Consider the following 70,233-nt stretch of genomic DNA (forward strand, 5'->3'; position numbering starts at 1 on the left):
GTAAGGAACATTCTTCTCACTGATCACCAATGTAAGGGACATTCTTCTCACTGATCACCAATGTAAGGGACATTCTTCCCACTGATCACCAATGTAAGGGACATTCTTCCCACTGATCACCAATGTAAGGAACATTCTTCTCACTGATCACCAATGTAAGGGGACATTCTTCCCACTGATCACCAATGTAAGAGACATTCTTCTCACTGATCACCAATGTAAGGAACATTCTTCTCACTGATCACCAATGTAAGGAACATTCTTCTCACTGATCACCAATGTAAGGGACATTCTTCTCACTGATCACCAATGTAAGGGACATTCTTCCCACTGATCACCAATGTAAGGGACATTCTTCCCACTGATCACCAATGTAAGGGACATTCTTCCCACTGATCACCAATGTAAGGAACATTCTTCTCACTGATCACCAATGTAAGGAACATTCTTCCCACTGATCACCAATGTAAGGGACATTCTTCCCACTGATCACCAATGTAAGGAACATTCTTCCCACTGATCACCAATGTAAGGAACATTCTTCTCACTGATCACCAATGTAAGGAACATTCTTCCCACTGATCACCAATGTAAGGAACATTCTTCTCACTGATCACCAATGTAAGGAACATTCTTCCCACTGATCACCAATGTAAGGGACATTCTTCCCACTGATCACCAATGTAAGGAACATTCTTCCCACTGATCACCAATGTAAGGAACATTCTTCTCACTGATCACCAATGTAAGGAACATTCTTCCCACTGATCACCAATGTAAGGAACATTCTTCTCACTGATCACCAATGTAAGGAACATTCTTCTCACTGATCACCAATGTAAGGGACATTCTTCCCACTGATCACCAATGTAAGGAACATTCTTCTCACTGATCACCAATGTAAGGAACATTCTTCTCACTGATCACCAATGTAAGGGACATTCTTCCCACTGATCACCAATGTAAGGAACATTCTTCTCACTGATCACCAATGTAAGGGACATTCTTCCCACTGATCACCAATGTAAGGAACATTCTTCTCACTGATCACCAATGTAAGGAACATTCTTCTCACTGATCACCAATGTAAGGGACATTCTTCCCACTGATCACCAATGTAAGGAACATTCTTCTCACTGATCACCAATGTAAGGGACATTCTTCTCACTGATCACCAATGTAAGGAACATTCTTCCCACTGATCACCAATGTAAGGAACATTCTTCTCACTGATCACCAATGTAAGGAACATTCTTCTCACTGATCACCAATGTAAGAAACATTCTTCCCACTGATCACCAATGTAAGGGACATTCTTCTCACTGATCACCAATGTAAGGGACATTCTTCTCACTGATCACCAATGTAAGGAACATTCTTCTCACTGATCACCAATGTAAGGAACATTCTTCCCACTGATCACCAATGTAAGGAACATTCTTCCCACTGATCACCAATGTAAGGGACATTCTTCTCACTGATCACCAATGTAAGGAACATTCTTCCCACTGATCACCAATGTAAGGGACATTCTTCTCACTGATCACCAATGTAAGGGACATTCTTCTCACTGATCACCAATGTAAGGGACATTCTTCTCACTGATCACCAATGTAAGGGACATTCTTCCCACTGATCACCAATGTAAGGAACATTCTTCTCACTGATCACCAATGTAAGGAACATTCTTCTCACTGATCACCAATGTAAGGGACATTCTTCCCACTGATCACCAATGTAAGGAACATTCTTCCCACTGATCACCAATGTAAGGAACATTCTTCCCACTGATCACCAATGTAAGGGACATTCTTCTCACTGATCACCAATGTAAGAGACATTCTTCTCACTGATCACCAATGTAAGGGACATTCTTCTCACTGATCACCAATGTAAGGGACATTCTTCTCACTGATCACCAATGTAAGGGACATTCTTCTCACTGATCACCAATGTAAGGGACATTCTTCCCACTGATCACCAATGTAAGGGACATTCTTCTCACTGATCACCAATGTAAGAGACATTCTTCTCACTGATCACCAATGTAAGGGACATTCTTCTCACTGATCACCAATGTAAGGGACATTCTTCTCACTGATCACCAATGTAAGGAACATTCTTCTCACTGATCACCAATGTAAGGAACATTCTTCTCACTGATCACCAATGTAAGGAACATTCTTCCCACTGATCACCAATGTAAGGAACATTCTTCTCACTGATCACCAATGTAAGGAACATTCTTCTCACTGATCACCAATGTAAGGAACATTCTTCTCACTGATCACCAATGTAAGGAACATTCTTCTCACTGATCACCAATGTAAGGAACATTCTTCTCACTGATCACCAATGTAAGGGACATTCTTCCCACTGATCACCAATGTAAGGAACATTCTTCTCACTGATCACCAATGTAAGGAGCATTCTTCCCACTGATCACCAATGTAAGGGACATTCTTCTCACTGATCACCAATGTAAGGAACATTCTTCTCACTGATCACCAATGTAAGGGACATTCTTCTCACTGATCACCAATGTAAGGAACATTCTTCCCACTGATCACCAATGTAAGGAGCATTCTTCTCACTGATTACCAATGTAAGGAACATTCTTCTCACTGATCACCAATGTAAGGGACATTCTTCCCACTGATCACCAATGTAAGGAACATTCTTCCCACTGATCACCAATGTAAGGGACATTCTTCCCACTGATCACCAATGTAAGGGACATTCTTCTCACTGATCACCAATGTAAGGGACATTCTTCCCACTGATCACCAATGTAAGGAACATTCTTCTCACTGATCACCAATGTAAGGAGCATTCTTCCCACTGATCACCAATGTAAGGGACATTCTTCTCACTGATCACCAATGTAAGGAACATTCTTCTCACTGATCACCAATGTAAGGGACATTCTTCTCACTGATCACCAATGTAAGGAACATTCTTCCCACTGATCACCAATGTAAGGAGCATTCTTCTCACTGATCACCAATGTAAGGAACATTCTTCTCACTGATCACCAATGTAAGGGTCAAAGTTTGGCCGCCCAGTTTGTCGTCTACTACAACTCTACAAATTTGGACTCACCCATGCCAGTAAAGATTCCATCAACGTCCCTTGGAGCGCCATCTTCGCCAACCGGTATGTACGGCCCTATAAAACAAAAACACAAGGTAAGTCGGCAAGAAACTGACAGCGGCCTCATTTTCCCAGCCTGTGTGTGTGGGGGAGGGGAGGGGTCCATACAGCAAGTCAGGTTTCTGGCGGGATACACACAACTGCCACCCATTGCTGAAACACCACGTTCTATGACTTGTTTCATACATTAGAATCGGGCTGCCGAGTTCATCTAATCTACGTGTCAAACACAAGGCCCGTGGACCTTATAAGGGCCCCCCCCCCCCCTCCTGGCCATTTTGTGTGGTCTTCGCACCTCTCTTGCAGCAGCCCCCCGCTGCCATTGCAGGTAAGGGAACCCGGCAGTGTAGCTTTGCAGCTTCACGGTGGGAACCCTACTGCGCATGCTCCGCTCCTCTCTCCTACATGCCCAGGGACGACGGGGGGAAGGAGGAGGGAGCCGAGCTGCTGGCGTCATTCACCCGGAAGTGGGGACAAATGAGCGCAAGTTCCACTTTAACCCCCTTTTGCGCTCGCGGGTAAAACAAATCTAAATGCCTAAACCCAATTTTGCAACGTTGACACGTGTTAGTAGGACGGTACCATATCACCACAACTACTTTGTGCACCCAGGTGGATTAGAAATCATTTTTTTTTTTTTACGACAAATTGGGCTTTTATCTTGTAGGTAAATGGTAATTGATAGCGCTCGTTTTATTATCCAATGGTAAACTTGCCAAAAACAAACAAACACTTTAACCCTTCCATACCGCGCCTATTGTGGTACTTCTCTCTCTCTCCTTGTAAAAAAATCAGAATTCTTTTTCTAGAAAATTACACAGAACCCCCCAGAGATCGAGATATATAGAGCCAGAGAGCGAGATCGAGATATATAGAGCCAGAGAGCGAGATCGAGATATATAGAGCCAGAGAGCGAGATCGAGATATATAGAGCCAGAGAGCGAGATCGAGATATATAGAGCCAGAGAGCGAGATCGAGATATATAGAGCCAGAGAGCGAGATCGAGATATATAGAGCCAGAGAGCGAGATCGAGATATATAGAGCCAGAGAGCGAGATCGAGATCTAGATATATAGAGCCAGAGAGCGAGATCGAGATATATAGAGCCAGAGAGCGAGATCTAGATCTATAGAGCCAGAGAGCGAGATCTAGATCTATAGAGCCAGAGAGCGAGATCTAGATCTATAGAGCCAGAGGGCGAGATCTAGATCTATAGAGCCAGAGAGCGAGATCTAGATCTATAGAGCCAGAGGGCGAGATCTAGATCTATAGAGCCAGAGAGCGAGATCTAGATCTATAGAGCCAGAGAGCGAGATCTAGATCTATAGAGCCAGAGGGCGAGATCTAGATCTATAGAGCCAGAGAGCGAGATCTAGATCTATAGAGCGAGATCTAGATCTATAGAGCCAGAGAGCGAGATCTATAGAGCCAGAGAGCGAGATCGAGATCTATAGAGCGAGATCGAGATCTATAGAGCCAGAGAGCGAGATCGAGATCTATAGAGCCAGAGAGCGAGATCGAGATCTATAGAGCCAGAGAGCGAGATCGAGATCTATAGAGCCAGAGAGCGAGATCGAGATCTATAGAGCCAGATCGAGATCTATAGAGCCAGAGAGCGAGATCGAGATCTACAGAGCTAGAGAGCGAGATATATAGCGAGATCGAGATATATAGCGAGAGAGCGAGATCGAGATATATAGCGAGATCGAGATATATAGCGAGAGAGCGAGATCGAGATATATAGCGAGATCGAGATATATAGCGAGATCGAGATATATAGCGAGATCGAGATATATAGCGAGAGAGCGAGATCGAGATATATAGCGAGAGAGCGAGATCGAGATATATAGCGCGAGAGCGAGATCGAGATATATAGCGCGAGAGCGAGATCGAGATATATAGCGCGAGAGTGAGATCGAGATATATAGCGAGATATATAGATATATAGCGAGATCTATCTTAGCAGACACCCTAGGGCAGGAATATGCAGTTAGCGGACCTCCAGCTGTTGCAGAACTACAAGTCCCATGAGGCATTGTAAAACCCTGACAGCGACAAGCATGACACCCAGAGGCAGAGGCATGATGGGACTTGGAGGTCCGCTAATTGCATATCCCTGCCCAAGGAAATAAAATAGCGGTCATTGCAACTTTATCTTGCATGAAATTTGAGCAAATTTTTTTTTCAAACGCCATTTTATTGGGGGGGCCCGACGATGTCACAAATGTAAAAAAAAACGTAAAGTTAGCCCAATTTTTTTTGTCAATGTGAAAGATGATGTTACGGCGAGTAAATAGATACCCAACATGTCACACTTTAAATTGCGCACACTCATGAAAAGGCGCCAAACTTCAGTATTTAAATATCTTCATAGGCAACACTTTATTTTTACAGGTTGCCAGTTTAGAGTTACAGAGGAGGTCTAGCGCTAGAATTATTGCTCTCGCTCTAACGCACGCGGCGATACCTCACATATGTGGTTTGAACAGCGTTTACATATGTGGGCGGGACTTGCATGTGTGTTTTGCTTCCGAGCGCGAGCTACCCGGGACAGGGGCGTTTTTATTTTAATTTTTTTTACTACACTTTTTATTTGATCACTTTCATTCCTAATACAAGGAATGTAAACATCCCTTGTAATAGGAATGGTGTGTGACAGGTCCTCTTTATGGAGAGAGGCGGAGTCAATAAGTCCTCACATCTCTCCTCCAGGCTGGAAAGCACGAGATCGGGGGGAAAAAAATAAATAAAAATTCACCGATCACATGCTGACAGCCACGATTGCGGCTTTGTTTACCCGGGTGTGATGTCATAACGTCGCGCCTGGGCCTCCGACGGTCATAGAGATGACCAGTGACCATCTGGTCACTGGAAAACTATGGTCGTCATCCGGCTGATTCATTCTCCAGGCCTCCGATGGCAGGGGAGTGCCCGAAAGAGCACAGGATGGCGGGGGGATAGGGTCGCCCTCCCCCCAAATACATTCTCCTTCTCCAGGCGATCGCAGCGATATCACATACGTGTCTGTTCGTTTTTTTTAATTGTAGTACAGCCCAGATTTTGTTTCTGGGTAGGCATTTAAGGGTAGAGGGATCGGATATCTGGGGTCTAGAGGGATCGGATATCTGGGGTCTAGAGGGATCGGATATCTGGGGTCTAGAGGGATCGGATATCTGGGGTCTAGAGGGATCGGATATCTGGGGTCTAGAGGGATCGGATATCTGGGGTCTAGAGGGATCGGATATCTGGGGTCTAGAGGGATCGGATATCTGGGGTCTAGAGGGATCGGATATCTGGGGTCTAGAGGGATCGGATATCTGGGGTCTAGAGGGATCGGATATCTGGGGTCTAGAGGGATCGGAGTGCTAGGGGGGGGGGGGATGTCGAGGGGTCAGAGTGCTGGGGGGGATATCTGGGGTCAGAGTGTTGGGGTGATGTCTGGGGTGTAGAGGGGTCAGAGTGCTGGGGGGTATCTGGGGCGTAGAGGGGTCAGAGTGCCGGGGGGATATCTGGGGCGTAGAGGGGTCAGAGTGCCGGGGGGATATCTGGGGTGCAGAGGGGTCAGAGTGCTGGGGGGATATCTGGGGTGTAGAGGGGTCAGAGTGCCGGGGGGATATCTGGGGTGTAGAGGGGTCAGAGTGCCGGGGGGATATCTGGGGTGTAGAGGGGTCAGAGTGCTGGGGAGATATCTGGGGTGTAGAGGGGTCAGAGTGCTGGGGGGATAATTAGGGTGTAGAGGGGTCAGAGTGCTGGGGGGATATCTGGGGCGTAGAGGGGTCAGAGTGCCGGGGGGATATCTGGGGTGTAGAGGGGTCAGAGTGCTGGGGGGATATCTGGGGTGTAGAGGGGTCAGAGTGCTGGGGGGATATCTGGGGTGTAGAGGGGTCAGAGTGCTGGGGGGATATCTGGGGTGTAGAGGGGTCAGAGTGCTGGGGGGATATCTGGGGTGTAGAGGGGTCAGAGTGCTGGGGGGATATCTGGGGTGTAGAAGGGTCAGAGTGCTGGGGGGATATCTGGGGTGTAGAGGGGTCAGAGTGCTGGGGGATATCTGGGGTGTAGAGGGGTCAGAGTGCTGGGGGATATCTGGGGTGTAGAGGGGTCAGAGTGCTGGGGGGATATGTGGGGTGTAGAGGGGTCAGAGTGCTGGGGGGGGGGGGATATCTGGGGTGTAGGGGGGTCAGAGTGCTGGGGGGATATCTGGGGTGTAGAGGGGTCAGAGTGCTGGGGGGATATCTGGGGTGTAGAGGGGTCAGAGTGCTGGGGGGGGGGGATGTCGAGGGGTCAGAGTGCTGGGGGGATATCTGGGGTGTAGAGGGGTCAGAGTGCTGGGGGGATATCTGGGGTGTAGAGGGGTCAGAGTGCTGGGGGGATATCTGGGGTGTAGAGAGGTCAGAGTGCCGGGGGGATATCGGGGGTGTAGAGGGGTCAGAGTGCTGGGGGGATATCTGGGGTGTAGAGGGGTCAGAGTGCTGGGGGGATATCTGGGGTGTAGAGGGGTCAGAGTGCTGGGAGGATATCTGGGGTGTAGAGAGGTCAGAGTGCTGGGGGGATATCTGGGATGTAGAGGGGTCAGAGTGCTGGGGGGATATCTGGGGTGTAGAGGGGTCAGTGCTGGGGGTATCTGGGGTGTAGAGGGGTCAGAGTGCTGGGAGATATCTGTGGTGTAGAGGGGTCAGAGTGCTGGGGGGATATGTGGGGTGTAGAGGGGTCAGAGTGCTGGGGGGATATGTGGGGTGTAGAGGGGTCAGAGTGCTGGGGGGATATCTGGGGCGTAGAGGGGTCAGAGTGCTGGGGGGATATGTGGGGCGTAGAGGGGTCAGAGTGCTGGGGGGATATCTGGGGCGTAGAGGGGTCAGAGTGCTGGGGGGATATGTGGGGCGTAGAGGGGTCAGAGTGCTGGGGGGATATCTGGGGTGTAGAGGGGTCAGAGTGCTGGGGGGATATCTGGGGTGTAGAGGGGTCAGAGTGCTGGGGGGGGGGATGTCGAGGGGTCAGAGTGCTGGGGGGATATCTGGGGTGTAGAGAGGTCAGAGTGCCGGGGGGATATCGGGGGTGTAGAGGGGTCAGAGTGCTGGGGGGATATCTGGGGTGTAGAGGGGTCAGAGTGCTGGGAGATATCTGTGGTGTAGAGGGGTCAGAGTGCTGGGGGGATATGTGGGGTGTAGAGGGGTCAGAGTGCTGGGGGGATATGTGGGGTGTAGAGGGGTCAGAGTGCTGGGGGGATATGTGGGGCGTAGAGGGGTCAGAGTGCTGGGGGGATATCTGGGGCGTAGAGGGGTCAGAGTGCTGGGGGGATATGTGGGGCGTAGAGGGGTCAGAGTGCTGGGGGGATATCTGGGGCGTAGAGGGGTCAGAGTGCTGGGGGGATATGTGGGGCGTAGAGGGGTCAGAGTGCTGGGGGGATATCTGGGGTGTAGAGGGGTCAGAGTGCTGGGGGGATATCTGGGGTGTAGAGGGGTCAGAGTGCTGGGGGGGGGGGGGATGTCGAGGGGTCAGAGTGCTGGGGGATATCTGGGGTGTAGAGGGGTCAGAGTGCTGGGGGGGGGGATGTCGAGGGGTCAGAGTGCTGGGGGGATATCTGGGGTGTAGAGAGGTCAGAGTGCCGGGGGGATATCGGGGGTGTAGAGGGGTCAGAGTGCTGGGGGGATATCTGGGGTGTAGAGGGGTCAGAGTGCTGGGAGATATCTGTGGTGTAGAGGGGTCAGAGTGCTGGGGGGATATGTGGGGTGTAGAGGGGTCAGAGTGCTGGGGGGATATGTGGGGTGTAGAGGGGTCAGAGTGCTGGGGGGATATGTGGGGTGTAGAGGGGTCAGAGTGCTGGGGGGATATCTGGGGTGTAGAAGGGTCAGAGTGCTGGGGGGATATCTGGGGTGTAGAGGGGTCAGAGTGCTGGGGGATATCTGGGGTGTAGAGGGGTCAGAGTGCTGGGGGATATCTGGGGTGTAGAGGGGTCAGAGTGCTGGGGGGATATCTGGGGTGTAGAGGGGTCAGAGTGCTGGGGGGATATGTGGGGTGTAGAGGGGTCAGAGTGCTGGGGGGGGGGGATATCTGGGGTGTAGGGGGGTCAGAGTGCTGGGGGGATATCTGGGGTGTAGAGGGGTCAGAGTGCTGGGGGGATATCTGGGGTGTAGAGGGGTCAGAGTGCTGGGGGGGGGGGGGATGTCGAGGGGTCAGAGTGCTGGGGGGATATCTGGGGTGTAGAGGGGTCAGAGTGCTGGGGGGATATCTGGGGTGTAGAGGGGTCAGAGTGCTGGGGGGATATCTGGGGTGTAGAGAGGTCAGAGTGCCGGGGGGATATCGGGGGTGTAGAGGGGTCAGAGTGCTGGGGGGATATCTGGGGTGTAGAGGGGTCAGAGTGCTGGGGGGATATCTGGGGTGTAGAGGGGTCAGAGTGCTGGGAGATATCTGTGGTGTAGAGGGGTCAGAGTGCTGGGGGGATATGTGGGGTGTAGAGGGGTCAGAGTGCTGGGGGGATATGTGGGGTGTAGAGGGGTCAGAGTGCTGGGGGGATATGTGGGGTGTAGAGGGGTCAGAGTGCTGGGGGGATATCTGGGGCGTAGAGGGGTCAGAGTGCTGGGGGGATATGTGGGGTGTAGAGGGGTCAGAGTGCTGGGGGGATATCTGGGGCGTAGAGGGGTCAGAGTGCTGGGGGGATATGTGGGGCGTAGAGGGGTCAGAGTGCTGGGGGGATATCTGGGGTGTAGAGGGGTCAGAGTGCTGGGGGGATATCTGGGGTGTAGAGGGGTCAGAGTGCTGGGGGGGGGGATGTCGAGGGGTCAGAGTGCTGGGGGGATATCTGGGGTGTAGAGAGGTCAGAGTGCCGGGGGGGTATCGGGGGTGTAGAGGGGTCAGAGTGCTGGGGGGATATCTGGGGTGTAGAGGGGTCAGAGTGCTGGGAGATATCTGTGGTGTAGAGGGGTCAGAGTGCTGGGGGGGATATGTGGGGTGTAGAGGGGTCAGAGTGCTGGGGGGATATGTGGGGTGTAGAGGGGTCAGAGTGCTGGGGGGATATGTGGGGTGTAGAGGGGTCAGAGTGCTGGGGGGATATCTGGGGCGTAGAGGGGTCAGAGTGCTGGGGGGATATGTGGGGCGTAGAGGGGTCAGAGTGCTGGGGGGATATCTGGGGCGTAGAGGGGTCAGAGTGCTGGGGGGATATGTGGGGCGTAGAGGGGTCAGAGTGCTGGGGGGATATCTGGGGTGTAGAGGGGTCAGAGTGCTGGGGGGATATCTGGGGTGTAGAGGGGTCAGAGTGCTGGGGGGGGGGGATGTCGAGGGGTCAGAGTGCTGGGGGGATATCTGGGGTGTAGAGAGGTCAGAGTGCCGGGGGGATATCGGGGGTGTAGAGGGGTCAGAGTGCTGTGGGGATATCTGGGGTGTAGAGGGGTCAGAGTGCTGGGGGGATATCTGGGGTGTAGAGGGGTCAGAGTGCTGGGAGATATCTGTGGTGTAGAGGGGTCAGAGTGCTGGGGGGATATGTGGGGTGTAGAGGGGTCAGAGTGCTGGGGGGATATGTGGGGTGTAGAGGGGTCAGAGTGCTGGGGGGATATGTGGGGTGTAGAGGGGTCAGAGTGCTGGGGGGATATCTGGGGTGTAGAGGGGTCAGAGTGCTGGGAGATATCTGTGGTGTAGAGGGGTCAGAGTGCTGGGGGGATATGTGGGGTGTAGAGGGGTCAGAGTGCTGGGGGGATATGTGGGGTGTAGAGGGGTCAGAGTGCTGGGGGGATATGTGGGGTGTAGAGGGGTCAGAGTGCTGGGGGGATATCTGGGGTGTAGAGGGGTCAGAGTGCTGGGGGGGGGGATATCGAGGGGTCAGAATGCTGGGGGGGGGGGGGATATCGAGGGGTCAGAATGCTGGGGGGGGGGCGCAGATATATTGTAGATACATACATGTATGTAGAGCTACCCCTCTACATACATGCTTTGTTATGTATGTAGTATTTCCCCCCACGGTTTCTTTGCTGTACAGAATGATTGTTCATGTAGTTCATGCGGAGCTCCTCTTGTCTGCCTCCCACCTCTGTTTACCTGCACTGTCTCCATTGTAGGGGCCCCAGAGCATTACTTTGCCCAGGGGCCCATAATGCTATTAAGAAGGCCCTGCACACACACACACACCAGACAGGACAGTCCCAATGCACCCGGTGTGAACGGGGCCCCCTAATGGATGTACTGGGAGCTGCATCTATATCCACATATACTGTAATAAGTGACAATGCGATCGATCACCACTGATTACCCGAGAGGAGCACACAGTGCGCCCCGTGTTACGGGTTCATCCTCCGTCCGGGTACAAAGTGTCCGACATTTCTATTCCTACACGCCTCACTCCCAGGAACGCCGACGACGGGAACGGGGGACAAAGTCCATCCAAGTGATAAGCTGTAGTAACCCCTTCACTGCTACACAGGCCAAGTCTACTCATCGCGAGATCAGGGACACCGCCAGACCCCAAACAGCAAGGTGTGTGACCCCCCCCCCCCCTCTGTGTACCCGGCATTTAACGGCTCAGGAACCCTTTGCAGGTGTTAAGGGAAGAATGATCTGATTGGAGGGGGACACTGAGCCGAGAATATTCCACCTTTTCCCAATTTTCTCATTTTCTGAGGATTTGGGGTTTTCTGGAATCCATAATCACCACAATGACAAATCACGGCTTGAACCATCTTGCTTTGCATGTAACGAGTCTCTCTCATATATTACTTTCACCTTTTAACCACTTAAGACTCAGACCTTTATGCAGGTAAAGGACCTGGCCAGTTTATGCGATTCGGCACTGCGTCGCTGTAACTAACAATTGCGCGGTCGTGCGGCTCATAAAACAAAATTGGCGTCCTTTTTTCCCCCCTGCAAATATATATTATACGTTTGGGGATTCTAATTAGATGGAAGGAGATGGCAGTGAAAACAAACAGGAGAAGCTCCATTAGCATTGCTGGTTGTCTTGTCATACCAACGGCCACCACAAGATGGCTCCAGATCACAGAAGGAAGCATAGGCCTGCAGAAGGCCGCAAAGCCGCGGCCTCAATTAGCGGCCGCCAGGGGGGGGCGCACGGAGACACGAAACCCCAGCTGTGCCGCGCCAGGTCACCAATTCTCGTCGCAATTGCGACCTGGCGCCCCGGGGTTTGCCGAACCCTGGTCTAAGGGGCGGGTGTATTACGGTTATATTGTATATTGCCAATATATTGGGGTGCAACGAATCCTAATTGGGGGTCGCAACACACAAGATCCGCGGGCCTCCCGGTCCTGCATCGGTCCTCAATCATTACTGTGCAGGAGTGTGGGGTGTAGCAAGATGGTGGCGACAGAACGTCACCTCCGGGGCAATCTATGATGGGGAGCCGAATGTGACGAGACACCCGCAACAAGCTTCCCTGGCCTGATTTGCCTGGAGTTCGATCCCCTCCTGGTCCTGGATCAGCCTCCGGAGTGCCCGAGAGCGCTCCAGCAGCCTACACCTGCCTTGGGACGGGCCGCGGTGTCGGCCTACCTCCTGGAGCGGCGGCCATCTTGCTCCACCCGGCGGTGGCCTAGGTGAGCTCCCCTGCCTTCCCTGACTGCCTTGTGCATTTCAAGTTGATTTTATATATTTTAAAATAATATAAAAAAGTGTTAATAAACAAAAAAAAACAAAAAAACACCATATGTTTATTTGTCTTGACTTTTTGCGGATCCGAAAAATTATCCGGTCCGTAAGTTTTTTGATCAGTTGCACCCCTGGGGGGGTGGGGGGAATTGTGCAAATTTCTTTCCTGCGGCCCGTGGTTCAGGAAAGAAATTCACACTGGGCCAGATTCACAAAGAGATACGTCGGTCGGATCTATGCGACTGATTCATAGAATCAGTGTCGCATAGATCTCCCTTAGATCCGACTGGTGTAAGTGACTTACACCGTCGGATCTTAGGCTGCAATCTCCCGCCGGCCGCTAGGTGTCGCCTCGGTCTTTTACGCGTCGGATATGCAAATGAGGAGAACCGCCGATTCAGAAACTAACGCCCGACGCTTTTTTTTTTTTACGTCGTTTGCGTTCGGCTTTTTCCGGCGGATAGTTACCCCTGCTATATGAGGGGTAGCTAATGTTAAGTATGGCCGTCGTTCCCGCGCCGATTTTCAAATTTTTACGTTGTTTGCGTAAGTCAGTCTGGAATACGGATGGCCGCAATTGACGTTGCCGCCGTTAAACAATGACGTCCTAGCGACGTCATTTGGAGCATGCGCACTGGGAAATTTCGCCGGCGGCGCATGCGCAGTTAAATTGGCGCGGGAACGCGCCTGATTTAAATTGTACACTCGTCCTAGCCGCGGAATTTGAATTCCGCCAGGGGAGTTACGATCCGCCGGTGCAAGTTTCGAGGTAAGTGCTTTGTGAATACTGCACTAGCCTCGCAAAATTGCACCGGCGGATCGTAAATCACATAGATTACGCGGATCTAAAGATCCGCTAATCTATCTGAATCTAGCCCACTGTCATGAGGCGTACTCAATGTTAAGTATGGCCGTCGTTCCCGCGCCGATTTTCAAATTTTTACGTTGTTTGCGTAAGTCAGTCTGGAATACGGATGGCCGCAATTGACGTTGCCGCCGTTAAACAATGACGTCCTAGCGACGTCATTTGGAGCATGCGCACTGGGAAATTTCGCCGGCGGCGCATGCGCAGTTAAATTGGCGCGGGAACGCGCCTGATTTAAATTGTACACTCGTCCTAGCCGCGGAATTTGAATTCCGCCAGGGGAGTTACGATCCGCCGGTGCAAGTTTCGAGGTAAGTGCTTTGTGAATACTGCACTAGCCTCGCAAAATTGCACCGGCGGATCGTAAATCACATAGATTACGCAGATCTAAAGATCCGCTAATCTATGTGAATCTAGCCCACCTTTAGTTTTGGCTATATATATATATATATATATACAAACATTTTACTTGGAACCCCCAAACACTGCTAACAAAAATTATTGATTTTAACTTAAAGCGGAGGCCCACCCAAATATATATATATTTTTTTAAAGCCAGCAGCTACAAATACTGCAGCTGCTGACTTTAACCACTAGGGACCCGCGCTGCAGACAAAAGACGTCCACAGCGCGGCTCTCAAGTGCCGGGTGGACATCCCTGGACGTCCTGTTTACATTCCCCGTGCGCGCCGCTGGGGGGCGCACAGCAGGGAAACACTGTGCCCGGCGCATCGCTGGGAAGCCGATGCGCGTGCCTGGCGGCTGCGATGTCCGCCGGGAACACGCGATCGGCGGTGACAGCAGGGACGTGGAGCTCTGTGTGTAATGATGGGGTGTAAACACAGAGCTTCACGTCCTGTCAGGGAGAGTGGAGACCGATCTGTGTCCCTTGTACATAGAGACACAGCATCGGTCACCTCCCCCAGTCAGTCCCCTTCCCCCACACAGTTAGAACACTATGCAGGGTACACATTTAACCCCTTCCTCACCCCCTAGTGTTAACCCCTTCCCTGCCAGTCACATTTATACAGTAATTAGTGCATTTTTATAGCACTGATCGCTGTATAAACGTGAATGGTCCCAAAATTGTGTCAAAAGTGTCCGATGTGTCCGCCGCAATATCGCAGGCCTGACAAAAAATAAAATAAAAAATATATCGCAGATCGCCGCTATTACTAGTAAAAAAATAAATCTATCCCCTATTTTGTAGGCGCTATAATTTTTGCGCAAACCAATCAATATACGCCAATTGCGATTTTTTTTTTAACAAAAATATGTAGAAGAATAAGTTTTGGCCTAAACCGAGGGGAAAAAAAAAATAAAAATAAATTGGGATATTCTAATTAACAAAAAGTAAAAAATTGTGGGGGGTTTTTTTCAATTTTTTTTTTCTTTTATTGCGCTATAAACAAAAAAACGCAGAGATGATCAAATACCACCACAAGAAATCTCTATTTGTGGGGGAAAAAAAACGTATAAAAATATAATTTGGGTACAGCATTGTATGACCGCGCAATTGTCATTCAAAATGCGTCAGCGCTGAAAATTGGTCTGGGCACGAAGGGGGTTTAAGTGCCTAGTAGTGAAGTGGTTAACTAGTTGCCAACCAGCCGCCGCAGTCCTACGGCGGCAGGTTGGCTCTCCTGCATGAGAGCCCGTAGCTCTACGTCGCCCCACGAAGCGGCCACTAGGGGCCGCTCGCTCCTGACTCGTGCGCGTGTGCCCGGCGGTCGCGATGGCTTGTTACAGAGCGAGAACTGGGAGCTGTGTGTGTAAACACACAGCTCCCGGTCCTGTCAGGGTAGAAATGCTGATCTTCTGTTCATACAATGTATGAACAACGATCTGTCATTTCCCCAAGTCAGTCACCACCCCCCCCCCCCCCTACAGTTAGAACACACCCAGGGAACATACTTAACCCCTTCCCCGCCCCCTAGTGTTAACCCCTTCCCTGCCAGTGGCATTTTTATAGTAATCCAATGCATTTTTATAGCACTGATCGCTATAAAAATGCCAATGGTCCCAAAAATGTGTCAAGTGTCCGAAGTGTCCGCCATAATGTCGCAGTACCAAAAAAAAAAAATAAGCTGATCGCCGCCATTACTAGTAAAAAAACAAATATTTATAAAAATGCAATAAAACTATCTCCTATTTTGTAAACACTATAACTTTTGCGCAAACCAATCGATAAACGCTTATTGTGTTTTTTTTTTTACCAAAAATATGAAGAATACGTAATGGACTAAACTGAGGGAAAAAAATTCTCTTTATATATTTTTGGGGGATATTTATTATAGAAACAAGTAAAAAATATTGAATTTTTTTCAAAATTGTCGCTCTATTTTTGTTTATAGCGCAAAAAATAAAAACCGCAGAGGTGATCAAATACCACCAAAAGAAATCTCTATTTGTGGGAAAAAAAAGGACGCCAATTTTGTTTGGGAGCCACGTCGCACGACCGCGCAATTGTCAGTTAAAGCGACGCAGTGCCGAATGGCAAAAAGTGCTCTGGTCTTTGACCAGCAATATGGTCCGGGGGTGAAGTGGTAAAAAAACAAACAAAAAAAAAAAAGTCGCTCGTCTCTCGGCTGCCCCCCTGCCGCCATCCTCAGTGAGGGAACCAGGAAGTTAAGTGTTGCAGCTTCACTGCCCGATTCCCTACTGCGCATGCGCGAGCCGTGCCCTCACTGGTCCCCTGGGACCAGTGTGTTTCCTAGAAGACAGAAAGGGGGGGGCGTGAAGGGGCGTAACTCCCGCAGGCGTCTATTCCCGGAAGTGGTGCAAATACCTGTATTATAAAAAGGTATCTGCACCCCCCCCTCCCTCTGAAAGGTGCCAAATGTGCCCCCGGAGGGTTCTGAAAAGCGGAGGTTCACTTTTTGTGTGGGCCTCCGCTTTAAGAAAAGTGTCAGGAAAAGATTTGGACTTTAAGTGGTTAAACTTCCCGCATTTACACACAGAAGTTTGATCCAAGAAGGAAGTGGGTTACAATGTTTCATGTTGTTACAAACTTGGCAGACTGCTGGGATTTTGTTCTTTACACACAGAAGTTTATCCCTTTGATCTAAGAAGGAAGTGTTGGTTACAATGTTTCATGTTGTTACAAACTTGGCAGACTGCTGGGATTTTGTTCTTTACACGCAGAAGTGTATCCCTTTGATCTAAGAAGGAAGTGTTGGTTACAATGTTTCCTGTTAAGAACTTGGCAGTCTGCCCAGATATTTTCTTTTGACAGCTGAGTGAGCGGATAAATTCTCTCCACTTCTACAGTTCTATGAAAGAAATCGGCCATTCATGTGGTTGTAAACCCAAACAAAATAAAAATAAAAAAACCTGCAAGACAAAGGCATAATGAGCTAGTATGACTAGCATACTAGCTTGTTATGAATAACTTACCTTAAATCAAAGCCCCCGAAGCCGCCCTCGTCTCCCCCCTCTGGCCGCAGACATCTCTCCCGGAGGTTACTTCCGAGTATCGCCGCTACGGCGTAAGACGTCACACCGAGCGGGAGCCGTCAAAGCCGGTGTTACCCGTTCACAAAACCGGCATGCTCATTGCGCCGTTGTATACGACGCGCATACGCCATAGACATCGGTGCATTCTTTTTGGCAAATATCTCAACTGTGTAGGTTTAGGAGATATTACAAACGCCTACAGGTAAGTCCTAAAAGGGGGAGTTCCAGGCTTTTTAATAAACAGACACCGACCTGTTCCACGGTCCAGCGACGCGGCCGCCCCGGAGCTCCGCCCCTCTCCGGCCGACGTCTTCATTCCTTAGTGTGGGCACCCGGACCGTGACAGCTTTCGGGTTTCATGGCCAGGCACTCACTTGCGCATGCGCGACGAGTGTGGCGCTGCGCTCTGAGTGGTCAGACGATCTCCTGGGGCCTGGAGGGGGGAATCTTCCAGCGGGGACACTAGGCCAGGGACGCTCCAGGAGGAATTGTTATTGCCGTCTCTGAGGAGGATGGGAACCTCTCTACCAGTTTACTATTATGACCGGGAACAAAATTATAATAATAATCCGTAAAATTGTGGGCGGTCACTACAACGGGAAAAGAGGGGGAATCTTCCAACGGGGGACAGGAGTTGTGGTGACAGCCAGGGATTCCCTCACACTTCCTGTTTTGACTAAAGGAGGACAGGAAGTGAATGAAAGATCTCCCCAATGGGGACACAGAAAAAAAAAAAAAAAAAATAATAATCTGGCAAGTTGTATATACTTTTATAACTGTCCTGTATTTAATAATAATAATAATAATAGTGACAGCCAATCACACGGGTTACAATGCGATTGTACAATCACATCGTAGTGGCGGATGGAATTGTACGGTGTGTATAGCGGGATTGTACCCGGGATTGGGGCGGCGCGTCTATGCCGGGATTGTATACTGGGATCGGGACGGCGCGTGTATACTGGGATCGGGACGGCGCGTGTATACTGGGATCGGGACGGCGCGTGTATACTGGGATCGGGACGGCGCGTGTATACTGGGATCGGGACGGCGCGTGTATACTGGGATCGGGACGGCGCGTGTATACTGGGATCGGGACGGCGCGTGTATACTGGGATCGGGACGGCGCGTGTATACTGGGATCGGGACGGCGCGTGTATACTGGGATCGGGACGGCGCGTGTATACTGGGATCGGGACGGCGCGTGTATACTGGGATCGGGACGGCGCGTGTATACTGGGATCGGGACGGCGCGTGTACTGGGATTGTATACCGGGACGGCGTGTATACTGGGAGTGTATACCGGGATCGGGACGGGGAGTGTATACCGGGATCGGGACGGCGTGTGTATACCGGGATCGGGACGGCGTGTGTATACCGGGATCGGGACGGCGTGTGTATACCGGGATCGGGACGGCGTGTGTATACCGGGATCGGGACGGCGTGTGTATACCGGGATCGGGACGGCGTGTGTATACCGGGATCGGGACGGCGTGTGTATACCGGGATCGGGACGGCGTGTGTATACCGGGATCGGGACGGCGTGTGTATACCGGGATCGGGACGGCGTGTGTATACCGGGATCGGGACGGCGTGTGTATACCGGGATCGGGACGGCGTGTGTATACCGGGATCGGGACGGCGTGTGTATACCGGGATCGGGACGGCGTGTGTATACCGGGATCGGGACGGCGTGTGTATACCGGGATCGGGACGGCGTGTGTATACTGGGATCGGGACGGCGTGTGTATACTGGGATCGGGACGGCGTGTGTATACTGGGATCGGGACGGCACGTGTATACTGGGATTGGGACGGCGTGTGTATACTGGGATCGGGACGGCGTGTGTATACTGGGATCGGGACGGCGTGTGTATACTGGGATCGGGACGGCGTGTGTATACTGGGATTGGACGGCACGTGTATACTGGGATTGGGACGGCGCGTTTATACTGGGATCGGAAGGTGTATACTGGGATTGGATGATGAGATTGGACGGCGTGTATACTGGGATCGGAAGGTGTATACTGGGATTGGACGGTGTATACTGGGATTGTATGATGGGATTGGAGATTGGTGTGTGGGGGAGGGGAGATGTGATGGCGGGAAATCAGAGAGGGGGGAGGGGGTACAGAACACAAATAAGATCGTCCAATTAAAAAAGAAGAGACCCCCCCCAAAGCCTCCACCACCTCCCCTCCCCCTATCCCGGGCCGAGGGTCTCTCCCCTCCCCCCCTCACACCCGGGACTCACCCTGGAGAAGTCGGCGGCCCGGCACACACACGGTCCGGTAACACAGCGGAGACAGGCGGAGGAGTTCCCGGAGTTCTCAGTCACCTCAAAGCCAGGAAGAGCCCCAATCACCGTCCATGGCGGACCAACAATCCCAGCATGCCCCGCGCTCCGGGCCAATGATGTGGCTGTGATCGGGAGGGGGCGGGGTCTGGCAGGCACGGGTGGTTGTAGCGCGGCCTGTGATAGGTTAGACGGGTTTGGTTGCACGGTGGGCCGTGGGCGGGGACAGAGAGGCGATGCGGTTGGTTCATAGGCTACGATCGAGGTGGGCGGGGACAAGGAGGGCGATTCGGTTGTACAATAGGCGGGAATGAGGGTGGGCGGGGACAGGGAGGTGACTTAGATGTACAATAGGCTGAGATGAGAGTAGGCGGGAAGTTTGGTTGCACAGCACGCTGTAATACTAGAAGGAAGAGAGGAGGTGGGGCGGGATTGTTGAGCAAGGTAGGCGGAGCCAGGAAGGCGGTTTGGCTGTACAATAGGCTGAGAGGAGGGTGGGCGCGGCCATGGAGGTGATTTGGCTGTACAATAGGTTGAGATGAGGGTGGGCTGGGCCAGGGAGTAGATTTGCTGGGATGAGGGTGGGCGCGGTCAGGGGGCTGATTTGGCTGTACAATAGGCTGGGATGAGGGTGGGCGCGGTCAGGGAGGCTGATTTGGCTGTACAATAGGCTGGGATGAGGGTGGGCGCGGCCAGAGGGCTGATTTGGCTGTACAATAGGCTGGGATGAGGGTGGGCGCGGCCAGAGGGCTGATTTGGCTGTACAATAGGCTGGGATGAGGGTGGGCGCGGTCAGGGAGGGGATTTGGCTGTACAATAGGCTGGGATGAGGGTGGGCGCGGTCAAGGGGCTGATTTGGCTGTACAATAGGCTGGGATGAGGGTGGGCGCGGTCAGGGAGGGGATTTGGCTGTACAATAGGCTGGGATGAGGGTGGGCGCGGTCAAGGGGCTGATTTGGCTGTACAATAGGCTGGGATGAGGGTGGGCGCGGTCAGGGAGGCTGATTTGGCTGTACAATAGGCTGGGATGAGGGTGGGCGGGGACTTGGATGTACAATAGGCTGATATGTGGGTACAGTGGCCCAGATTCAGCTAAGGGCGCGCACTGGTATGGTGGCGCAGCGTACCGTTTTTACGCTACGCATCCGTAAATTACTGGAGCTATGCTTCATTCACGAAGCATTTGCTCCGTAATTTGCGGCAGCGTTTCGTAAAAGGTGCCGGCGTAAGCGCGCGTAATTTAAATGATTCCGTAGGGGGCGTGGATCATTTAAATTAGGCGCGTTCCCGCGCCGAACGTACTGCGCATGCTCCGTCGGGAAAATTTCCCGACGTGCATTTCGGTAAATGACGTCGCAAGGACAACATTTGCTTCGACGTGAACGTAAATGGCGCCCAGCGCCATTCACGATCCACTTACGCAAACGACGCAAATTTCGAAAAATCGCGACGCGGGAACGACGTCCATACTTACCATTGGCTGCGCCTCCTAATAGCAGGAGCAGCCTTACGCCGGAAGCGACGTACGCAAACGACGTAAAACTCGAACGCCGGGCACGCGTACATTTGTGAATCGGCGTGAGTATGCAATTTGCGCAATTTACGCTGACCACTACGGGTGCGCCACCTAGCGGCCAGCGTCAGATTGCACCCTAAGATACGACGGCGTAAGAGACTTATGCCAGTCGTATCTTAGGCTACAGTCGGCGTATCGAGCTTTCTGAATACAGAAAGTAGATACGCTGGCGTAGCGTTTGAATTACGCGGCGTATCTATGGATACGCCTGCGTAATTCTTTACTGAATCTACCCCAGTGGCTGTAATGTGGATGGGAGTGGAAGAAGGGGGCCGGGCTTGTGGTGAAAGAGGGCGGGGCCAGGGACATTGGCTGAAGGAGGAGGAGGCAGTTTGGCTGTGATAATTGGAAGGGGGCGGAGACAGAGGCGGGTTTTGGTGGTATTTGATCACCTCTGCGTTTTTTGTTTTTTTTTGCGCTATAAACAAAAATAGAGCGACAATTTTGAAAAAAAAAAAAACACAATATTTTTTACTTTTTGATATAATAAATATATATAAAAAAAAAGTCCCCTCAGTTTAGGCCGATACGTATTCTTGGTAAAAAAAAAAAATCGCAATGCGCGTTTATCGATTGGTTTGCGCAAAAGTTATATTGGCTACAAAATAGGAGATCGTTTTATGGCATTTTTATTATTATTACTCTATTTTTACTAGTAATGGCAGCCATTTGCGATTTTTATGGTGACCGTGACATTGCGACGGACACTTTTGACAAATTTTTGGGACCATTCACATTTATACAGCGATTCGCTCTATAAAAATGCACTGATTACTGTGGAAATGTGACTGGCAGGGAAGGGGTTAAAGCGGTGGTTCCCCCTTAAAAACAACTTTTTTTTATTCCACTGCCCCCCCACATTCCATCACGATTAATGCTCTTATTATTTTTTTCCTGCTGTACATACCTTAGTACAGCATCTTCACCCGTGCATCCGGGTTGCGAGTCCCTCGGGAGTGGGCGTTCCTCACATGCTGTTGATTGACGTTTTCCCCAAAAACGAGCTCTCCCCCCGTCGCGTAAGCCGCGTCACGGTTGGCGAAAGGAGCCGAACGGCCATGCGCATGCGCAGTATAGCGCCGACTCGCCGTTTGGCTCCTTTCGCCAACCGTGACGCGGCTTACGCGACGGGGGGAGAGCTCGTTTTTGGGGAAAACGTCAATCAACAGCATGTGAGGAACGCCCACTCCCGAGGGACTCGCAACCCGGATGCACGGGTGAAGATGCTGTACTAAGGTATGTACAGCAGGAAAAAAATATTAAGAGCCTTAATCGTGATGGAATGTGGGGGGGGCAGTGGAATAAAAAAAAGTTGTTTTTAAGGGGGAACCACCGCTTTAACCACTAGGGGGCGATCAAGTGTGCCCTAGGGATGTGTTCTAACTGTAGGGGGAGGGGACTCACAAGGGGGGGAGATCGATCGGTCTCCTCCCCTCTGACAGGACATGGATCTGTGTTTTTACTGTGTCCTGCCGTGATTACATCAGGTGTCCCCAGCGGAGTCCCTCCTTATATCAGGTGTCCCCAGCGGAGTCCCTCCTTACATCAGGTGTCCCCAGAGGAGTCCCTCCTTTCATCAGGTGTCCCCAGAGGAGTCCCTCCTTTCATCTAGTGTCCCCAGCGGAGTCCCTCCTTTCATCAGGTGTCCCCAGAGGAGTCCCTCCATACATCAGGTGTCCCCAGCGGAGTCCCTCCATACATCAGATGTCCCCAGCGGAGTCCCTCCTTTCATCTAGTGTCCCCAGTGGAGTCCCTCCTTATATCAGGTGTCCCCAGCGGAGTCCCTCCTTATATCAGGTGTCCCCAGCGGAGTCCCTCCTTACATCAGGTGTCCCCAGCGGAGTCCCTCCTTATATCAGGTGTCCCCAGCGGAGTCCCTCCTTACATCAGGTGTCCCCAGCGGAGTCCCTCCTTATATCAGGTGTCCCCAGCGGAGTCCCTCCTTTCATCAGGTGTCCCCAGCGGAGTCCCTCCTTTCATCAGGTGTCCCCAGCGGAGTCCCTCCTTTCATCAGGTGTCCCCAGCGGAGTCCCTCCTTTCATCAGGTGTCCCCAGCGGAGTCCCTCCTTTCATCAGGTGTCCCCAGCGGAGTCCCTCCTTTCATCAGGTGTCCCCAGCGGAGTCCCTCCTTTCATCAGGTGTCCCCAGCGGAGTCCCTCCTTACATCAGGTGTCCCCAGCGGAGTCCCTCCTTTCATCTAGTGTCCCCAGCGGAGTCCCTTCTTATATAAGGTGTCCCCAGGCAGCTGTGCTCCCAACATCCCTGTGCTGAGTTCCCGGGTCTGTACACCCGTTGTGCCCATTATGAGGGGTTCCCACCATCCCTGTGCTGAGTTCCCGGGTCTGTACACCCGCTGTGCCCCATTATTAGGGGTGCCCACCATCCCTGTGCTGAGTTCCCGGGTCTGTACACCCGCTGTGCCCCATTATGAGGGGTTCCCACCATCCCTGTGCTGAGTTCCCGGGTCTGTACACCCGCTGTGCCCCATTATGAGGGGTTCCCACCATCCCTGTGCTGAGTTCCCGGGTCTGTACACCCTCTGTGCCCATTATGAGGGGTTCCCACCATCCCTGTGCCGAGTTCCCGGCTCTGTACACCCGCTGTGCCCATTATGAGGGGTTCCCACCATCCCTGTGCCGAGTTTCCGGGTCTGTACACTCGCTGTGCCCCATTATGAGGGGTTCCCACCATCCCTGTGCTGAGTTCCCGGGTCTGTACACCCGCTGTGCCCCATTATGAGGGGTTCCCACCATCCCTGTGCTGAGTTCCCGGGTCTGTACACCCGCTGTGCCCCATTATGAGGGGTTCCCACCATCCCTGTGCTGAGTTCCCGGGTCTGTACACCCGCTGTGCCCATTATGAGGGGTTCCCACCATCCCTGTGCTTCTTTCCCGGGTCTGTACACCCGCTGTGCCCATTATGAGGGATACAAGTCCAAAGGAGATCGAAGATTTGCAGTCCAGGGACCTCGCCTGTGGAATGCACTACCAACCTCCATCTGATTGGAGGTGAACCACTTGGCCTTCAAAAGAAAGATCAAAACCCATCTCTTCTGAGGTCAATAAGTTTACTCAGGAAATGGAAACTTAGGGCCAGATCCTCAAAAGGGATACGCCGTCGTATCCCTGTTTCTAACTATGGAACTGATCCACAGAAGCAGTTTCCAAAAGATAGGCAGAAGATCCGACATGTGTAAGGGACTTACACTGCCGGATCTTAGGATGCCTTAGTACCGCATCCGCCGTTGGGGGCATTTCGAGTCGAAATGCCGCTTCGCGTATGCAAATGAGCACTTACGGAGATCCACGAAGCGGTTTAGCTTCGTGAAATCTCCGTAAATACTTACGTTGCAATCGTAAAATTAGGGCTGCTTTTACAAAGTGTAAACTGTTTACACCTTGTAAAAGTAGTCCCTTCTTACTCGCGACGCTGTTATTTTTTTTTTTTTTCCGTCGTATCTTTTTTTTCCCCCCGACGCAACTTTTTTTACCCGGCGCGATTCTCAAAACTCGGCGTAACGTAAAAACGCGCTATGCACGTCGGGAAAATGACGTCGTGAGCATGCGCAGTACGTCCGGCGCGGGAGCGCGCCTAATTTAAATGGGACTCGCCCCATGACAATAGGAACGTCTTGCGCCGGACGGATTTAAGTTACACAGCCGAAAATTTCTAGATAAGTGCTTTGTGGATCGGGCACTTAGGTAGAAAATTTGCGGCAGTGTAACTTAAATCAGAATATTTAAGTTACGGCGGCTCTTTGTGGATCTGGCCCTAAGCGCCCAGAGGCGATTCAGTTCGCATGTGTTGCGCTATATAAAGTTTTTCACTCACTCACTCAGGATTTCCTGAAATCTTGAGCTTAAAGGGGTTTTCCACCCATTTTTTTAGTTTATTAAAAGTCAGCAGCTACAAAAAGTGTAGCTGCTGGCTTTTAATAAACTGACACTTACCTGCTCCAGCGTTCCAGCGACGCGCCGGCCGGGGCTCCGGTCCTCTGCCCCCCTCCCTGGCCGGCGTCTTCATTGTCACTGTGGGCACCCGACCGTGACAGCTTTCGGCTTCACGGCCGGGCACCCACTGCGCATGCGCGAGCGGCACTGCGCGCGGCCCTGCGCTGTTTGATTGGACAGTCGATCGCCTAGGACCTGTCACGTGTCGTAGGCGATCGCCTACAGGGAGGGGCTGCCAAAAGGTGATATGACGTAGCGCCTTAGCAGCCCCTCGGCGGAAGGAGGAAGTGGGACAGGAAGTCCCCTTCTCCTGAAGCCCCCACTCCCCCCCCAAAAAAATTACATGCCAAATGTGGCATGTAAGGGGGTGAGGAGTGGGTTAAGAGGAAGTAACATTTTTAGGTGGAACTCCTCTTTAAGGAACATTTATGAGCGAATATGCTAGCCTTTTCCCATTGGGCTTCACTTAGTTTGATATTTAGTCCTTTTTCCCAATTACTCTTGTATTTATTATTGTGCTTCTGCCCAAGCGGCTGGCAAAGCCAGGAGTAGACCAAAGAGCTCGTTCTCAGGATTGGGGACCCCCGAAAGCCAGATTTTTTTCTAATCAATGTGGTGCCTATATTTAAAAAGAGAACAAAGTCTTTACCAAGTAACTATAGACATGTTAGTTTAACTTCTATAGTTGGGAATATACTGGAACATTTAATAAAAGACACATAGATGAGTTCTTGCTGGAAAAAAACGATTTGACCACTGGGCACTTAAACCCCCTTAATAACCAGACCAATTTCAGCTTTCAGTGCTCTCACATTTTGAATGACAATTACTCAGTCATACAACACTATACCCAAATGAAATTTTTGTCCTTTTTTTCCCACAAATAGAGCTTTCTTTTGGTGGTATTTAATCACCGTTGGGTTTTTTATTTTTTGCGCTATTAAAAGAAAAAAGACTGAAAATTCTGTAAAAAAAAATGAATTTTTCTTTGTTTCTGTTAAAAATGTAGCAAATTTGTAATTTTTCTTCATACATTTTGGCCAAAATGTATACTGCTACATATCTTTGGTAAAAATAAGTACAAATCTGTGAATATTATTTGGTCTTTGTGAAAGTTATAGCGTCCACAAGCTATGGTGCCAATATCTGAAAATTGATCAGACCTGAAGTACTGACGGCCTCTCTCATTTCTTGAGACCCTAACATGCCAGAAAAGTACAAATACCCCCCAAATGACCCCTTTTTGGAAAGAAGACATTCCAAGGTATTTAGAAAGAGGCATGGTGAGTTTTTTTAAATTGTATTTTTTCCCACAATTCTTTGCAAAATCAAGACTTCTTTAATTTTAATTTTTTTTCACAAAATTTTCATATTAGCAGGTTATTTCTCACACACAGCATATGCATACCACACATTACACCCCAAAACACATTCTGCTATTCCTCCCGAGTATGGCAATACCACATGTGTGAGACTTTCACACAGCGTGGCCACATACAGAGGCCCAACATGCAGGGAGAACCTTCACATGTGTGAGACTTTTAAACAGCGTGGCCACATACAGAGGCCCAACATGCAGGGAGCACGTTCTGGAGCACCCAGGCCAATTCTGACATTTCTCTCCTACATGTAAAAATAATAATTTATTTGCTAGCAAATTACACAGAACCCCAAAACATTATATATGCTTTTTTAGCAAAGACCCTAGAGAATACAATGGCGGTCGTTGCAACTTTTTATCGTGCACAGTATTTGCACAGCAATTTTTCGAATGCGTTTTTTTTGGAAATAAAACTGTTTTGTGCTTTAAAAAAAAAAAGAAAAACATTAAAGTTAGCCCAATGTTTTTGCATTATAAGAAAGATGAAGTTACGCTGAGTAAATAGATACCCAACATGTCACCCTTCAAAATTGCACACGCTTGTGGAATGGCGCCAAACTTCGCTACTTAAAAATCCCCATAGGTGACGCTTTAAATATTTTTACTGGTTACATATTTTTAGTTGGAGAAGAGGTCTAGGGCCAAAATTATTGTTCTCACTCGTTCGCAGCGATACCTCACATGTGTGGTTTGAACACCGTTTTCATATGTGGACGGGACTTACGTGTGCGTTCGCTTCTGTATACGAGCACTCGGGAACAGGGGCGCTTTAAAAAAAATATATGTATTGTTCATTTTACGTTGACACGTTTTTCCCCAAAAATAAATGTTTTGATCACTTTTATTCCTATTACAAGAAATGTAAACATCCAGTGTAATAGGAATGTAGCACGACAGGTCCTCTTTACAGTGAGATATGGAGGGGGGGGGGGTCAATAAGACCCCACATCTCACCTCTAGGCTGGGAAGCCTGAAAAAAAAAAAAAAGATCCTGTCTTTGATCGTAGTGGTGAGTCGGAAGAAGCACCGGAGGGCGACGGGAGGGGGGGGACGTCCAATTTTGCCTCCCATAAGAACGATCAAGAGACAGAACAGCCGCCATGATCATTCTTATGGTGTAGAGCAGGGATATGCAATTAGCGGACCTCCAGCTGTTGCAAAACTACAAGTCCCATCATGCCTCTGTCTCTGGGAGTCATGCTTGTGGCTCTCAGAGTCTTGCTATGCCTCATGGGATTTGTAGTTCTGCAACAGCTGGAGGTCCGCTAATTGCATAGCTCTGGTGTAGAGAATCGCCGGCTGAAAAAGATGATATCTCAATAATGCCTGTAGCTGCAGGCATCATTCAGATATCCCTGCACAAAGTCAAGGACGTCATATGACGGCCGGCGGGCGGGAAGTGGTTAAAACGCATTTTTTTTCCCCTGAGTATTTTCCGGGTATTGCAAAGTATTGTGCGGGGGATATTGCAGAGTATTGTGCGGGGGTATTGCAGAGTATTGTGCAGGGGGTATTGCAGAGTATTGTGCAGGGGGTATTGCAGAGTATTGTGCGGGGGTATTGCAGAGTATTGTGCGGGTGTATTGCAGAGTATTGGTGCGGGGGTATTGCAGAGTATTGGCCGGGGTATTGCAGAGTATTGGTGCGGGGGTATTGCAGAGTATTGGTGCGGGGGTATTGCAGAGTATTGTGCAGGGGGTATTGCAGAGTATTGTGCGGGGGTATTGCAGAGTATTGTGCGGGGGTATTGCAGAGTATTGTGCAGGGGGTATTGCAGAGTATTGTGCAGGGGGTATTGCAGAGTATTGTGCGGGGGGTATTGCAGAGTATTGTGCGGGGGTATTGCAGAGTATTGTGCGGGGGTATTGCAGAGTATTGTGCGGGGGTATTGCAGAGTATTGTGCGGGGGTATTGCAGAGTATTGTGCAGGGGGTATTGCAGAGTATTGTGCGGGGGGTATTGCAGAGTATTGTGCGGGGGGTATTGCAGAGTATTGTGCGGGGGTATTGCAGAGTATTGTGCGGGGGTATTGCAGAGTATTGTGCGGGGGTATTGCAGAGTATTGTGCGGGGGGTATTGCAGAGTATTGTGCGGGGGTATTGCAGAGTATTGTGCGGGGGTATTGCAGAGTATTGTGTGGGGGGTATTGCAGAGTATTGTGTGGGGGGTATTGCAGAGTATTGGTGCAGGGGGTATTGCAGAGTATTGTGCAGGGGGTATTGCAGAGTATTGTGCAGGGGGTATTGCAGAGTATTGTGTGGGGGGTATTGCAGAGTATTGTGTGGGGGGTATTGCAGAGTATTGTGCGGGGGTATTGCAGAGTATTGTGCAGGGGTATTGCAGAGTATTGTGCAGGGGGTATTGCAGAGTATTGTGTGGGGGGTATTGCAGAGTATTGTGTGGGGGGTATTGCAGAGTATTGTGCGGGGGTATTGCAGAGTATTGTGCAGGGGGTATTGCAGATATCCTGCGCTCCAACTAGAGTGTCTGTGAGGGGTTGCAGTGTTGTGGCACCAGCACCAGTGCCTAAGGCCCAATTTTTCTGCCCCTGTTTAACAGAGGCATGTAATTACAATTCTTGATCTAATATTTCACAGCAGGGCGTTCCAGCGCCCACCAAGAGTAACTGTGAGGGCTTACAGTGCTGTGGCAACACCAACACCTAGGGCCCAAATTTCTGCAGAGTATATACGGCAGGCCCCTACTTTCAAACATCCAACTTACAAACGACTCCTACTTGCAAACAGAAGGAGACAACAGGAAGTGAGAGGAAATCTACCCCTAGGAAGGGAAATTCTCTTCTGTAAGAGGCGTCTCCTGTCCACTGATGCTTTATCACAAATCACAATCCTTGTTTAAAAAAAAAAGTTTTTTTTTCAAAAAATCATTTGTCATTGGGACAGAAAGTGAGGTGGAATCTTCTGAACAGATGCACACAAAACCAATGTTACAGGGGTGATAACCCTTCTCTATGTTTTCAGAAAAGCTTAAAAAAAAGAAGATTTTATGGTTGAAGCTACACTTTAAACAAGTACCAGTTGAAAATTACAAACAGATTCTACTTAACAACAAACCTACAGTCCCTGTCTTGTTTGCACCGCCTGTATACTGCTGTTCAAAGTATATAGGGCCAAAGGGGCTGGTAATGACCTGGGGGGAGGGGGGGGGGAAACCCATGCTATTTTTCTCAATGATTTTCATCCATATTGCAGGGACCAAACATTACATTAAAGCGGCAAGCAGTCTTAACCACTTAACCACCAGCCTCCGTCATATAACGGCGGCAAGGTGGTTGCTTAACTGGGGGTCGCCGTTATTTAACGGCGCCCAGCAGAAGCAGTAATGCGCGCCGCCTCGGGTGCGCACACTGAAAATTCTGTGCGCGCCGGGTCTATGAGACCCGGAGCTACACAGATCTCGGTAACTGACCGACAACAGCGGTCTTTTACCATGTGATCGCGCCATCCAATGACGGCGCGATCACAGGTAAACAAATCGGCGTCATTTGATGACGCCGGTTCCTCCCTCCTCTTGCTGTACCGATCGGTGCAGTGTGAGAGGAGAGCGCTGATGGCAGCAGCAGTGTGGGATGGATCTGTGACTATTGCAGTCACAGATCCATCCATCCCTGCTCAGCCATCCCTGCATTAACCTGCCTTCCCTGCGCAATGCTCTGCCTTCCCTGCGCAATTACTCTGCAATACCCCCCGCGCAATACTCTGCAAAACCCCCGCGCAATACTCTGCAAAACCCCCGCGCAATACTCTGCAAAACCCCCGCGCAATACTCTGCAATACCCCCGCGCAATACTCTGCAATACCCCCGCGCAATACTCTGCAATACCCCCGCGCAATACCCCCGCGCAATACTCTGCAGTACCCCTTGCGCGATACTCTGCAATACCCCCGCGCGATACTCTGCAATACCCCCGCACCAATACTTTGCAATACCCCAACACCAATACTCTGCAATACCCCAACACCAATACTCTGCAATACCCCAACACCAATACTCTGCAATACCCCCGCACCATACTCTGCAATACCCCAACACCAATACTTTGCAATACCCCGGCTAATACTCTGCAATACCCAGAAAATACTCTGGGGAAAAAAAATGTGTTTTAACCACTTCCCGCCCACGTCATATGAGGTCCTTGACTTTGTGCAGGGATATCTAAATGATGCCTGCAGCTACAGGCATCATTCAGATATCATTTTTTTCAGCCAGCGATTCTCTACACCATAAGAATGATCATGGCGGCTGTTCCGCCTCTTGATCGTTCTTACGGGAGGCAAAAGTGGACGTCCCCACTCCCTTCGCCCTCCGGTGCTTCTTCTGACTCACCGCTGCGATCGAAGCCAGGATCGTTTTTTTTTTTTGGTTTTTTTCAGGCTTCCCAGCCTAGAGGTGAGATGTGGGGTCTTATTGACCCCATATCTCACTGTAAAGAGGACCTGTCATGCTATATTCCTATTACAAGGGATGTTTACATTCCTTGTAATTGGAATAAAAGTGATCAAAACATTTATTTTTGGGGGAAAACGTGTCAAACTAAAATAAATAAAGTAAAATGAACAATAAAAATAAAAAATAAATATTTAAAGCGCCCCTGTTCCCGTGTGCTCGTATACAGAAGCGAATGTGCACGTAAGTCCCGCCCACATATGAAAACGGTGTTCAAACCACACATGTGGGGTATCGCTGCGAACGTTAGAGCGAGAGCAATCATTTTGGCCCCAGACCTCCTCTGTAACTAAAAACATGTAACCAGTAAAAACATTTAAAACGTCGCCTATGGGGATTTTTAAGTAGCGAAGTTTGGCGCCATTCCACAAGCGTGTGCAATATTGAAGGGTGACATGTTGGGTATCTATTTACTCGGCGTAACTTCATCTTTCATATTATGCAAAAACATTGGGCTAACTTTAATGTTTTTTTTTTTAAAAAAAGCACAAAACTGTTTTATTTCCCAAAAAAATGCGTTCGAAAAATTGCTGTGCAAATACCATGCGCGATAAAAAGTTGCAACGACCGCCATTGTATTCTCTAGGGTCTTTGCTAAAAAAGCATATATAATGTTTTGGGGTTCTATGTAATTTTCTAGCAAATAAATGATGATTTTTCCATGTAGGAGAGAAATGTCAGAACTGGTCTGGGTGCTCCAGAACGCCTGATGGTGCTCCCTGCATGTTGGGCCTCTGTATGTGGCCACGCCGTGTAAAAGTCTCACACATGTGGTATCGCCATACTCGGGAGGAATAGCAGAATGTGTTTTGGGGTGTATTTTGTGGTATGCATATGCTGTGTGCGAGAAATAACCTGCTAATATGAAACTTTTGTGGAAAAAAAATAAAAATAAAAAAAACCTTGATTTTGCAAAGAATTGTGGGAAAAAATTACAACTTCAAAAAACTCACCATGCCTCTTTCTAAATACCTTGGAATATCTTCTTTCCAAAAAAGGGGTCATTTAGGGGGTATTTGTACTTTTCTGGCATGTTAGGGTCTCAAGAAATGAGAAAGGCCGTCAGTACTTCAGATGTGATCAAATTGATAAATTTTCAGTAATTGGTACCATAGCTTGTAGACCCTATAACTTTCACCCAGACTAAATAATAACCCATTTTTTTTTTTTTAACCAAAGATATGTAGCAGTATACATTTTAGGCCAAATTTATGAAGAAAAATTCATTTTTTGCAAAATTTTATAATAGAAATGAAAAAAAATTCATTTTTTTTACAAAATTTTCGTTCTTTTTTCATTATTAGCGGAAAAAATAAAAACCGCAGAGGTGATCAAATACCACCAAAAGAAAGCTCTATTTGTGGGAAAAAAAGGACAAAAATTTCATTTGGTTACAGTGTTGTATGACTGAGTTATTGTCATTCAAAATGTGAGAGCACCGAAAGCTGAAAATTGGTCTGGTTATTAAGGGTGTTTAAGTGCCCAGTTGTCAAGTGGTTAAATTACTTTTTTCTTATAGAAATCTAATTTTGTGCAGGGACAGTTCTAAACACTTGCCACCTCACAGGCATACAATAAACACCCCGCAGGTACGATATTTAAAAGGATTTTTTTTTTTTTTTCACTTTAAGCATCAATAAAATCACTGCTCCAGAAAAAACGACCGTTTTTAAAACTTTTTTCCCATTGATACAAGTCCCCTGGGGCAAGACCCGGGTTCTCAAACCCGTTTTCCGACAATAACTTGCATATTAGGCTTTAAAATGAGCACTTTTGAATTCTAACGCTCGAGTCCCATTGACGTCAATGGGGTTCTAAATGTTTGCGCGAACGTTCGGTCCGTTCGAAGGTTCTGGTGCGAACCAAACGGGGGGGTGTTTGGCTCATCCCTACAGGTGAGACGTTGCCATGCTGTGCCTGGAAGACAAGAGCCACACTGGTCCTGCACTCCTTTCAGCTTTGCGTTCATAGGCAGATCAGTGGCTAACACCGCTCAATTTGACAGTTGGTAAAGTGGTGTGCGACAACGGTGCCAATCTGCTGAGCGCGCTGAAACAGGGCAAAATTACACACGTGCCATGCATGGCACACGTCCTGAACTTGGTCGTGCAGCGATTCATTGCCAAATACCCTGGGGTCCAGGACGTCTTGCGGCAGGCCAGGAAAATCTCGGGCCATTAGAGAAGATCTTACATGGCCATGGCTCGCCTTGCTGACATTCAGCGGCGACACAACCTGCCCGTCAGAAGTCTTATTTGTGACTGTCCGACGCGATGGAACTCAACATTGTATATGCTTGATAACTGCACGTTTCTGCTGGAGCAGGTTCTGGGGAGCTTGTTTTTTTTTCACCGCGCCATCAGTGACATCGTACCTTACGCCTTCTTTCTGGACCGTGCATTGCGTTGTGTCATTGATCAAGCCGTCGAGGATGAGGAAGTCGCAATGCTGGATGAATTCCCAGGGGGGCTACTTCATCTGAGACAAGCCAACAACAGGAGTCTGAAGAGAAGTCAGAAGAGGATGATGCCGGGGCGGATGAGGAGGAGCAAGCTTTAAACCTTTCTGGGATCCCTGGTGTTGTCTGTGGATGGGGGGAGGAGAACGAGGACGACATTATCCTGGATGATGAGCAGGAGCCAGGCCAGTACAGCGCTTCCAGTTTAGTGCAAATGGGAGTCTTCATGCTCCAGTGTTTTAAGAGGGACCCCCGTATAAAAAGCATAAAGGGCAAGGACCAGTACTGGGTTGCAATGTACTTAGACCCCCGGTACAAACAAAACATGGTGGAAATGTTACCACCATCACAGAGGGCTATAAGAATGCAGCACTTCCAGGCCTTGCTTCGAGAAATGCTGCATTCTGCTTTTGCATCCGCTGGCAGAGGAATTTCCACTCACGGAGAAACAGTTTCGGGTACCAATCCAACAGCGCCTGCAAGAAGAGGGCGGTTTGAAGAGGTCTTGATCACAAATGATATGAGATCATTCTTTCAGCCGACCCATCGACAGCTGTTCTCCGGATCCAGCATCAGGGAACGCCTAGACCGAAAGGTGTCCGACTACATCGGGATAACGGCTGATGTGGACGCACTGAGAAGTGATGAGCCCCTGGACTACTGGGTGGGCAGGCTAGACCTCTTGCCAGAGATTGCACAATTTGCAATGGAACGGTTGGCTTGCCCCTCATCCAGTGTCCTGTCCAAAAGGACGTTCAGCGCAGCAGGGGGGGGGGGTCGTGACCGATAAGCGCACTCGCCTAGCTCACAACAGTGTTGACTACCTCACATTTATAAAAATGAATGAGGAATGGATCTCGGAGGAATCCAACACATGTGACCAGAAGACCATGTTTGATTCAAATTCCTCATGACAGGCCACAATATCTGCCACCACCCATAACAATTCATGATTCAAAATCCACAGGTGTCAAAAAAATTAATGAAGTAGATGAAATGAATCTCCACCGCGTGATAAACCACCAAACTTAAAGTGATCCCTCCACCGTTAGAGATGGCTACTCTCACCTTCATGCGTGGACCACTGAATTAACAAATGGTCAAACAGGCAGGTATCACAATAAACAGGAACCAGGCTGATGTATCAGATCCTCATTAGGCAACCATACCGCATAAGACAGGTGCATGAAAAAAGATAATCACAGACTAAGTGCTCTCTGTTGCAATAGGTAGATTTAATCACAAGTATACAAAAGTCAGGCTACTCACATTCGCCCAGACTAAAAACGGCTTGTCAGAAGTACAATCATGGGTATGGACGGCAGATGAGCGACGTGGTGTGCAGGCTCCTGAACCCCCGGACGCGTTGCGTCAACTTCCTCAGATGGGAGATACCCACTGGTGGTCACTGGAACTACAGCTATAAGCCCAGAGAAGCACAGAGCCACCAGCAGATGAACCAGGTCCTGACACTTGGATTACACTTGTGATGTTTGATATGCAGTTTTACTGACCGCCCCCCGTTATTTGAACACAATGGGCAAGGTGGGTTTTAGACATGATGTGACCATGATGCTTTGTGACAAAAAAAAAAAAAAAAATGATCTCCTCTCTTACATTGAAGTGAATGACGTGCCACAACCACCCGTAATGCACACACAGGTGCTCCACAGGTTTGTGGGCTTTACAGGGGCAAAAGAGGCGGTGAGGAGATGACATAACACCTTCCAGCTGCCTGATAAACACCCTCTGAAAAACAATCAACTGAAAATAGTGCTTCAGAGGGTGCAGTAAAAACAGGAAGTTGAGACGCATATTGCACCCCTCCCCCCCCCCCCCCACCGAAAGAAGGGCACTCAGGTGTTCAGGGCTGTACACACGATAAGGGGGGATGATTTGGTAATGATTGAACTCCATGTCAGATTTGGACCACGGCCCCCCATCAAACACGGCCAATTTACCTTTTAGTTTAGGTGCAGCGTTGCATGACTGAGTAATTGTCAAAGTGTAACAGTGCTGAAAAGTGATTAAATTGGCACTGGATATTTGTCTCAGTGCCATTTTAAAAACGGCTCCCAGTCTCTGAAGCTCCTGTGGGTTCCGGCGGGTCTGTGTAGCCGGCGTCCATCAATAATCCCAAAAGCTGAAATGATCACCTCCTGGCCTTTCAATGCTTTATATAGATGGCTCCATAGAAGCACACCGCAAAGGGAGTGTAGTGATGTCACAGGGGTTAGGCCACTCCCATTCAGTATAGGGTCCAGGATAGATCTATTCTAGCTCTGTCCTTAATCTTCCGGCAGCAATAGATCACTTCTAATAGTGATTTATTGATAGCCAATTACTGTTAGAGGTGATCTGCTGCAACCATTTCCAGACCCACCAAAAGGGGGGAAAAAAAAATATAGGAGAGAATTTTTTGATTAGCTAAATGTTTTACTAGCAATGTATGCAATCATTACATGCATCACAATGTGGTGTCAAAAGGAGACTAAAGGGTCTCCTAAAGTGTAATTAAACCCACAACAGTAAAATCTGTACCGTATTTGCCGGCGTATAAGACGACCCCCTAATTTTCCAGCTAAAATGTTGGTTTTGGGATATACTCACCGTATAAGACGACCCCTCACTGTGCCATTATTACATGCCTCGCTGTGCCATTATTACATGCCTCGCTGTGCCATTTCATTCCCTACCTTCTCCTGTTTGCAGTGTACAGACGGCGGCCATCCATTATTCAAAAGCCGCGCCTCCTTCACAGGCTGTTTCGTGATAGGCGGAACACTAATTTCCCAGCAGAGCCTCTGTTCAGTGTTCCGCCTATCACGGATGTCCTCTCGTCCGAGGCAGAGGATGAGAAGGCATCCGTGATAGGTCGGAACACTGAACAGAGGCTCTGCTGGGAAAATTAGTGTTCCGCCTATTACAGAACAGTCTGAGGAGGAGGCGCGGCTTTTGAATAAGGGCCCTTTCACACGTGCGGACCGTATGTCCGCATTTTCATCCGTCCGTTGCGGATGAAAACGGGACATACATGGGTGCCTATGTGATTACGGGTGTCAGCGGATGACCATCCGCAATCGTCCGCGGATGACCATCCGCTGACACCCGTAATCGTCCGCCTCCGCAAAGATCCGCATTTGCGGACGGAAGAAAATCCTATTTTTCTTCCGTCTGCCGGATCGGATGAACACGGACATACGGTCCGTGTTCATCCGATCCCCCATAGGGGAGAGCGGAGGAAAGACAGAGTGGTCCCTGCACAGTGTGCGGGGACCGCCCTGTCAGCTGCCAGCTCAGCGGGGATTTTACGGAGTATCCCCGCTGAGCTTTTGCGGACACACGGAGCGGATCATTACTGATCCGCCCATGTGAAAGGGCCCTAATGGATGGCCGCCGTCTGACACACAGGTACCCGGCGTATAAGACAACTCCCGACTTTTGGGGCATTATTTTAGATGCAAAAGGTCGTCTTATACGCCGGAAAATACGGTATATCCAGAATAGCATGCTTGTTGTACTCACTGTGGAACCTAAGGGGTTAATCATCTGAATTGCCTAAAAAGGCTGTTTTATCCTTGTTGTGCTTTTTTAGGGTCATATTTACCCGCACAGTAATTTACTTTGAATTCTTTTATAACAAAGATATTTTTAAATACAAGACAAATCTATATGACAAAGTCTATAATATGAAACTTATTCACGGAGACGTATGATCATACAAAATAGCTAATTTATTGGTAGACAAAATATGAATATTTACATGAAATTAAAATACCAGTTGCGTTGCATTAACGACTTGAAAATCAACAAAATACCCCCAAAATGGGCATGAAATACCTTTGATCTGTGTGTCATGGTAAGTTCTCAAAATAACTTTATATAAATGACAATGAAACAAAAACGTCTATTTCACATGCCCAGCTGTTACTATACTGCAGGTAAGTAAGTGGTTAACAATGTGAAATATATTGGACGTTTGTTTTGTCAATAGAATTAGAACTACGTAAAAATAAAAATATAATAAAAATTGTACTCTTTAAAAGGTAAAATTACCAGTTATTGATTATGAGAACAAACCATCACTACATGATATTCAATACTTCAATATTTCAACATTTCTAGGGAACAATAGATTTCAGATAAAATCAAAAATGACATAGTTACCAATTCCAAAAATGGCTATTTCCTACTGGCAAGTGACCCGAGCTAAAATGGTTGCAGTCTTCATGCATTGTGCTTCAGTCATTGCTTCATTCCTGCTCTCATGGGGTGCTCCTATTGATGGGGTCTTCCTTCATTGATCCCCTGGGCTGATCAATTGATTCCTCTCTCCCTCTCTCCTATGGGCTTTCCCTTTTTTATATCGATTAGAACGATAGGACTATAAAGATTATACTCAGTTCTGCCCATCTGACAACTGTCCTTAAAGGAGTTCTCTGACCTAAAACTTTTAACCCCCGCTGTGCCCGGGCTGTAAAACTATACAAAATAAACTTTCACTTACCTGCCTACGATCCCCCGTTGTTCCGATATCGCCGTCCCGTTCTCCGGTCCCGGTCTCTTCCACTTCCTGCGGGTCGGTGACTCACAGTGCGCTCAGCCTATCAGCGGCCGCGACGGGACATTGCTAGGCTGAGCGCACTGTGAGTCACCGACCCGCAGGAAGTGGAAGAGACCGGAGAACGGGACGGCGATATCGGAACAACGGGGGATCGTAGGCAGGTAAGTGAAAGTTTATTTTGTATAGTTTTACAGCCCGGGCACAGCGGGGGTTAAAAGTTTTAGGTCAGAGAACTCCTTTAACTCATAGGCCCCTGGTCTATATGGGAGTTCCTGTCAAGACGTGTCTGGTTTCTATTGGCTGACAACTTAAATGTTTAACTTGTTCTCTGGGCTTTGAGAACCTCAAGTAATAATCACTTTCAACCACTAGGTGTCTCACCTCTATTGTGAGATAATCTATACGTTGATATTTATATTTTTGGGTAAACTATCGACACACATATATATATATATATATATATATATATACACACACATACACACACACATACACACCTACAACTCTGGTAACTCTATATTTCATATGATACAATTAGTATATTGTCGATTTTGATATAATATGCTTATTTATATGTCTTTTCAATCAATGCATAGGTTTACATCTCTCAATCAAATGCAAAATAATTATTAATGGGGATACATGAATCATTTTGATATGTGTTTGATGGAAATGTGTTACAGGTTAATTCACATTTTTATAATCACAATGTGATATCTTTCATAATGTCGATTAGCTTCTTCAATGCACTTCTATTTATAAAACAAATTTCTCATATAATTCTTTCTTCTAACAAAGTTCTAACTTATGGATGTGATGGTTATATATTTCCCTTGGTCCTAAGATGTATTGATAATCTAAACATTACTTATTATTTATTTCATATCAACATATATTCTTTTAATACCATGTGTATTTTAAAATATCTCTGACTTGTATCATATTATATGTCCGTCTCATAAATGGATGCTTGTCTTTGTCCTTGGCGTTTAATTAACTGGGTTCTTTTGCCATTGTCTAAGACACAGCTGAGACAATACTGCCTGTTTTCCTTAGGGCAACCTTATTCTCCGATACAATGGGAGTTATTTTTACTTCCCTGTGATAATAGCTGTGGGCACTGTGGGGGGGAGGGGGGTGAACTACAGTAAAACCTTGGTTTGAGAGCGTTTTGCAAGACAAGCAAAATGTTTTAATACATTTTACCTTGATATACAAGTGATGTCTTGATATAAGAGCAGCATCATGTCACAACTGAGTATAAAAGGAGAAGAGAGGCACCTCTAAGTGTAGCAATATGATCACATTTAATGAAGGGACAACATTTAGCAACTTATTGCTACACTAAACCGCGTACACACGATCGGATTTTCTGATGGAAAAAGTCAGATGGATTTGTTTCATCGGAAATTCCGATCGTGTTGCGGGCCCCCATTGGACTTTTTTCCCCATCTGAGTAAAAAAACTGAACATGTTTTAAATTCTTCCGATGGAAAAAAAAATCTGATCGTCTGTGTGGAATTCCGTCGGAGAAAAATCCATGCATGCTCCGAACCAAGTCTCGACGCATGCTCGGAAGCATTGAACTTGATTTTTTCTCGGCTCGTCGTCGTGTTTTACGTCACCGCGTTTTGGACGGTCAGAGTTTAGTCCGACAGCGTGTAGGCAAGACTGATGGAAGTCAGCTTCATCGGAATTTCCGATGGAAAATTCCATTGGATTTTATCCCATCGGAAAATCCGATCGGGTTTACAAGGCATTAGAGGTGCTTCTCTTCTATACCATGTAAAAATGCTTTGATATACAAGTGCTTTGGATTACAAGCATATTTCTGGAACGAATTATGCTCACTAGGGTTGTCCCGATACTGATACTAGTATCGGATCGGTACCGATACCGAGCATTTGCCCGGGTACTTGTAGTATGTCAAATGCTCCGATTCTTCACCCGATACCTGGACAGTCAGGATAATCAGTGCAGTGGGGGAGTTACAAGCACCGATCACCACTGACTGTCCTCGTATCCTCCTTCAGCCCCCCTCCATTCTGCTGCTGTACCCCTTCGTGCTGCCGTCTCCCTCCGTGTCCCCCTCCATAATGCCATCTCCCTCCCTGTCCCCCTCCATACTGCCATCTCCCTCCGTGTCCCCCTCCATACTGCCATCTCCCTCCGTGTCCCCCTCCATACTGCCATCTCCCTCCGTGTCCCCCTCCATACTGCCATCTACCTCCGTGTCCCCCTCCATACTGCCATCTACCTCCGTGTCCCCCTCCGTGCTGCCATCTCCCTCCGTGTCCCCCTCTGTGCTGCCATCTCCCTCCGTGTCCCCCTCTGTGCTGCCGTGTCCCCCTCCGTGCTGCTCCTCCACCCCCTCCTTGCTGCTCCTCCACCCCCTCGATCTGTCAGGATGGAGAGCGGAGGCAGGAGCCGGTAAATCCTTTTCCGAATGTACAGAGTCAGTGACCACCGACTCTGTCCATTCACATAACTGAAACATTGTAAACTGTATTTACGTTTTAGTTTATGAATGGAGAGGAGCCGCTGTCTTCTCTCCATTCATTTTCAGTGCAGCTGAGGCTGCTGAGAAAGGGACTGGGGAATCTGTGTCCCTTTCTCTGTCTCAAAGGGGAGATGTCAGAGGGCTGATAAAAAAAAAATTGCAATAAATAAAAAAAAAAAATTCAATAAAAAACAAACAAAAAACAAAAACACACCGACACTATCCATTAAAAAACCCCCCTTAAAAAAAAAAGAAAACATGGTTAAAAAAAAAAAAAAAAAAATTGTAAAAAAAACTGACACATGTGCCACTGTCACATTAGATTTAAAAAAAGTATCGGAGACTACTTGATAAAAAGTATCGGTACTTGTACTCAGTCCTTAAAAAGTGGTATCGGGACAACGCTAATGCTCACAAACCAAGGTTTTACTGTATTTTCATACTACTGGGTCTAGTAAAACGTTAGTCATTTTGAGTTTTACCAATCTAACACATTAAAATAATATCACATTTGAGCGATTTTTATGTAATCAGCAGACTTTGTTGAAAAATGTGGCAAAAAATTATGTAAATGCAGCACTAGAAAAAAAAAAAAAAAAAAAAAAGGCAGGAAAATGCTTCACTTTTTTACCATTTATTACCGATAAATCCAACCAAATTAAAGCCATACCTGTCCTGAAAAACTGATATATAATACATTTGGGTAGACTTCAAAAACGCTAAAAGGTATAATGTGCAGAACTGAAACATTGCTGAAAAAAAAAAAAAAAAAGAAGAGCACACAAGGGGCCAGATCCTCAAAGATCTGCCTATCTTTAGGCAGGCGTAGCGTATCTCAGATACACTACGCCGCCGTAACTTAGAGCGTAGTTTCCGTATCCAGAAATAATTTGCGCCGCAAGTTACGGCGGCGTAGTGTACATGTGTCGGCGTAAGGGCGCGCAATTCAAATGACTAAGATGTGGGCGTGTTTTATGTCAATTCATCTTGACCCCACGTAAATGACGTTTTTTTTTTTTTAATGGCGCATGCGCCGTCCGTGGGGGTATCCCAGTGCGCATGCTCGAAATCACGTTGCAAATAGTCAATGCTTTCGACGTGAACGTAATTTACGCAAAGCCCTATTCGCAAACGACGGAAAATTCTACGCTGTCCCGACGTCCATACTTAACATTGCCTACGCCTCATAGACCCAGGGGTAACGTTACGCCGAAAAAAGCCTTACGTAAACGACGTAAAAAAATATGCGCCGGGCGGACGTACGTTCTGAGAATCAGCGTATCTAGCTAATTTGCATACTCTACGTGTAAATCAACGGAAGCGCCACCTAGCGGCCAGCGTAAATATGCACCTATGATCTGATGGCGTACTAAGACGTGCGTCAGTCGGATCTAGCCCACATTCAGGCGTATCTTGTTTTGTGGATATAAAACAAAGATACGCCGGCGCATCTTAGAAGTTACGCGGCGTATCAATAGATACGACGGCATCTCGGCTAGATCCGACAGGCGTACGTCTTCGTATGCCGTCGGATCTTAGATGCAATTTTTCGGCGGCCGCTAGGTGGCGTTTCCGTCGAAATCCGCGTTGAGTATGCAAATTAGCCATTTACTGCGATCCACGAACGTACGTCCGGCGCATTTTTTTACATCGTTTTTGTTCGGCTTTTTCCGGCGTATTAGTTAAAGCTGCTATTATGACGCGTACTCAATGTTAAGTATGGGCGTCCTTCCCGCGTACAATTTTGAATTTTTTACGTTGTTTGCGTAAGTCGTTCACGAATAGGAATTTGCGTAGAATGACGTCACTGTCGTAAGCATTGGCTGGTTCCGGTTTAATAATTTCGAGCATGCGCACTCGGATACCCCCAGGGACGGTGCATGCGCAGTTCCAAAAAAAAAAAAAAAAAAACGTTGGGTCACGACGTATTAACATAAAACACTCCCCCATTATATCCATTTGAATTCCGCGCCCTTACGCCGCGAGAGATACACTACGCCGCCGTAACTCACCCGCGCAAATTCTTTCAGGATTCGAAAAAAAAAAGATAAGTTACGGCGGCGTAGTGTATCTTAGATACGCTGCGCCCGGCGGAAAGGTACGTGGATCTGCCCCAATGTTGCAACATTTCCAGGGACAAAAAGTATTGTTTGCAAAAAAAAAAAAAAGTTTACCCCAAAGGAAGTTGCTTTCTCACCAGAAACCTCTCACTGGTGGGTGTCTCAGCTGCAGACCTGCCTGAGAAGCAGTCATTCGTTTGAAGAGGTAGAACATGGAAAGAAACCATTGATTATGGGGGGGGGGGGGGAAGATGTGGACAAGATGGGCTTAGCTGGAGCCCTCAACCTTGACTGATATAGCAATAGTCAACAGAACTTGAAAAGAACCCTCCCACTGAGGCTTCAGAGGATTGGCATGATGCCACTTGACTGCTACCCAGTCTCTGGTATGGAGGAAGTGTTGGCCGTGTACTAGCTTAGGATCCGATAAGGACACTTGGGAACACAGCTCAGTTAGTAAATTATGCAAATGCATTACATGTTCGGTCAAAGCTCTATAAAAAGAATCCAGACGAGAATACTAAAGAAAACAAAAAGCTTAGTCATTGATGCTTTTCTGAAAAAAAATTATCAAAAAAAAGAGAAAATAGTCAAAAGACTACATGTATGTCTCGTGGACAGAAGTATTAAACTCAATGCATTCATCGATTACATTCCAATTTTCTCACCAATTCAGTAGAATTATACAGTTTTTACGAGCTGGTGAGATGACTTGAGGTGCGAAACTATTGAGACACCCACAACTCTTTCATTGCACCTTCGCTCCTTATCCCTTTAACATCCCCCTATTGTTAGAATTTCTTCTCTGCTGCTGAAGCTTGCGAGTCCTCTGGTGTTTGCAGAGTTTGTAACGGCACTGCCACGCTCAGAAGACTGAAATGGCTTCTATCCAGTGTGAATCTTCTGGTGTGCATTAAGATCTTGCTTCCATCTAAAAGCTTTTTCACATTCTAAACACTGAAATGGCTTCTCTCCGGTGTGAAGCCTGCGGTGTCTGATAAGGCTCGATTCTACTGAAAAAGCTCTGTTACATTCAGAACACTTATATGGTTTCTCTCCAGTGTGAACCCTCTGATGTAGGATAAACTCTGGCCTGGTTTTAAAGGCTTTGTCACATTCAGAACACGCATATGGCTTCTCTCCAGTGTGAATCCTCTGGTGTGCGAGAAGGCTCGACGATACTGTAAAAGCTTTACTACATTCAGAACATTGATATGGCTTCTCTCCAGTGTGAATCCGCTTGTGTCTGATAAGGCTTGACTCTACTGTAAAAGCTTTACTACATTCAGAACACTGATATGGGGTTTCTCCTGTGTGATTCCTCTGGTGTACGATGAGTTTAGACTCTGATGAGTAAGCTTTATTACATTCTAAACACTTATATGGCCTATCTCCTGTGTGGAGCCTCTGGTGTGCGATAAAACTTCCCTTCTGTGCAAAAGCTTTGTCACATTCAGAACATTGATACGGCTTCTTTCCAGTGTGAGTCTTCAGGTGACTAATAAGAACTGAATTGTCTCTGAAAGCTTTATCACACTCTGAACACTGAAATGGTTTCTCTCCAGTGTGAATCCTCTGGTGTATGATAAGCTTTGTCTTCACTGTAAAAGCTTTGTCGCATTCAGAACACTTATATGGCCTATTTCCGCTGTGGATCCTCTGGTGTTTGAGAAGATCCGTTGATTGCCTAAAAGCTTTATCACATTCTGAACACGGATAAGGCTTCTCTCCAGTGTGAACCCTCAGATGCGTGACGAGTTCCGACTTGGATGTAAAAACTTTGTCACATTCAGAACACTTAAACGGCTTAACTCCACTGTGAATCCTCTGGTGGCGGATAAGATATCCCTTCTGTCTAAAAGATTTGCCGCATTCAGGACACGGATACGGCCTCTCTTTAGTGTGACTCTTCTGATGTAAGCGAAGACCATCCTTCCTCGCAAAAGCTTTGCCACATTCGGGACACTCATACGACCTCTCTCCAGTGTGAACCTTCTCGTGGCTGGCGAGACTTCCCCTCTGTCTAAAAGATTTGTCACATTTAGAACATGGATACGGCCTCTCTTTAGTGTGAATCCTCTGATGTATGAGTAGACCATACCTCCTTGTACAAGCTTGGTCACATTCAGAACACTTATACATCTTCTCTCCGGTGTGAACCTTCTTGTGTGCGATACGTTTTGCCTCCATTGTAAAACCTTTGGCAAATTCCAAACAAGAAAAGGAGCTTGAAATTACTTCTCTTATGTATATATGGGTTGGACTACTTTACGGTCACTTCCAGAACACTGAAATTACTTCTCTCCTGTTCTCTGAGGCTGGATCAATGATCAAGAGGATTTAAAACATTTATGACTTTTAGAACACGGATAGGACTTGTGTCCTGTGCGAATCCTCCAATAAAGACTTTCAGTCACATAAGACGGCCATATGGCTTAGCTGTATTGATGAAGACCAACATGATCGAAAACTTGGTGCATCAATCCACCTGTACAGAGGAAAAAAAAAAAAACATTAATTATATATACACACACACACACACACACACACACACACACACACACACACACACACACGCATGTTTAAATGAGGACACTATATTATTCCTATTAGACGGCAAAATTAACAGTTTATAATAATTTCCTGCAGGAGATTCTCATTCATGAATCGTCAGAGTACTGTGCTGCACAGTTATGGAGGAATGTGCTTGTGTTCAATTTGCAGGTACATTTGACAAGTGCATCTAAAAATCCAAAAAGTGCACACTTAACCACTTCAGCCCCGGAGTCTCTGGGCATTACTGTGCCAGAGAGAAAAAAAATAGTAGGTATAATTGCAACCAGGATTTCTAGTAGGAGAACAAAAAGACCAAAAGGGAAAAAAATAAAAATAAAAACAGAAAAAAAAAAAAAAAAGACAAACAGGACAAAAACCGAAATAAAATTGGGGAATCAAGAATCTAGGGTGTTAGAAGGTAGGAAAAGAAGGGGGTAGAGAGACGGGAGAAGAGGGGGGACGAGGAAAGAAAAAAAGAGGAAAAAAGTTAGGGAGTGGTCAAAGTAAAGCGTTCGAGTTGCTGATAGTTCAGTCGGAGGAGATAATATAGGGAGTGCGGGAAAAGAGAGACCCAACCTAAGTAGCGATCATGTCTGGGATGACAACATGTTCGTCAGCGTGTCAGAGGATGAAAAGCAGCGCCAGATGAGCCACAGCAGTTTATAATTATCAAAGGTGAAGTTATCAAGAGCCAACATCTCCTACATTCTCATAGTGTCGTTCATAATTGAGATAATGCGATTAATTTTAGCTTGCAAAAAATAATTATGCCCGGAACCCCGCTTTAGCTCGTGCGACGCTGTGCCCGAAGAAAATGGATGTCCTTTTTTTTCTCCCCACAAAATAGTGCTTTATTTTGGTGGTATTTGATCACCTCTTTTTTTTTTTTTTCACGATAAACAAAAAAAGTGCAACAATTTTGAAAAAAAATATAAGATTTTTTTGTACTTGTAAGGCTAGAGTTCCCCCATAATATCAATGCATTGTAAGGCTTGCTAGAGTACCCCCATAGTAATCAATGCTTGTATATAGATGTATCCTTTAACCCAGAGCTTCTAGGATTAATTACACAGAAGCTAAGAACAACCTTGCCAAATGTTATGTACTGAGCAGAGAACAATAACATAGATAAGGCGTGCAGAGGGAACAAGTGTAACAGAATGGTCCGTGACACCCAGCGACTTTTGAAGGATGGGGGGTACTCCTGTGCCAGCGTCACTAATGACTCTTGGGTCATCCTGTGCCCCCTTTTGGGCATAGGGTGACTGAGAAATAATAATTATAGATTACATGAGATGGGACATTACTGATAATTTATGTTTTGCAGGATATCTTGGAATATTACAAGTTGTTAAAGTCTGACTCCAAATGGAGTGTTTTCATTCAATGGGGGGGGACACATGCTTTTGAGGTGTTAATTGCATCTGCTCCTAGACAATTCCATTATGTGATGCTAATGACACTGTATGGTGTGAAAAGCCTATTGATGATCAGGTGTAAATAGCTTATTGTCAGAGACAGAACGTCTGACATAGGAATGTGTATTATGCAGGTGAATCGCTTAGTATCGGAGTCCGGACGTCTGGGGGATAATCAACTCCTCTGAATGTCATTATCTAAAAGAATGTGATTGAAGTCCCATTGTGTGATGTGTGGGTGGAGAGTTTCTTTGTTCCTTTGATTAACTGTAACATGCCTGTACTGTATATAAGAGAGCTAACCATTAAAGCATTGGTTCATTCATTTGACTCAGAACACAGAGCGTATGTCTCGTCTTTCTGAGGGAATTCTTATGGATCGTGTCTGATGTGTCGAACTGTCGGATAAGCTGTCGTGGGTTGATGGAATGGAATATCGTAAGCGGTGGTGACCGTTACAAGGTTTTAGACGGTCACACAGAAAATAGATTGCTATATTTTACACATTCCTATGTCATAATTGTGACGAGTATTACTTGTATAACCTAATTACTTAAATACGATTGGCTGAGCCAGGGGCATTCCTTTTCTTGTACAATTTGATTAGGTGCAAGTACACACGAGAAATAAAGACTAGTTTTGGATTCATCATATTGCTGTGCGTGTTCTGACTCGCCGATGCATCAGAGAGCTCCATACATCCAGAAGTCCTAAAAAACCCGGGTCTAGTTGAACCACCAACCTTACAGTACTCACTATAAAATCCTTCTCTGTTGTCCATGGAGGGACACAGCCTTCACAAGTCTTGACATATGGGTTATGTTCCTGTTCATAGGAGAGGACTAGGCAGAACATGTTAGATATTTAAAAACATGTTACTTTAAAAGAGTTGAATAGCCCCGCCCAGGGGGTGGTCCCTCTGGACATAACCCTCCGCCCTGCAGTCAGCAGCTCAGTTCGTAACAAGCAGTACAAACCTAAACCTAAAAAGGGCGCGACCACAAGAAAATGTGGCTGCCCGCAATACCGACCGACACAGCAAAATGACCACCAATGGGAAAATACATAGAAAACAGCAGGCACACCAACAATGGCGTCGGGGCAGCCAAAAGGGCGCCTGAGCACCGTGATGTGGACGAGAAGGCCAAGGCAGAGACCTCCCGAAGGCAGAGCACCCCCACAGAAAAAACGGGCCGACACCCCACAGTCCCCAACTGGGACCCGGAGTCCCACAGGTACGCCCTGGTCGCAGTGAGCCCCGCGAGAGCAGGAGGGGAAATGTGACAGAGAGCAGGGAAAGGGAGGACAGGAGAACCCCCTAATCCCAGGAATGCCCAGCTGTTCCATCCTGCTGAGGCAGGAGGAACCGTACTTACCAGTCCTTGTGAGGACCTGCTGGTGCATCCCTGACAGACTTACAACCGAGAAGTACGGAGTAGCTGTCGGCCCAGTCCACTGTAAGTGAGACAGCAAGCAGCCCAGTCATATGCGGACCCCAGAGCATAAGCTCACCGGCCACCCCTGGAGCCATGGGGTATGTCGTGGCCAACCCAACGTGTAGCTAAGGTCTGCTCACACTCGATGGCCGGACTGGGGGGACTACAAGGATCTATAATATCCAGCCTGTCACCCAGCCGGCAGTTGATAGAAGAATCACAAAAATAAAATAAAAAATGTCTTTGACTCTGGGCCCAAAAGGGAGACGGGTCCTACTCCTCTACTAGGCAAAAAAAATTGCTGCTGACTGCAGGGCGGAAGGTTATGTCCGGATGGACCGCCCCCTGGGCGGGGCTGTTCAACTCTGTTGGACATGTATTTAAATATCTAACATGTTCTGCCTAGAGTACATCAAGTCCTCCCGACCCATGGGCACGCTCCCGCTGCCCGTCCACAACTGAGCCTGCACGAGCTGCCGTACAGCTATAGCGATTTGTGCAGGAGACCTTGTGCCGCGGTCAAACAAAGTGGCTGGTCTTAAAGTGGTTAAAGTAGAACTATAAGCAAAAAATAAATTTTGTGTCACCATCTGTGTCCCATTGGGGAGATTTCACTTCCTGTCCCACAGCCAAACAAGAAGTGAGAGGAAATTCCTTGGGCAACCCCAGGTCACCAGAACTAGTGTTCCCATTGGAAGTTTTCCCCTTTATTAATTTTCTGGGGACAACCCAACATTTGTGGATTGTCCTTTACTTTCCCTTTCAATGATAATGGTAACCAGGACAAATAGAGGGGGTGAATCTCCCTAATGGAGGCACAGTTTTGCCTTTAGTTGCAATTTAAAGGGTTTGTCAACCCATATAACTAAAACTCTGCCAGACTCTATTAGGCTCAATTCACATCAATGCATTTTTAAACACGTTTGCAACGCGTTTTTAAAGTTTCTTTTTTACACTGGTTGCTAAGGAGGGGGCTGGGAAGCCGCAACCTTAACAACCGATGAGTCATCAGCTGCCTGCGGGCTTCCCACCCCAAAGCACTTTGGCCCCATGTTGATGTCCCCTCCCTTTCCTGACCTGCCGGGCTGCATGCTGAGATAAGGGTCTGGTATGGATTTTGGGGGGACCCCCACGCCATTTTTTTTTTAAATTTTGGAATGGGGGTGCTCTCCAAATCCATACTAGTCCCAAGGGGCCTGGTAGGCACATGGGGGGACTCCACGCTGTTTTTTTTAGCCGGCAATGTTTTTTTTTTACATGCGGTGGGAAGCCTGCTGACAGCTGGATGACTCATCGGTTGTTAAGGACGCGGCGGCCGGCTTCCGGGCCCCTTCCTTAGCAACCAGTTTATATACAGTTTAAAAAAAACAAAAATACAAATCGCGTCAAAAACGCAGTACTTGTGTTTTGGAATAGGATCATTGAAGCCTGTTACATGCAAAACGCTGCATTTTGCGGGAACAAAGTCCCCCGACCCTTTCCAAAAAAGCAGAGGCACAAAAATGCATTGATGTTAACATGTTCCATAGGAGCCCATGTTAAAAAAATATTCCCTGCATTTCTGCAAAATGCACTAAAAACGCATTAGTGTGAATAGAGCCTTAGAGCCTAGCAGAGCACACTATACCCTTCTTGAAAAATGTGGGTTGTAAATAGTGATTTAGAGCCGTCTTCAGGCCGGTCACGTGTCTCACGGCCGCTCTACTGCAGGAGGGGGGTGCGAGTCCTGCAATTAGGCCATTGTGATTAGGACGGAGACGCCCTGATTTTCGTGGTCTAATTAGAGAGCACCAGGACATTGACCAGCTCATACAACTGTATCATATATCGTATCAGATACGGTTTTTACATATCATGTATTCTTTCTATATGTTTACTATTGTCATATCTTAATACAAAGCTTGACAAATTTGCTTGGAATCTAGGAGCCAGCTAAAAAAGTTAGGAGCCAGGAACACGCCCCACCCCACCGAGCTCGCGGGCAGAAGCGAAAGCATACGTGAGCAGCGCCCACATATGAAAGCGGTGTTCAAACCACACATGTGAGGTGTCGCCGCGATCGTTAGAGCGAGAGCGATAATTCTCGGTCAAACAGTAGAAAGGTGAAGGGATAGCAAATAGAAGACAGTAGATCCAGGTATAACTGAACACGGGAAACAGTCCTCCTCCCTTAACCACTTGCCGCCCGCCATATAGCAAAATGACGGCGGCAAAGTGGTTTCAATACCCTGACTGGACGTCATATGACGTCTTCAGGATATTGAGCCCTGGGGGCGCTCATTGCGGCGATCGTTGTTGCGGGGGTGTCAGTCTGACACCCCGCAACACCAATCACGGCTGATCACGATGTAAACAGGAAAAGCCGGTAAAAAAAACGCTGATCGCCGCCATTACAAGTAAATAAAATAATAATAAAAAATGCCATAAAACTACCCCCTATTTTGTAGACGCTATAACTTTTGCGCAAACCAAACGCTTATTGTGATTTATTTTTTTTTTTTACGAAAAGTAGAAGAATATGTATCGGCCTAAACTGAGGGGGAAACAAAGAAAGTTGTTTTATATATTTTTGGGGGATATTTATTATAACAAAAAGTAAAAAATATATATATATATAAAAAAATAAAAAAAAAATTGTCGCTCTATTTTTGTTTATAGCGCAAAAAATTAAAACTGCAGAGGTGATCAAATACCACCAAAAGAAATCTCTATTTGTGGGGGAAAAAGGACGCCAATTTTGTTTGGGAGCCACGTCGCATGACCGTGCAATTGTCTGTTAAAGCGGCGCAGTGCCGAATTGCAAAAAGTGGCCTGGTCATTGACCAGCAAAATGGTCCGGGGCTGAAGCGGTTAATGGCATTCATCTTGTGATAATGGTGTCTTCATGCGCTGTCCACACCCCCCCCCCCCCCCCCCCACCACCACCAGGTGTGCCCTCACTTTAAGGGCTTAAACAATAGGCCTGTAATTACTGGCAGTGGCGTGCAGAGATCCTCCTTTCTTTCCTATTTAGATTACGGGACTCTGCTTTGTGGAACACAGGATCTCTTGCTCCTCCTGGTTTGTTTAACCACTTCCGTACCGTAGGACGTCATGTGACGTCCTGGACTTCAGTGGGGGGGGGGGGGGATATCTGAATGACGGGGGCAGCTACAGTCATCATTCAGATATCCTTTTTTCCCCAGGCAGCGATTCTGCGCACCATAAGAACGATCATAGCGGCGGTTCCGCCTCTTGATCGTTCTTACAGGCGGCGGGAGGGGACGTCCGCCCCCTCCCAACGCCATCCGGTGCTTCTCCGGGCTCTCCCGTGCCATCGGGGACCCAAAGAACAAATCGGCCGCCGCCGAATGAAGCGCATAGATATTTCTGGTGACCAGCCATCCCTATGACCGTCGGAGGCCCGGGCGCGATGTGATGACGTCACGCCCGGGTACCCGGAAGTAAACAAAGCCGCAATTGCGGCTGAAAGCATGAGATCGGTCAATTTATTTTCCCGATCTCATGCTTTCCAGCCTGGAGGAGAGATGTGGGGGAGGGGGAGGTCTTATTGACCCCCCCACATCTCTCCATAAAGAGGACCTGTCACACACATTTCCAATTACAAGGGATGTTTACATTCCCTGTAATAGGAATAAAAGTGATAAAAAAAAAAAAAGAGAAGAGTGCAAAAAAATAAATATATAAAACATTTTTAAAAACGCCCCTGTCTCCAGTAGCTCGCGCCCAGAATCAAACGCGCATGTAAGTCCCGCCCACATATGTAAACGCCGTTCAAACCACACATGTGAGGTATCGCCGTTCTAGCACTAGACCTCCTCTGTAACTCTAAATTGGTAACCTGTAAAAAATTAAAAATTAAAAGCGTCGCCTATGGAGATTTTTAAGTACCGAAGTTTGGCTCCATTCCACGAGTGTGCGCAATTTTAAAAAGCGGGACGTGTTGGGTAACCATTTACTCGGCGTAACATCATCTTTCACATTATGCAAAACAATTGGGCTAACTTTAGTGTTTTGTTATTTTTTAATTCATGAAACCGTTCCCCCCCCCCCCCCCCCCCCCCAAAAAAAAGTAATTTGAAAAATTATTGCGCAAATACCGTGCGAGATAAAAAGTTGCAATGACCGCCACTTTATTCCCTAGGGTGTCTGCTAATAAATATATATAAATAATGTTTGAGGGTTCTGAGTAATTTTCTAGCAAAAAAAAAAAAAAAGATGAATTTTACATGAAGGAGAGAAGTGCCAGGAAAGGCGCGGTATGGAAGTGGTTAAAGACTCGCCTCATATATATCGCATGCGAGAAATGACAGAGGCATGCAATAGTGTGATGACGTTTAAAAAGGTTTACTCACAGATATAACTCCACATACATACAACTCACATTTGCAATAAAAATCCCCTCTAACGTGCAGACGGATGATAGAGTCACCTGTAGTCCGGTTCTGCACCCCCGGTTACACGGTATTCCCCCTATTCAGTGCCTGCTCTGCAACACTTCCTGATTCCTTTAAACGTCAGCTGATCAAGCTCCTCCTACCGGTTTTGCCATAATCTCATGACTTCCTCTGGGATTTCTGATTAGCTGACGTTTTCTCCATGCTTTATATAGCAACAATCGCCGCCATTTTCTTGTAGACCCCTATTGTAAATGAATTCAGTCTCCGGGTGCCGCCATTTTCTCGTAGCCCATCTTTATAATTAGAGAAAGGTGGTTTCTCGTCACATATGGCTACCCATTAGGGCAGTGTTTCTCAACTCCCGCCCTCAGGGCGCCCCCAACAGGTCATGTTTTCAGGCTTTCCATTAATTTTGCACAGGTGATTTAATCAGTTTCACTGCCTTAGTAATTACCACAGCCATTTCATCTGAGGGAAATCCTGAAAACATGACTTGTTGGTGCGCCTTGAGAAACACTGCATTAGGGTGACCATGTGTCCTGGATTGCCCATTTTGCAGGTCTGTCCCGGGCACATTTATTCCAGGACAACACAGTGGGGTAGATTCAGGTAGGGGCGCGCACTGATACGGCGGCGCGGCGTATCGTCTTTACGCTACGCCGCCGTAAATTACAGGAGCAAGCGATGTATTCACGAAGCACTTGCTCCGTAAGTTGCGGCGGCGTAGCGTAAAAGGGGCCGGCGTAAGCGCGTGTAATTCAAATGATCTGGTAGGGGGCGTGGATCATTTAAATTAGGCGCTTTCCCGCGCCGAACGTACTGCGCATGCGCCGTCCCTAAAATTTCCCGACGTGCATTGCGGTAAATGACGTCGCAAGGACGTCAATGGTTTTGACATGAACATAAATGGCGTCCAGCGCCATTCACGGACGACTTAGGCAAAATTTTCAAATCGCGACGCGGGAACGACGTCCATACTTAACATTGGCTGCGCCTCCTAATAGCAGGAGCAACGTTACGACGAAACCGACTTACGCAAACGACGTAAAAAACTACCGCCGGGAGCACGTACGTTTGTGAATATGTATGTAATTTGCATACTCTACGCTGACAACTACGGAAGCGCCACCTAGCGGCCAGCGTGAGAATGCACCCCAAGATACGACGGCGTAAGAGACTTATGCCAGTCGTATCTTAGGCTAATGTCGGCGTATCTAGCTTTCTCAATACAGAAAGTAGATACGCCGGCGCAGCTTTGGAATTACGCGGCGTATCTATGGATACGCCAGCGTAATTCTTTCCTGAATCTACCCCAGTGTCCCTGAATGAAACTGACACAGCCACCCCCCAGGGCCAATCTGATGCCCCCAAAAAAGGCCACCACATCACTTCTTTACTCACTGACAGTACTTGTCCTGGCCGGGAAAGCCTGGAGGAGCACAATCCCCGTCCCCTGCTTGTGATTGGAGAAATTATAAATCCCGCCTCCTGCGTCCAATCCCTGTGCTGTGATTCGTTACAGCACAATCCGATTTTTGGGAAGGGAGGGTGTCCCTGAATGGTAGTTTGGAAATGTGGTCACCCTACTACCCATCAGTGTGCTCCGGAAGCGACGTTCCGCTGAAAAAAAGTTTGCACTGCCGCCATATGCGTTCCAACACTTTTACGTCAAAACAGCACACTAAAACCGTGATGGGTAGCCGAATGTGACGAAACACCGCCATCTTGCTACACCCGCACTCGTCCAGCCTAAGGATACAGTGAGAAGGGGACAAGCTTTGTACACCCCCCGGAGTTTAACATTTTACACTTATTTAGAACAGTAAACTGAGGTTCTATAGTGATATACAGGACTTAGAACTCCGTATGACTGTTTGCATGTTGAGTTTTAAAAGCAGCGGCGAGCCCCGCCGATCTCACAGGTTTGCTAATCTGACAGAGGTCCGCTGCTTTTAACCAGGGCTGTGGAGTCGGAGTCGGGGGAAATTTTGGGTACCTGGAGTTGGAGTCGGAGTCGGCAAACAATGCACCGACTCCGACTCCTACTAAATTTAGATTGGAATTAAAAAAAAAAATTCCAACAGGAGTTTTATAAAGCACTAAAAGAAGTTGAAAAGTACGATCGCTCATCAAAACTTCCTGTTGAAGAAGCCATCCTTGTTTATCCAGAGATCGTTAGTGATGTGGCCAGAATAGTTACTGCAATGCCACCCACCCAAGTCAGTGTCGAAAGATTATTTTCAGCCCTAAAAATAATAAAGTCTGACTTAAGAGCCTCTATGAAAGAGGATCTGGCAGAGGCAATTCTCTTCCTTAGAACTCTACATTGAATTGATTTGCATTTGCTAAGCCTAGAACTACATTTCAAGATTAAAGGGGTGGTTCCCCCTAAAACAAATTTCTAACAATACATTCGTAAGACCCGTTACACTGCGGGTAGGCTGGCTTTTGTTGTTTTTTTAGTACATACCTCGATATCGCCGTTTCGTCCCTTGGCGGTGGGCGTTCCTAGTTGATTGACGTTCCTCCGACGGGCGCATACTGCGCATCACGACTTTCCGAAAGAAGCCGAACGTCGCTGCGCAGGCGCCGTATAGAGCAGACTCTATACGGCGCCTGCGCAATGACGTTCGGCTTCTGTCGGAACGAACTGCGCATGCTCCGTTCCTAAATATTCCTGCATTGCGCTAAATTACGTTGCAAGGACGTCATTGTTTTGACGTGGACGTAAATTACGTCCATCCCAATTCACGGGCGACTTACGAAAAAAAAAAAAGAAAAAAAAATTCAAATTAAACGCGGGAACGACGGCCATACTTAACATGGCATGTGTAACTATACGCGACGAAATAGCAGCTTTAACTATACGCCAGAAAAAGCCGACTACAGACAACGTAAAAAAATGCGACGGCCGCTCGTACGTTCGTGGATCGTCGGAAATCGCTAATTTGCATACCCGACGCGGAAAACGACGTGAACGCCACCCAGCGGACGCCGAAGAATTGCATCTTAGATCTGAAGACGTACACCTGTCGGATCTAACCCAGAAGCCGTCGTATCTTGGTTTGAGGATTCAAAACAACGATACGACGCGGGAAATTTGAAAGTACAGTAGATACGCCGGCGTACTCGCTCTGTGGATCTGCCCCAATATCTATTACTTTTTGCTATAATAAAATCCCAATTTATTAATAAAAAATAATTATATTTTTTCCTCAGTTTAGGCCAATTCTTCTACATATTTTTGGTATAAAAAAATAAATAAATCGCAATAAGCGTATATTGATTGGTTTGCGCAAAAGTTATAGGCCCGGACTCACGTAGCACTTACGCCGACGTATCTCGAGATACGCCGCGTAAGTGTAAATGTGCGCCGTTGTATCTGTGTGCCGTGCCCACAGAACTAGATACACCTGAAAATAGGCTTCCTATGACCGACGTAAGTTTTCTACGCCATCGTTTCGTGGGCGCATATTTACGCTGGTCGCAAGGGGCGCTGCCATTGATTTACGATTTGAATATGCAAATGAGTGAGATACGCCGATCCACGAACGTACTTGCGCCCCGGAGCATAATATACGCGGTTTACGTAGGTCGCACGCCAGACGTAAAGTTATTCCCCATATATGAGGCGCAACTCATGCAAAAGGTATAGACCAGGGAACACAGCCGTCGTATTTTACGTTGTTTACGTAGTAGTACGTGAATAGGGCTGGGCGTAGGTTACGTTCAAGTCGTAGGCAGTGATTCGACGTGTTTTAGGCGTACGTTCCGATGCGATTCTGAGCATGCGCACTGGGTTGCGTCCACGGGACGCTGCATGCGCCGTTCATTCCACCCATCATTTGCATGGGGTCACGCTTCATTTAAATGGATCGCGCCCACTTCCACCTACTTTGAATTAGGCCGGCTTACGCCTACGGATTTACATTACGCCGGCTTTGTGAATACAGTGCTCGCCGCTCTGCGCTTCGTCGGCGTAGCGTATATTCGATACGCTACGCCGGCATAACTATGCGCCGCTCTACGTGAATCCGGGCCATAGTGCCTACAAAATAGGGGATAGCATTATGAAATTTTTTAAAATGTTCTAGTAATGGCAGTTATCTGCTTGTCAGGACTGCGACATTATGGCGGACACATCGGACACTTTTTGGGACCATTGACATTTTTACAGCGACCAGTGCTATAAAAATGCACTGATTACTGTAAAAATGACACTGGCAGTGAAGGGGTTAACATGGGGGGGGGGGCGATCAAAGGGTTAAATATGTTCCCTGGGAGTGATTCTTACTGTGGGGGGGAGGGGACTGACTGAGGGAGGTGACCAATCGGTGTCCCTGTGTATAAGGGACACACCATCGGTCTCCTCTCCCTGACAGGACTTGTAAACAAACCTTCCCCGTTCTTCTGTGTGGCACGCCTCCCTACAGTAAGAATCACTCCCTTAGGGCACACTTAACGCCTCAGCGCCACCTAGTGGTTAACCCCTTCACTGCATTGTCATTTTCACAGTAATCTGTGCATTTTTATAGCACTTTTCGCCGGGAAAATTACAATATTCCCAAAAATGTGTCCGATGTGTCCGCGAAGATGGCGGTGACGGAACGTCACTTCCGTTACCAATTCCAACGGGACACCATATCTGACGGAACAGCATCACTCAATATACCCCTAATGGCAACCCCTAACCCTCATTCCGAAAAGAAATAAAACGGAGTGCTCATCCCATGCTTTTCTCTATGCTTCATATCACAGCAATTGCCGCCATTTTCTAGTAGTTCACTGCTTATAGAAAAAAAAAAAAAAATAGTCACCGATCTCTGCCATTTTTCCGTAGCCCATCACTTTTAACCACTTAAGCCCCGGACCATTTTGCAGCTAAATGCCCAGGCCAGGTTTTGCGATTCGGCACTGCGTCGCTTTAACAGACAATTGCGCGGTCGTGCGACGTGGCTCCCAAACAAAATTGGCGTCCTTTTTTCCCCACAAATAGAGCTTTCTTTTGGTGGTATTTGATCACCTCTGCGGTTTTTATTTTTTGCGACAATTTTGAAAAAAAAATGCGAAATTTTTTACTTTTTGCTATAATAAATATCCCCCAAAAACATATATAAAAACATATTTTTTTCCTCAGTTAAGGCCGATACGTATTCTTCTACCTATTTTTGGTAAAAAAAAAAATTGCAATAAGCGTTTATCGATTGGTTTGCGCAAAATTTATAGCGTTTACAAAATAGGGGATAGTTTTATTGCATTTTTATTAATTATTATTTTTTTACTACTATTGGCGGCGATCAGCGATTTTTATGGTGGACACTTCGGACAATTTTGACATATTTTTGGGAAGCAAAAAATGCATTTAAATTGCATTGTTTATTGTGAAAATGACAGTTGCAGTTTGGGAGTTAACCACAAGGGGGCGCTGTAGGATTTAGTGTTCACTTAGTGTGTGTTTACAACTGTAGGGGGGTGTGGCTGTAGGTCTGACGTCATCGATCGAGTCTCCCTTATAAAAGGGATCACATGATCGATGCAGCCGCCACAGTGAAGCACGGGGAAGCCGTGTTTACATATGGCTCTCCCCGTTCTTCAGCTCCGGGGAGCGATCGCGACGGAGCGGCTATAAATGAATAGCCGCGCCGTCGTCACGGATCGCTCCCAGAGGGAATCCGCCCGCCGCACGCAGGAATCTATACCACGTCTTCTGGGGGACACACGGTTCCCAGAAGACAGCAGAGACCAGTGGCATTACGCAGCACGAGTCGCAGTAGGGAACCAGGAAGTGAAGCCAGAAGGCTTCACTTCCTGATTCCCTTACCGATGATGGTAAGCCGAGCGATAGATCGGCTTCGGGTGCCCGACATCGCGGGCGCGCTGGAGAGGTAAATGTCCATGCTGACTTTAAAGCTTTAAGCACATATACAGACACTAAGGCAGGGGTGTCAAACTCAAATTCATCGGGGGCCGCATCAGCAGTTTGGTTGCCCTCAAAGGGCCGGTTGTATCTGCACTCCAGTTTTCTTGCGCTGCATAGGGAGCGCAGGGTTCAGGAGTGCGCTGCGTAGGGAGCGCAGGGTTCAGGAGTGCACTGCCTCCTCCTCTCTGGTGTCACCCCCTCCTCTCGTCTCTGGTGTCACCCTCCTCTCTGGTGTCACTGGGGTCCCCCTCCTCTCTGGTGTCACTGGGGTCCCCCTCCTCTCTGGTGTCACTGGGGTCCCCCTCCTCTCCTCAGTGACACCAGAGAGGAGAGGAGGGGGACCCCAGTGACACCAGAGAGGAGGGGGACCTCAGTGACACCAGAGAGGGGAGGAGGGGGACCCCAGAGAGGAGAGGTGGGGGACCCCAGAGAGGAGAGGAGGGGGACCCCAGAGAGGAGAGGAGGGGGACCCCAGAGAGGAGGGGGACCCCAGTGACACCAGAGAGGAGAGGTGGGGGACCCCAGAGAGGAGAGGTGGGGGACCCCAGAGAGGAGAGGTGGGGGACCCCAGTGACACCAGAGAGGAGAGGAGGGGGACCCCAGAGAGGAGAGGGACCCCAGAGAGGAGAGGAGGGGGACCCCAGTGACACTGGTCCCCCTCCTCTCTGGTGTCACAGGTGTCCCCCTCCTCCGCTCAGAACAGACAGCCATGCTCCCCGGGTGATGGTGTCTCCCCTACCTGCAGGTGCAGATCTCAGATACCTTTTCCTCATGTCTGCTGTTGTGGTCCCGGGTCTAAAAATCAGTGAGCCGAGGCGGTGCAGAGTGTCACGCCGTGCACTGGTTACTAGGCAAGCCTGGGGTGGAGCAAGATGGCGGCGGTGAAACGTTACTTCCTGACAAAACAGACGCCGCCGGGTGTACCAAGATGGCCGCTGCTCCGGAGAGGTAAATGTCCATGCTGACTTTAAAGCTTTAAGCACATATACAGACACTAAGGCAGGGGTGTCAAACTCAAATTCATCGGGGGCCGCATCAGCAGTTTGGTTGCCCTCAAAGGGCCGGTTGTATCTGCACTCCAGTTTTCTTGCGCTGCATAGGGAGCGCAGGGTTCAGGAGTGCGCTGCGTAGGGAGCGCAGGGTTCAGGAGTGCACTGCCTCCTCCTCTCTGGTGTCACCCCCTCCTCTCGTCTCTGGTGTCACCCTCCTCTCTGGTGTCACTGGGGTCCCCCTCCTCTCTGGTGTCCCCCTCCTCTCTGGTGTCACTGGGGTCCCCCTCCTCTCCTCAGTGACACCAGAGAGGAGAGGGACCCCAGTGACAACAGAGAGGAGGGGGACCTCAGTGACACCAGAGAGGGGAGGAGGGGGACCCCAGAGAGGAGAGGTGGGGGACCCCAGAGAGGAGAGGAGGGGGACCCCAGAGAGGAGAGGGACCCCAGAGAGGAGGGGGACCCCAGTGACACCAGAGAGGAGAGGTGGGGGACCCCAGAGAGGAGAGGTGGGGGACCCCAGAGAGGAGAGGTGGGGGACCCCAGTGACACCAGAGAGGAGAGGTGGGGGACCCCAGTGACACCAGAGAGGAGAGGTGGGGGACCCCAGTGACACCAGAGAGGAGGGGGACCCCAGAGAGGAGAGGGACCCCAGAGAGGAGAGGAGGGGGACCCCAGTGACACTGGTCCCCCTCCTCTCTGGTGTCACAGGTGTCCCCCTCCTCCGCTCAGAACAGACAGCCATGCTCCCCGGGTGATGGTGTCTCCCCTACCTGCAGGTGCAGATCTCAGATACCTTTTCCTCGTGTCTGCTGTTGTGGTCCCGGTTCTAAAATCAGTGAGCCGAGGCGGTGCAGAGTGTCACGCCGTGCACTGGTTACTAGGCGAGCCTGGGGTGGAGCAAGATGGCGGCGGTGAAACGTTACTTCCTGACAAAACAGCCGCCGCCGGGTGTACCAAGATGGCCGCTGCTCCGGAGCTAGGCCGAAGCCGGGGACTTTCCTATGGCCAAGGCTGCGGACCGGATCGCGTGGTGTGCCAACATAGCTGCGCGGACCACATAGCAAGGCCTGGCGGGCCGGATTTAGCCCGCGGGCCTTGTTTGCCACCCCTGCACTAAGGTGTTACATGCTATTGATTCCAGAAGCACCAGCCTGCAGATATTGAGCTGTAAAGAGTTAACCATTTATGTAAGCATGCGTCCATTGAAGTAGTAAAGCACAGTCCTCCCCTAGCACCAAGGTCACAGAGGGTTAATGATCAGAGAGTCCCTATTTCAGATAACAGGGAGATAAGCCGCTGTGTGAGGTTTACAAGGAGAGACTGCGAAGAGGATCGGAATTTTACTCTCACCCCTCCAGGATATGCAGACTGTAGCGCGGTCTGCCCACTAAAGCCACAACCCGACCGACCGAGGCCGCGTACCTCGGGTCTCCAGCGCCCTCGGCGAGTGTAAAGATTTAGCATGAAGGATAGGCAGACAAGCATGAGCTTGGTGCTTATTCAGCGGCCTCCATCTTAGAACTAACCACAGCTCCCCGCCCCCCCCCCCAGATCACATGACCAAACCTGTTAACTGTTTCCCAACATGATAAAAGGAACTGGGTGTAACAATTGAACTTGAATTCTAACATAAAGCATACACATACCTCCCAACAATTTAAAAATCCACTGCGGGACAGTTGTTGAGCGGAAGGGGGGGGGGGCTGGGTGGTTGAAGTTGTTGAGCGGGGAGGGGGTGCCACTCACCTGTGCTCTCTTTACTTCAACAGTCACCTACACACCGCTCCGGTTTCTCCTCTGTTCGCATTAAGGTTGTTGATGGGGGGGGGGGGGGGGGGGGGTTACACTGACCTCCTGCCAAGTCTGTCCAGTCCATGCTGCAGTGTACCGTCTCCAACTCTTGACTCCGCCTGTCCTCCTCCACCTCAGGAATGTAGACCGAGGGCGACGCTGAGACTGTAACTGCCCAGAGTGCATACCTCCATCCGTCTGCTGCCCGCTCCGTGGTGTACCGTCGCACTGTGATTGGGCGTGTAGCGGTCATGTGCAGAGGCGGGACGTCAAGACGATCGCTGACAGGCCAGCCGCACATGACCCCATACGCCCAATCACAGGGCACCGGACTCAAACACGGTGGCGGGAAACCAAAACAAACATGGATGCACGGAATGTCGCGCCCGGGAGCCCTGTTTTCCGGGACTCTAGTCTAGTCTGCGGGACACACTTTAAATTGCGGGAGGATCCCGCGGAACCCGAGACGGTTGGGGGGTATGCAGATGCCGCTGTCATCATCCCCATGGCTCCACGATCATTCACTCTTCAAAGCGAGGAAGGCCTTGCCTGTAGCTGCATTAGGCCGCCGCGTGGCGGACCGCGGGAGCCGGAGAAGTGGAAGAGGTGGGTGGAGCCAGGGTAACACTGACACGGCCTCGCTCTGGAAGTCTCTGTGTGTGTGACGTCACTGGTTGTTAGACGCCAAGCGGGGCGGCCCTAGCAACCAGTGATTAGTTAGGGTGGCTGCAACTCTGGTATGTGTCAGGGAACAGCAGCCCAAATGCGGAACACTGCCGCACCTCGCGGGAGAACTTAGGATATCTGGTGACCAGACGTCACTCACTTGTTCTGGCACTGGGCTGCGGGAATTTAGCTACGATCGTGGGACATACTTCAAATCGCGGGAAATTCCCGCAGAATCCGGGACGGTTGGGAGGTATGCATACACATCATTACATCTTCCCTCTCAAGTATGAAGCATTTAATATGAGACGAAGTCCCTCCATATCTTTGGTTTAATAGCTTGACCATAGCGAGAGAAAGTAACCGCTGCCTCATCATCCGTAGGATTGGTGTCCGGTTGAGAGTCACTCCCAGCGTTATCACATGCCGGTACGTTTATGCCAGGGGTGTCCAAACTTTTTTCAAAGAGGGCCAGATTTGATGAAGTGAACATGTGTGAGGGCCAACTATTTTGCCTGACATTCTTTGAACCATTAAAATTCGGTCTAAGTGTGTTCCTCTGAGCAACCAATACACGTCCCAACAAGAATTCTCTTACCTTTGTGACTGTGTGTGGTGAAGAGATGAGCTCAGGCGTGTTATTTGGATATACTGTATATATTTCTTTTGTGGCCCCAACGAATCCCAGAGCGCTGCTTAGGACTAAGGATGAGCTTGGGCGTGTTATTTGGATATACCGTATTTATTGGCGTACCATTTCCATGAATGCAGCCTCACCATTGCCATGAATTCAGCCTCACCATTGCAACCAATGCAGCCTCACCATTGCAGCCTCACATGTGGCATAAAATGCAGCTTTACCATTGCTATCAGTGCAGCCTGATCAATGCCCATCTGCAGCCTCGGAGGGGACGAGTGCCGACACATTACAAACAGGAGAATCTCTTGTTTGGGGTAGATTCAGTAAGATTTGCGCAGTTTTTACGTAGGCGCAGGGCACCGTTTTTGCCCTGTGCCCCTGCAAATTATCTGCGCTACCCTCGATTCACGGAGCAGTAGCTCCGTAAATTGCGTGGGCGCTCCGGCAAAATGCCCGGCGTAAGCGCGCGCAATTTAAATGATCCCGTAGGGGGCGGGAATCATTTAAATAAGGCGCGTTCCCTCGCCGAGCGCATGCTCCGTCGGGAAACTTTCCTGACGTGCATTGCGGTAAATGACGTCGCAAGGACGTCATTTGCTTCAAAGTGAATGGCGTCCAGCGCTATTCACGATTCACTTACGCAAACTACGTAAAATTTAAACCTCGCAACGCGGGAACGACGGGTATCATTAGCATTGGCTGCGCCTGCTATTAGCAGCCTTACGCTAGACACGACGTACGCAAACGACGTAAACTGCGTACGCAGGGCGCGCGTACGGTAGTGAATCGGCGTTAGTATGCAATTTGCATACTCTACGCTGACCACTACAGGAACGCCATCTAGCGGCCTGCGTAAGAATGCAGCCAAAGATATGAGGGCATAAGAGCCTTATGCCACGTAACTATGGTTACGCAGACGCAATTGCTACCTGAATCTACCCCTCTGTGGCAGCTCAGCGAAGCTGGCCCCCCTACAATCAGCACAAATAAAAACTCAAGTGTGTTTCTTTAGTGCTACGTTTGTGCTGTTTTTATTTTGAAGATATTAGCAATTGTTTTTTCCAGACTATGACATCACACAGCCCCCCTACAACGCCAAAATGACACGAAACTGGTCTCGTTGGTTAGTGCTACATTTGTGCTGCTAAAATGTATGTTCTATCTTTTGTTTTTGTGTTATTAATGATTTATTAAAGGTCACCAAAGGTCACTCAGCCCCCCTACCACCCCGAAAGGACACAAAACTGGTCTCGTTGGTTAGTGCTACGTTTGTGCTGGTCTGTGCTGCTAAAATTTTTAGTTGTGCTGTTATGGTTTTTAAGTTATAACAGTTTTTTTGTTCTTTTCAAACCCCACTCACTTTGCCTGCCCCCCCCCCCCCCCGTACAATCTGCACAAATAAAAACTCAAAATGTTTTAGTGCTATGTTTGTGCTGCTAATATTTTTATTTGTGCTGTTACGGTTTTTAAGATATAACAGCTTGTTTTTATTTGATAACAACCCACTCACTTTGCACCCCATGTTATTAAATCTTAAAAACAAACAAACATACTATTTGTTAGTGCTACGTTTGTGCTTTTTTGTGCCATAAAAATACAAATTTGTGCTGCTTTTATTTTTAAGATATAAGCAATTTGTTTTTTCCCAGACAATGACATCACCCTGCCCTCCTGTCCCATACCTGGTTAGTGATCTCCTGGTTAGACAGCAGAAATTGGAGCACAGCGAGGTATGGGTGCCTGTGATAAGTCCAGTAGACTGCGTGGTGGCAGCAGAACCGGCTGGTGGCATATAAGCTGGCACTGAGCTTGGCTGGCAGCATACTGTGGGTAAGCAGCTGGAAGCAGGAGACAGGTGAGACCTTGCTGGACTGAAGAGCTGTAGCAGGCTTGATGAGCAGGATGCAGGGTCAGATGAGCCGGGTCCATAATGGTCGGGCAGATCAGGCATAGACGGCAGACAACAGGATAGTCGGGTCACAAGCCAAATCAGCAACGGGAGTTAGATCAGGCAAGAACAGAAGGCAGAATCCAGAGACAAGCCATGGTCAGGGCAGGTAGCAGTCAAACTCTGTTTTGTTTGTTTGTTTTTAAGATTTAATAACATGGGGTGCAAAGTGAGTGGGTTGTTATCAAATAAAAACAAGCTGCTATATTTTAAAAACCATAACAGCACAAATAAAAATATTAGCAGCACAAACATAGCACTAAAACATTTGAGTTTTTATTTGTGCAGATTGTACGGGGGGGGGGGGGCAGGCAAAGTGAGTGGGGTTTGAAAAGAACAAGAAAACTGTTAGAACTTAGAAACCATAACAGCACAACTAAAAATTTTAGCAGCACAGACCAGCACAAACGTAGCACTAACCAACGAGACCAGTTTTGTGTCCTTTCGGGGTGGTAGGGGGGCTGAGTGACCTTTGGTGACCTTTAATAAATCATTAATAACACAAAAACAATAAAAGATAGAACATAAATTTTAGCAGCACAAAACGGCACAAACGTAGCACTAACCAACGAGACCAGTTTTGTGTCATTTGGGTGTTGTGGGGGGCTGAGTGACCTTAACGATAAAAGATAGAAAGAAAATTTAAACAGCACAAACGCAGCACTAAAGAAACACACTTGAGTTTTTATTTGTGCTGATTGTAAGGTGGGCAAAGTGAGTGGGGTTTGAAAAAAATAAATAAACTGTTAGAACTTTAAAACCATAACAGCACAAATAAAAAAAATTGCAGCACAAAACAGCACAAACGTAGCACTAACCAACGAGACCAGTTTCGTGTCATTTGGGCGTTGTAGGGGGGCTGTGTGACCTTTAATAAGTCATTAATAACGCAAAAACGATAAAAGATAGAACGGAAATAATATCAGCACAAAAGTAGCACTAATAAACGAGACCAGTTTTGTGCCATTTGGGCGTTGTATGGGGGGCTGTGTGATGTCATAGTCTGGAAAAAACAATTGCTAATATCTTCAAAATAAAAGCAGCACAAACGTAAATTTTTGCGGCACAAAACAGCACAAACGTAGCACTAAAGAAACACACATGAGTTTTTATTTGTGCCGATTGTAGGGGGGCCAGCTTCGCTGAGCTCTCTGTGGCCTCTTTAATACAAAGTCCCGCCTCTTATGATAGACAGGACAGTCGTCCAATGGCATCCCAGGGGCCAGGTCCTTAAGCTGCATAATGGTCCGGGTCTTAACCGGTTAGGCCCCATGCACACGAGACGCTGGTAAACTCGAGTTCAGAGGCATTTGGGCATTTTTTTCAACTGCCCCTGAACACATTTAATGTTATCCTATGTGTCCATGCACACATTCACGTTTTTTGCGTTTTAAAGCAGTTGGGTTTAAGCTAGTTTTTTCAGAAGCAAAATTTTGGGTTCAGACGCAAACGTTTTCGCGTTTCAGACACAAATCGCGACAAAACGCTGCTAATCGTGGCAAAACGAGGTACCGGCGTTTTGCAGCGATTTCGTTTATAGGCGTTTTTAAAGGTGACCTATTTTTTTACATTAGAAATCTCAAAAATGATGGCAAATGATGAAAAACCATAAAAAAAAACCAAAAAAAAAATGTAATTGCTTGCATTGTGGACAATCCACAACTTGTGGCAGGTGACGTGGCAAGTGGACAATCCACAACTTGTGGCAGGTAACATGGCCAGGTGACGTGGCAAGTGTACAATCCACAACTTGTGGCAGGTGACGTGGCCAGGTGATGTGGCAGATGACGTGGCCATTTGACAATCTACAACTTGTGGCAGGTGACATGGCCAGGTAACGTGTCAGGTGACGTGGCCAGTTGACGTGGCCAGTGGACAATCCACAACTTGTGGCAGGTGACGTGGCCAGTGGACAATCCACAACTTGTGGCAGGTGACATGGCCAGGTAACGTGTCAGGTGACGTGGCCAGTGGACAATCCACAACTTGTGGCAGGTGACGTGGCCAGTTGACGTGGCAGGTGACGTGGCCAGTGGACAATCCACAACTTGTGGCAGGTGACGTGGCCAGTGGACAATCCACAACTTGTGGCAGGTGACGTGGCCAGTGGACAATCCACAACTTGTGGCAGGTGATGTGGCCAGGTGACGTGGCCAGTGGACAATCCACAACTTGTGGCAGATGACGTGGCAATTGGACAATTCACAACTTGAGGCAGGTGACGTGGCAGGTGACGTGGCCAGTGGACAATCCACAACTTGTGGCAGGTGACGTGGCCAGTGGACAATCCACAACTTGTGGCAGGTGACGTGGCCAGTGGACAATCCACAACTTGTGGCAGGTGATGTGGCCAGGTGACGTGGCCAGTGGACAATCCACAACTTGTGGCAGATGACGTGGCAAGTGACACGCTAAATACGCGTACACTGCTGCTCTGGTCTCACAAAATGGCTGAAATGGTTAAATAATACTGTTTTTTGAGCTTAGGGAGGGTCTTATGATGTTTCTTAACCAAACGCTTATAAACGCAAATGCGGTAAAACATCGCGAAATTCGTGGCAAAAAGGGGCGTTTTAAACGCCGGTTTTTGCGTTTGAAAACTTGTGTTTAGATGAGTTTGCATTTGCGTCTCGTGTGCATGGGGCCTTAATGGTTCAAAGAACGTCGGGCAAAATGGTCGGCCCTCACACATGTTCACTTCATCAAATTTGGCCCACTTTGAAAAAAGATTATTATTAAAGATAATGTTTGGGCTATACAGTCCCTTTCTCAATTGTTTTGACTTTTGAAAAAAAAAATATATATTGCATATAAACATAGTAGTCAGATGAGATTTAGAATAAATACGTGGTATCACATTCAGAAGAAATATAAAACTTTAATAAATTAAATTTTTTAAAGGTGCTAAATATAATAAAAGATAATAATCTGTATTCATATTATTCTTAAAGCGGAGGTTCACACAAAAAGGGAGCCTCCGCTTTTTGGATCCCTCCCCCCCCTCGGGTGTCACATTTGGCACCTTTCAGGGGAGAGGGGGGGGGGTGCAGATACCCGTCTGTCTTACTGGGCACATATACCCCCTTCCTGCCCAGGCGAAATTTCAGCTTTCAGCACTGTCACGCTTTGAATGACAATTGCGCGGTCGTGCGACGTGGCTCCCAAACAAAATTGACGTCCTTTTTTTCCCACAAATAGAGCTTTCTTTTTGTGGTATTTGATCACCTCTGCGGTTTTTATTTTTTTCGCTATAAACACAAATAGAGCGACAATAAAAATAAAAAACACACACACAATGGGCCAGATTTACGTAGGGCGGCGTAAATGTAAGCGGGCGTAGCGTATCGTATTTACGCTACACCGCCGCAACTTAGAGAGGCAAGTGCTGTATTCACAAAGCACTTGCGTCTAAAGTTACGGCGGCGTATCGTAAATGTGCCGGCGTAAGCGCGCCTCAATCAAATGAGGAAGAGGTGGGCGTTTTATGCAAACTAATCATGACCCCACGTAAATGACATTTCGAACGCACGGCGCATGCTCAGTATCACGTTGAATTTTCAAATTAAATTACGCCCGCTCAATGCTTAGTCGACGTGAACGCAACCTACGCACAGCCCCATTCACGGACGACTTGCGCAAACGATGTAAAATACGACGCTGTTCGTACGTTTCCGACGTCCATACCCAACATGACTTACCCCTGCTTTATGAGGGGTAACTTTACGCCGGCGTGTGTCTTACGTAAACTACGATACGTCTTGATATGCCGGGCGCACATACGTTCGTGAATCGGCGTATCTAGCCAATTAGCATATTCAAAGCGGAAATATACGGAAGCGCCACCTAGGGGCCAGCGTAAATATGCACCCCAAGATACGACGGCGTAGGAGACTTACGCCACTCGTATCTGATTCTATGAATCAGGCGCGGAGTTGCGACGGCCCGCACTCAGAGTTACGACGGCGTATCTGGAGATACGCCGTCGTAACTCCTATGTGAATCTGGGCCAATATTTTTTACTTTTTGCTATAATAAATATCCATTTTTTTTTTAAATGTTTTTTTTTTAGTTTAGTCCGATACGTATTCTACATATTTTAGTAAGAAAAAAAATCACAATAAGGCACGCAGTCAGAGGCCGCATATTGAAGGCCCCACGGCATATTGGAGCCACCTTGTGGCCGTAAATAGTCGGCGGCCGGATAGCAAGCGGTTAAAATGAAGGTAGCAGGTTTGGCACACCATGGCAATCCGTTTTAGATGCATAAAATTGGCACATCATGGCAGTTTTAGAGGGAAATTTCCCATCGTTTGTACGCGGCATTAGTGGTTAAACTTACAGCATTTACACACAGAAGTTTTCTCCCTTTGATCTAAGAAGGAAGGCCTCGTACACACAGGCAAGAATCTCGTCAGGAAAAAAACATTGTTTTTCTCGAACGAGAGTCTTGGCAAAAATCTCTTGCCGCCCGAGTGTACACACTGACCTTTCAAAAGAACCGTGGTTCTCTTGGAAGGCAAGAACGCGGTGACTTCATCGCGTACAGGGAGCATGCGCTCGTCACATTCGATGCCGTCGCCGCAATCTTGCTTCGCCCTGCCTATGCCGTGGAAGCTACCACGCATGCGTCAAGTGTTTTTCCAGCATGCACAGGTTTCCACGGCGATGTAAGTATACACACTCTCGAGTTTCTCGTTGGGAAACAGGCCGACAAGAATCTCAACGAGAAAATAGAGCGCAGGTTCTCTATTTTTCTTGTCGAGATTCTGGCCAGATTTCCCGACGAGAAACCCGAAAAGCCTCGTACACACGAATGGTTTTCTCTGCAAGAAAGCTCTGCCAGCAGTTTTCTTGCTGGTTTTTGCCGAGAAAACCGGTCGTGTGTACGAGGCCGAAGAGTTACAAAAGTTTCTATTTATCTACTAGCACAGACAATGGCCCGGATTCACAGACATCGGCGCATATTTATTTCTTTTACGCTACGCCGGCGCAGCGCACAGAGGCAAGCACTGGATTCGCAAAGCACTTGCTCCCACTCGCTGTTAAAGATACGCTGGGTTTCCTCGGCGTAAGCCTGTGTAGGTGGAAGTGGGCGTGAGCCATGCTAATGAGGCGTGACCCCATGCAAATGATGGACCAAGCGCCATAGAAGTACTTAAAATGAACGGCGCATGCGCCGGTCCCGTGGCCGCATTCCAGTGCGCATGCTCAGAATCAAGTCGAGACAACTGCCTAAGATACGTCGAATCACTGCCTACGACGTGAACGTAACCTACGCCTAGCCCTATTCACGTACAACGTAAACGACAAAAGATACGACGGCTTGTGTTCCCTGGTCCATACCTTTGCATGAGTTGCGCCTCCTATATGGGGGAATAACTTTACGCCGGACGTAAGACTTACGCAAACCGCGTGTATGATGCGCCGGGCGCAACTACGTTTGTGAATCGGTGTATCTCCCTCATTTGCATATGTGCATAGAAAATCTATGGGAGCGGCAAATGCGCCCACGATACGACGGCGTAGGCAAGTTACGTCGGTCGTAGGAAGCCTATTTTCAGGCGTATCTAGTTTTGTGGGCACGGCGCACAGATACGCTGCTTAAAGCGGAGGTTCACCCCTAAATTACACTTTTTCCCCTTAGATTAATGCTCGTTTTGTCTAGGGGAATCCGCTAGTTGTGTAAAATATGAGCCGTACTTACCGTTTACGCGATGCATCCTCTCCGTTGCTTCCGGGTATGGGCTGCGGGAGTGGGCGTTCCTTCTTGATTGACAGTCTTCCGAGAGGCTTCCGACAGTCGCATCCAACGCGCCACAATTTTCCGAAAGAAGCCGAACGTCGGTGCGCAGGCGCAGTATAGAGCCGCACCGACGTTCGGCTTCTTTCGCCTACTCGTGACGCGATGGATGCGACCGTCGGAAGCCTCTCGGAAGACTGTCAATCAAGAAGGAACGCCTCTTCCCGAAGACCCATATCCCGGAAGCGACGGAGAAGATGCATCTCGAAAACGATAAGTACGGCTCATATTTTAACACAACTAGCCGATTCCCCTAGACAAAACGAGCAGGAATCTAAGGGGATTTTTTGAAATTTTTTTCTTATGGGTGAACTCCCGCTTTAAGTGTAACTATGCGCCGTCGTATCTCGAG

The 70,233-nt window shown here is 48.2% G+C and overlaps 2 protein-coding genes across 5 annotated transcripts in view; both read right to left on the reverse strand.

Annotated features, from left to right (window-relative positions):
* NUMA1 (nuclear mitotic apparatus protein 1) overlaps positions 1-19,494 on the reverse strand; it is a 93,759-nt gene extending 74,265 nt beyond the window's left edge. For 3 of the 4 annotated variants that reach the window (XM_040334100.1, XM_040334102.1, XM_040334099.1), the window contains exons 1-2: positions 19,317-19,494; positions 3,103-3,168 (exon numbers count right to left, since the gene is read on the reverse strand). In XM_040334100.1, the coding sequence (XP_040190034.1) occupies positions 3,103-3,144 (42 nt within the window). In that variant the 5' untranslated portion in view covers positions 3,145-3,168; positions 19,317-19,494. The remainder of the gene's footprint in view (positions 1-3,102; positions 3,169-19,316) is intronic. The other variant, XM_040334101.1, reaches the window with a different exon arrangement.
* A 22,835-nt stretch (positions 19,495-42,329) lies between these two features.
* On the reverse strand, positions 42,330-60,556 carry LOC120921601 (zinc finger protein 271-like). The gene is made up of 2 exons (XM_040334107.1): positions 60,387-60,556; positions 42,330-44,802 (listed from the first exon to the last, which is right to left on the reverse strand). The coding sequence occupies exon 2, from the start codon at positions 44,502-44,504 to the stop codon at positions 43,200-43,202; it is 1,305 nt and encodes a 434-aa protein (XP_040190041.1). The 5' UTR covers positions 44,505-44,802; positions 60,387-60,556; the 3' UTR covers positions 42,330-43,199.
* Positions 60,557-70,233: the final 9,677 nt, after the last annotated feature.

The sequence above is a fragment of the Rana temporaria genome (genome assembly GCF_905171775.1).
Source record: "Rana temporaria chromosome 2 unlocalized genomic scaffold, aRanTem1.1 chr2h, whole genome shotgun sequence".
Taxonomy (NCBI): Eukaryota; Metazoa; Chordata; class Amphibia; order Anura; family Ranidae; genus Rana; species Rana temporaria.

What these genes read in the sequence shown, in the direction of transcription:
- LOC120921601 (XM_040334107.1), bottom strand. Translation starts at nt 44,504, where the DNA reads ATGGAGGCAAAACGTATCGCACACAAGAAGGTTCACACCGGAGAGAAG.